At 37.0% G+C, this 72,089-nt stretch overlaps 1 protein-coding gene, 1 long non-coding RNA gene and 1 other non-coding gene across 3 annotated transcripts; 1 reads left to right on the forward strand and 2 right to left on the reverse strand.

Annotated features, from left to right (window-relative positions):
* Positions 1 to 23,015: 23,015 nt before the first annotated feature.
* LOC141641170 (protein FAR1-RELATED SEQUENCE 5-like) lies at positions 23,016 to 26,965 on the reverse strand. The gene is made up of 6 exons (XM_074449843.1): positions 26,932 to 26,965; positions 26,332 to 26,418; positions 25,950 to 26,245; positions 24,495 to 25,641; positions 23,855 to 24,340; positions 23,016 to 23,092 (listed from the first exon to the last, which is right to left on the reverse strand). Exons 1-6 carry the CDS (start codon positions 26,963 to 26,965, stop codon positions 23,016 to 23,018), a joined length of 2,127 nt encoding a protein of 708 aa, XP_074305944.1.
* A 1,909-nt stretch (positions 26,966 to 28,874) lies between these two features.
* On the reverse strand, positions 28,875 to 30,089 carry LOC141630045 (uncharacterized). Its single transcript, XR_012537415.1, has 2 exons — positions 29,506 to 30,089; positions 28,875 to 29,369 (listed from the first exon to the last, which is right to left on the reverse strand). It is a non-coding gene; the product is annotated as an uncharacterized LOC141630045 (long non-coding RNA).
* Positions 30,090 to 41,153: 11,064 nt separating this feature from the next.
* LOC141644710 (small nucleolar RNA R71) lies at positions 41,154 to 41,260 on the forward strand. Its single transcript, XR_012544320.1, has one exon. It is a non-coding gene; the product is annotated as a small nucleolar RNA R71 (small nucleolar RNA).
* Positions 41,261 to 72,089: the final 30,829 nt, after the last annotated feature.

A 72,089-nucleotide genomic window follows, 5' to 3' on the forward strand; every position in this document is an offset into this window, starting at 1 on the left:
CGGCTCTAACTAATGCAGCAGAGGTAAGTCGGGTATCCACAGGAAGATGGGAATTTTATAAGCTAAACTAAGTCCGTCTAAGTAACCGTTTCTTGGGGGGTTTTGAGTTGTTTTAACTGAATTAAAGAGCAGTAAAAGAGGAAATATTAAAAAGGCAAGGATTGAAATAGATGTGAGCAAATAGAGAGAAATGCTAGGATGTCGGTTCACCATGATATCATACAATTCTGCTAAAGGTAAGGTCAGTCGGTCTGATGTGAGAAAGGTAAAGGAAAGGTCCTTTCGGTCCGCTATCCGCCCTAAAATACTACTAACTTAGCTTTCACCCTCATTAGTGTAGTCTATTGTTTATAACAGGTCTATTCATTCCAATCTCTCGATTTAGGTCTGAATTTAACAGGATTAACTAGTTTAGAAGCGTGCACTCAACTAAACAATTACAATTAAATTGCTATAAATCAATTCTCACAACAAAACCTCCTAAACTAATTATCGCATCATCGTTTTACATCATGGTTCCCCTAATCCTAGCAATAGAAAAATTAGCTACGCATGACAATAAATTGAACAACAACGATGGGTAAAACAATAGAAAACATGGTAAAAAGATGTGAAATAATAATTAGCATAAACTAAATAACAATAAAAGAGAGTAGAGAATTACAAAAGTTAAGATCCGGGAAAGTAGCGTTGAAATGCAAATTCGTAGACTTACTGATCGTAGAAGTGGACAAACTGATTTGGAGATAAGGACTTGTGTGGGATTCTGTTGATGGGGACGATGGCTTCTTTTTTTGTTTCTAATTTTTTGGAATTCCTTTGATCCTTATGTAATTGGATAAGTTTTGAAATATATATATATATATATACTCACATTTCACCAAAAAAAAAAAAAGTAGCGTCGAAACAGATTGGAAAAGGGAAGAAGGAAGAGATCCCCTAAACGACCTAATAATCTCTTATTTATAAGAGATAATTATTATAAGATAAACTAAGATATAATAAAAAGGTCTCGACTTGAAATATGTTGCGTCAGACTTGATTTGCTCGATCGACCAACTATAAGTTAGTCGATCGAGAGGTATCTTCCCAAAAAGCTTTCGAACGAACAGTAAAGTGCTCAAAAGCGGTCGATCGAATACTTAAGTGCTCAATCGAGTAGATTAGGTGGTCGATCGATTGGTTAAAGTGGTCGATCGAGTGGTTAAAGTCCTCGATCTAGCAATGTTCAGCGCGTAATTCCTGCTTTGCACACTGAACTTCAAACGGCCGCCATTTCTTCGTTAATTGTCGGACACAAGCGATTTTCATGGCGTTGGGAGGCTAAGAGGATAAGATTTCACCTCCAATTAGAATCAATTGAATATCATTTGTAAAACTCGAGATATGACTCTTCAAACTAGGCACTAGTAATTTGAAGCTCTTCCTTTTCTCGCCTAGCTACCTTGCTTTTACGTGCATCACAATTAGTAGTTTCCAAGCTCCGACTCAACTCATCTCCTAAATGCATGCATAGGGACATGTTCTAAGCTTGATTTCGCTTCTCTTTGTTTCATTCCTGCAAATAGGGCAAGAGAAACCAAAGTAGACAATTCGGGGGACATTTGTAACTAAATATTACGTAAAATGCATAGAGATGCGTGTAAATACGGTACAAAAAGTCTATATAAAATGCACGCATCAGACCACAAAACTAGTTTATTTTATTAAAGTGTTATGTTAAAATGATGTAGTGTAATCTTACGTAGTTACACGAAGTATAAATTACGATTTCATCAAAATGTAATCACTAAATAATCATTGGAGCGTGTGTATAGAAATCATAAACATAAATGCCTCCATATACATCAAGTTATCAATACATACACTACGCCAATTAACTGGAATAACAAGGGTTAAATACGGTCCAATACCATTGTAAAACAAAAATACGGAACCGTTATAGAACCTACCGTTGTTAATTAGTTGACAACGGTTTTGAAAGACAACGGTTATGCAAGAACCGTTGTAAAAACTGTGACAAAAGACAACGGTTCTTTAAAAGTGTGAAAAAAGACAACGGTTATGCAAGAACCGTTGTAAAAATTGTGACAAAAGACGACGGTTAAGCAAGAACCGTTGTAAAAAGTGTGACAAAAGACAATGGTTATGCAAGAACCGTTGTCTTTTGTCACACTTTTAACAACGGTTTTTTCCATAACCGTTGTCAAGTTTTTTTATATTTTTTTTTTATATTTTGATCATCGCGTTCGATCTACTAAAATGCCATTTTTTTCGTTCAGTAGCATTTCAGCATCTGTATATACACAGAATGCTTTCACAAAGAGAAAATTCTATACAAAAGGTATAAAAACTTTCATTCCTGCATCAAAAATTACTCTAATTTTTACATAAATATCAATTCTCCATACACACGTCTCTATACACATGTTTTCACATAGCATCTTAAAGATTAAAATGGTACATTATTACATACCTATCTAGTTTTGTATTACATTATCATATAAATACTTACTCCCTCACATTATTAAAAGTCTCTCACCTTGTCGAGCTCTGCGCCGAACATCAGCCCATTTGTGTATTTGTTCACCCGAATAGGTATTGGCAGTTAGTTCCCTTGTACTATAGAAATAACAATAGAAATAATAGAGTATTAATAACATATATAAACACTTACTCAAATGCAGTATACTTAAGACACGCAAATGCACTATACTTAAGATTATACAACTCAAAACTCTATCTTAAGAAGTGCAATACTTAAGATGATTAAAAGATAACAAATTAACAATAATTGTTGCATCTTTAGTACTTAGTGCAAAATATATACATTATACGACAGATCACATATTTACGAAAAAGCGATAACTAAATAGTAAATAAAATATATGTAATTAATACCTCAAGTAGATTCTTGGGTGAATTTGTAGAAGTTCTACTCTCTTTCAATCCTTTAGCTACATTAATCTCCTACAAATTAAAGGTAATATTATGATGCGACTAAGAAGAATATAAATCAATAAGCAATCAACAATAATTCAACTCAATATCACCAAAATTCACAACATTTCCACTAAAGATACTAATTAGCATGATAACACATACATTCGGATACCACACCACTATAACTTAACCTTACACTTACTAGTAGTAGAAACCAACATGATAACACATTCCTTCAGAAATCAAATAAATAAAACTTGTAATCTAACATATGGATAATAAACATATTGTCACGAAAGGAGTGACAACAATAACAAACATCCGTTTCAAAAATTCCACATTTGCATATATATATATATATATATATATATATATATATATATATATATATATATATATATATATATATATATATATATATATATATATAGATAGATAGATAGATTTGGGATCCGGTGAGAACCACCTACATAATGAGAACTTTGAGAACTTCACCTTATGGATATTTTTTCTAAAAAATAACAACATATTTGGATTCGGCATAGAATTTTATGTCTAGATTACATATTTCTTGGTCCAAAAATTATAAATTATTGACGAAAAATTGAGACGAGAAACATTTAATGAATTTTCATGCACCCACTACTCATTTTTATGTATCTAACAATTTTCATGCACCTAGAACTCATTTTCGTGCACCTAGAGCCTCATATTTTCATGCACCTAGTAATCATTTTCATGCACGTAACAATTTTCATGCACCTAGTAGTCGTTTTCGTGCATATAGCCATTTTAGTATACCTAATTGTATTTTTGTACATTAAGTTTATATTTTGTTAATAAAATCAATAAATTTTGTTTGACTATACTAAAAATGTGTTTGAATAAACTAAACTAAGAGTAAATGATCCATCAAAACTTTCGGAACAAGATTTGATGATGATTTCGTAAGGGTTCTCACGGTTCTCATTATGTTAGTGGTTCTCACCGGATCCCGACCCTATATATATATATATATATATATATATATATATATATATATATATATATATATATATATATATATATATATATATATATATATATATATATATATAGAGAGAGAGAGAGAGAGAGAGAGAGAGAGAGAGAGAGAGAGAGAGAGAGAGAGAGAGAGAGAGAGAGAGAGAGAGAGAGAGAGAGAAATTCAAATGAGTCTACCTAAAATGGTGAGTCCCTAAGTCCAATTCTCAGACATTAGATCTTCTAAGATTGATGGTTGAGATTTGGAACTTGTAATCAATTTTTGAAATGAAACTTTAATATTTTATAGATGAAACTTTAATTTATGATTGTAACTTTAATTACTTGCGATTGTAACTTTAATCCTTAAAGATAATTTTGTAATTAAAAAATTAATTTTATGTATTTTTGATTGTAACTTTAATGCTTAAAAGTGAAACTTTAATTTTTTTAGGCCATTTTTAATATAAAAATTTTATTTAATGAAATAATTTTCAACTTAACTGATTTTGAAGTATAACTCTAATGTTTTACGAGTATAACTTTAATGCCTAAAAGTGTAACTTTAATTTTTCTTAGGTCATTTCTAATATAAAAATTTAAATTAAAGTAAAAATGTAACTTGGCTAAAGTTTATTTAATTTCACTAATTTATGAATAAAACTCTAATATTTTACGAGTTAAACTTTAATATATAAAAGTATAACTTTTGTTTTTTTAGGTTATTTCTAATATAAAAATTTGCATTATATAATAATGTAATTGTGACTATTTTTTTAAATTTCACTAATTTATAAATGGAACTTTAATGTTAAGCGAGGAAACTTTATTAGTAACGAGGGAAACTTTAGTTTTTTTAGACCATGTTCAATATAAAAATTTTGAATTTTCTCTAATTTACGACTATAACTGAGTGAAAATCACGGGATCGTTAATAATTTATTATTTTAACCAGCTTAAAGATTTTGGACTATGAATGTTTATTTTCCAACAAATATTTAGGCGTTATTTGAAGTTCTCTTTATTGATTGAATGAATTAGAGTGTTTAGACCGACAATATAAAATCTCAAAGGTGTTTAAGGTAGACAAGTAGAGATATTTTGATAACACAAGAGATGATACTCGTAGACAAAAATATGGCAATGTGTATAGGTAGTATAAATGAGGAGGGAAGCCAAAAATTCATCATTTAAGAAAAAAAGTTAGATGTTAAATTAGTAGAATGTATTAATTATTAATAGGTATAAATATGAGAGGAAACTAAAAAGTTTATTACATTTACATTCTTTTGTCACATTTAAATTTGTCATTTCAGGTACCATTTAATTAAATTGTATAGATTTATTTATAGATGAGTGAATGAAATCAATGCCATGTAACTATAAATTGATAATCCACGTCACATTAAGATTTCCATGTTACATTTAATTAAATTTGTCATTTTAAGTACCCCTTTAATTAGATTGTATAGATTATAGATGGGGTTTTAGAGTCGCCGCATGAAACTTCATATTGAAAAGAGTTGGATATTCAACTAATAAAAAGTTGCTTAAGGTAACAGTTGTTTTGATATGTGAGTATGTATCATCCTCCTGCAATTTGAAAACGCAAAATAATAAAAAAATAAGATTCTAATTAATTTAATATACAATAAAGAAAAAAAGAAAAAAATATTCTAGTTATCTATGTAAACTTTACATACCAATTTTTGGAATAAAATGGAAATTTTAATTGTTATATAATGGTGAGGGGAAAGTAAAAAGATCATCATTAAATAAAAGTAATAAAGTTAAATAAATAGGGTAAATTGATTACTAAAGTTATGAGAGGGAGATAAAAAGTTTTCGTGATATTGTTTTGTAATACAATATCACACGTTATACTAAACAATATCACAGCTTACACAAAAAAAAAATTTGAAAAAAAAATTTCGAAAAAAAAAATCGTGAAATTGTTTTGTATAGTGCGTAATATTGTTTTATGGACTCATGGACTCAAATATATAGGTGGACTCACCGGATCTCGTAAGTTTGGTTCTTACGGTGAGTTGTGAGTTTGAAAAATCTCAGCCATTGATTTAAGGGAAACCAACGGATTGAGATTGAATAAAAAAATAAAATAAAGCCTGACATAAGTAGGCTGGCATCAATACATCGTCTTCTTCCCAAAATATTATCTTCATCTTTTTTTTTGTGTTAATCAACCAACGTGTCTCTAAACCAAAAAATACCCCCAAAAATCTCTTCAACTTCTCCAACCTCCGACATCTACGCGCCCACCATCACCTCACCTTTCTATTGGACGACGTCGTCCCGATTCTTCTCCTGTAACTCGCCTGACTCGGTGTTTAATCACGAGTTGAACTCGGTAACGGAATCGGAGCTGGTTACTATTATGGACTTCTATTCCGCCATCATCGTCGACGAAGCTTGCGGAATGACTAACCAAGAATAACGCGATGAATGTAATGGTGATTGCGAAGAGTTTCGCCATTGTTGTTTTTTGATTGTTTGATAAATTATGAGATTTTGTAAGTCAATTGAATTGTGTTATCGATCTGCAGAGTCGATGCAGCGAAGGTTTACTCGAAGTCATGCTCTTGTACGAAGGTTTTTTCTTCGTTGTTTTGCTAATTGCGTCTGTATTTGTTAACTATTATTGTATCATTAAGTATGAATAACAAAGATAATGTTTTTATGTTTCATAGAACCATGGCTTTCTCCTTTCGAAATTGATATCTTCTATTGGCTGAATTAGGTATTATAGATGCCATCCGTCTGTATATCTATGTTTCTGTTGTCTTACGTTTACAGAAATTGGATCTGTTTGGAATTTCAGATAATTTTATTTGTCCTTTGCTTATGTATCTTTTTATAAACAGTGGACTTAATCATTGCATACTTGATTTCTTAAGTTTCTCTTCTGATTACTATTATGTTCATAGAAACATTTCAAGCTTTTGCCGAAAGATTGTGTTTTAAAGCATCATAAATTTTATTTAATTCGATTTATATTTGTTTAAGTTTAAGATGGGTCGAGTAGTATAAATATGAATAAAAGCAAAATGCATAGAGAAAAGAAACCGAACTATCTTAGGTACACAAGTTGGATGATAATATTTGACTCGTTTTAATGTTAAGACAAATACAGACAAATACATTTATGATCCTAACTACAAACCAAATTAGCCTGATTGAACTATCGATAATTAACACTTCCACGCGAACCACCAAACAAAAATTGTCAATCGCAAATGATAAACCACCAAACACTTCCACCAACCATTAACTAATAACTACAATAATGTATTTTTGGAGAATCATTCTTAAAATTAACGGGGTGGAATGATTTTTCAAGGGGAAGAATCGATAAGGAGCTGCTGCCCGCATAAAATTGGTGTCTTTTGTCATTTATTTGGCAGGAATAACATCACAAAAACACCAGAATAACAACACAATAGTAGGTGGTAAAAAAAGAGTAAAATTGGTGTCATTTATTTGGCAGGAATAACATCATAATAACACCAGAATAACAGCACAATAACAGGCGGTAAAAAAAGAGTAAAATTGGTGTCTTTTGTCATTTATTTGGCAGGAATAACATCACAATAACACCGAATAACGATCTGATAACATGCGGTAAAAAAGAGTAAAAAAATCAAAGTAGTAAAAAAATCAAAGTGACACCTAATAACATCACAATAACAACGAATAACAAAGAGAATAACAAAGACAATAACACGTGATAAAAAAAAGGAAAAAAAATCAAAGTCGTAAAAAAAATCAAAGTGGCACCGGAATAACATCACAATAACACCAGAATAACAACACAATAACATGCAGTAAAAAAAAGAGTAAAAAAATCAAAGTAGTAAAAAAATCAAAGTGACACCGGAATAACATCACAATAACAGTAGAATAACAGCGCAATAACACGTGGTAAAAAAAAGAAAAAAAAATCAAAGTCGTAAAAAAAATCAAAGTGGCACCGGAATAACATCACACTAACACCAGAATAACAGCACAATAACATGCGGTAAAAAAAAGAGTAAAAAAATCAAAGTAGTAAAAAAATTCAAAGTGACACTTAACATAACAATAACATCGAAATAACAGAAGAATAACATCACAATAACATGTGGATAAAAAAAAATCAACGTCGTAAAAAAAATCAAAGTGGCACCGGAATAACATCACAATAACACCAGAATAACATCACAATAACACGAGGTAAAAAAAAAGAGTAAAAAAATCAAAGTAGTAAAAAAATATCAAAGTAGTAAAAAAATCAAGACACGGGAATAACATCACAATAACAGCAGAATAACAGTAGAATAACAGCACAATAACACGTGGTAAAAAAGTAAAAAAAATCAAAGTCGTAAAAAAAATCAAAATAACAGCAGAATAACATCACAATAACAGCGGAATAACAATAACAGCACAATAAAATGTGGTAAAAAAAAAAAGAGAAAAAAAATAAGTCAAAGTCGTTAAAAAATCAAGTTAAAAAAAAGCACAATAACAACATAATAACACGAGGTAAAAAAAAAATAAGAGTGAAAAAAAATTCAAGCAAAAAAAAATTTGGTACAAAAAGAAAAAGAAAAAAGGTAACATAATGAGAAAATTAGAGAAAAACATAAGAGAAAAAAAAATCAAAGTTGTAAAAAAAAGCATAATAACACGACGTAAAAAAAAGAGAAAAAAAAAATTAAAGTAAAAAAAAAGAGTAGCACTAGAAAAAAGAGAAAATAAACTAAATAACAATGCTTTTATATGACAACTAAGATTAATCTTGGCCACTCATCTCTAATTTAATCTAATGGCTGAGATTCCCCCAACCTCACAACTCACCATAAGAACCAAAATCACCAAATCCAATCTCTCTCTCTCTCTCTCTCTCTCTCTCTCTCTCTCTCTCTATATATATATATATATATATATATATATATATATATATATATATATATATATATATATATATATATATATATATATATATATATATATATATATATATATATATATATATATATATATATATATATATATATATATATATATATAGTATAAGGATCACTAGAGTCCTCTTAGATAGTTTGAGTCTTTAAGTCCTAATATGCACCGTTGGATATGCTTGATGAATGGCTGAGATATCATCCAAAAAGTAGAAAATAGTACACTAGTAATAAATCTTAGTAATTACCTCTCTCCTAAAACCCACTCTCCCACGCCACTTTCACTGCAACACCGCCAACATGCAATCAAACATCAGTTATCAAACAGTAAACAGCTGAAACTCCTCTTTTCCCACAATAATTCAAAATCCATCTTCTCTCTAAAACCTCCCTATTTCCTCTCTATTTTATTTTCATCTCATTAATCTTCATCTCGCCATAATCCAAAATCTTCATCTTCTTATTCATCTCGCCATCCGTGCTTTGATTTGTTTTCGTGCAACATCCACGTTTATAAGGTATTTTTTAGTCAGTTACTCTTTAATCTTCATTGATTTCTGCAATTTTTTATTCAGCTTTACTCGATTTATTAGCTAATTTGTTGCTTTTATTTTATGTAAATTCATGTTTATTTATGCTTAAAATTTGATTTCAACTTTTCAACATGCAATATCTTATTGCTTGATTTACCCACATTATCAAGATTAATGTTTAATGATTGATATTTGTTTTTTGCAATTTAATAATTTTGTTTTATATTTTGTTTATACGATATTTTTGAATAGTGTAATTTACAAGATCATTGTTTTATGATTGATACTTTTTTTTTTTGCTATTTATTAATTTTGTTTTATATTTGGTTTATTGATATTTTGGAATAGTTTGATTTTATCTTTTTGTTTGTCTAATTACAAGGGGAAATTGTCATTCAGTCTCACTTTTCATTGTTTTATTCAGTACGAATATGTGATTTTATTCATTTATAATTTGTAACTCTGCTTCTTTGTTACTGTAACTTCAGCTGCTATTTGTGTAACTTCAAATGTTCATTCACAATTGTAACTTTCCTGCTTAGTTTCTGTAACTCTAGCTGTATTACGTGCAACCTTGATTAATGTTTTATGATTGATCCTTTTTTTTTGGGACTATTCATTAATTTTGTTTTATATTTGATTTATTGATATTTTGGTATAGTTTGATTTTAACTCTTTGTTTGTCCAAGTACAAGGGGAATTTGTCATTCAGTCTCACTTTCATTGTTTTATTCAGTACTAATATGTGATTTTATTCATTTGTAATTTGTAACTCTGCTACTTTTTTACTGTAACTTCAGCTGGTATTTGTGTAACTTCAATTAGAACATCCTCTATTTACTATCTGTAACTCTACTGCTTGTTTGATGTAACTTCAAATGTTAATTACACTGATTATTAACTTCAAATGTTCATTTACAATTGTAACTCTCCTGCTTAGTATCTGTAACTCCAGCTGTATTTAGTGCAACTTTGAACTCCCCATTGTTTCATTTTAAATAAACGATCTGTGTAACTTCACTGATATTGCCCATAATTTCAATTCATTATAGTAATGAACAATTTTTGTAATTGTAACTGTAATGTGTAACTGCACCAGTTAATTGACAATCTGTAACTTCAATGCTTTGTGACTGTAACTTCAGCAGGATTTTGTGCAACTCCTATATTCACATGCTCTATTTTTTAATTGGCAATCACACAGTGTAACTTTACTGAACAATATTTGTAATTTCAACTGTGTAATGTGTAACTGCACAACTTAAGTGACAATCTCTAACTTCATTGCTTTGTGACTGTAACTTCAGAAGGATTTTGTGCAACTTCTTCATTCACATGCTTTATATATTAACAAATGCTTTGTTTTGCAATTTAAGGACACAATTTCGCTGATTTTAGTCACTCTTTTCTGCAGATGTCTAGTGATGAGGAAGAACACGATGGTGAAAGTGAGGACGAGGAAGAACAAATCATCACGGTCGCCTGCCGCCCGTCGAGGCTTGCAAAAATAATTGGGAAGCTGAATGCAGCTCAGATAGGTGCGGTGAAGAGAATTGGATTTGGTGGTTTGCTCGAGCTTAAGTTCAAGAATTTCCCACTAGCAGGAGTTCTGGAATTTATCGATGCCTTCAACGATGGCTCATATGTGTTTAGGGCCTCCGAAACCAAAGAGTTTATGTTGTCGAAGCATGATGTTCATGATTGTTTTTTGCTGCCGGCCGGACCCAATCCTCTGCCCTTAGTGCCTACTGGTTCACAGAAGGGGTCAAAGTCCCCTGAGAATAAGGCGTTGAAAGCTCGTTGGCGAGAAGCTTACAATGTCAAGAAAGCTTCGAGTTCAATTCCTTTAGGCAAGGTATTCGCTCAGCTTATGGCTATGACAGACGCTGACGACAATTTCTGTAGACTATTTGTTCTGTTCAGTATGTCCTCATTCCTTGCCCCGACCTCAAACAATGGTATTGATCTAAAGCTTCTGAGGGCCACTGAAGACGTTAGCGCTGTCCAGCAGTATGATTGGTGTTCGTACGTGTTACAGAACATGGTGAAAGCCGGTGAAGATTCTAAAAAGGAGCGTACCAAATTGATTGGGTGTATCCCATTCCTGATGATCACATACTTCCAGCGTTTTGATTTCCGGGGCGAAATTTGCAAGCATGATCTCCCACTCATCAAGCACTGGGATGAGAAAAGGATTCTGGATAGGTTAAGTGGTGAATTGGCTAATGGTGGTTTGGGGCGTCAGACCTTATCTAAGGTGAAGTATCCGCGGTGTCTGAACGTGTCCATTGTTGCACCCCAACTTCAGTTGGGTTCGACATCCTACTCATCACTTGAAAAGAACTTTATTCAGATACAAGTCCCCCCAGGAGTTGAGGATGATCAACAATTGAAAGTTCGGGCTGTGGACGTAAGTTTTTTTTTTATGCTATTTGTAACTTTAGTTCACATATTGTGTAACTTTAATCAGTGACAGTATAACTTCACTTCTGCCCCCTACTATTACCATTTCTTACTGCCTTGAAAGAATCATTATATTAGCATCTAACACATGCAAGCTTGTCAAATGTAGGATATACACGAGGTTTATTTAAAGTTGCAAAGGAACTCTATGGTGTTCTATTCATGGTTCGCAGATGCAATCTCAACGATCAAAAGCGCAACAACCGAACCCATTGGCCCAGTCCCATCAAATTCAACTCAAGAATTCTTTTGCGGTGAAAATATTCACTTGTACATCGATGAAGTACAAGAAATTGCTCAACGACTGAAAAAAAGTGTTGCTAATGCACCTGTATTTCATGAGCATCGGTCAGAAACCCAAAAGAAGCCTGTCGAATTTGATGTTTCTACGAGGCAAGTAAGTGAAGTACTTCGTGATCTCGCTAATGAAGGAGGTTCGGGAGATGTAGTTGTATCTGCTGATAAGGATAGTGCCATTGAAAATAATGAAACTGATGTTAATGTTGCTGGAGAGTTGATGGTGGGAGTGGTACGTGATAACACTGCTGATGAGGTTGAAGATTCTGCTGGTTTAGATCAATCCAAACCGCGTAGCATAGATTTGGAGCAATCAGGAACTGAGTTTATGGCCTGGACTGATCGCCAGCTGTTGGAGGAGACGCAGTTCACTGCGGCGGAATTGGACGAGGCTTTCCGTATAGCTGATGGAGCTGCAAGTAGACATGCGCAAGACGATCAACCTCCTAATCTTGGCCCTACCCCTGATGATGTCTTGGCAACGGTGTAACACTACGGATTTCCTTTGGAGCCTACTCGACCGAGTAGAGCCTACTCGGCCGAGTAGTGCTCTTTGTGTGAGTTATTTCGGTTCTGCCGAGGAACACTCGGCCGAGTATAGTGAATACTCGACCGAGTGTAGGCCACTCGGCCGAGTGTCGTCACACTCGACCGAGTGTCCGGTTTGGCGAAGTTATATTTCGACGGTTTGATTAGGGTATTTTATATTCTCCGCGTCAGTTTCTAATATCACTTTACACACATTATCATTTCTACGTTACCCTAATCCTACCCAAATCATTCCCTAATTCCTTCCTTGAGCATCTCGTAGCATAGTTGTGTGGATATTTGCGGTGATTATTCCGTATAAACCCTTGTTGCACTGATTGGTAAGTTCTATCTTTGTATTATTGTATCTTTTGGGTTACTGTACTTTTATATGGGAAGGGAATGTTGGGAATTGTTCAAAGTGTAATTGTGTTGTACGATCTTTGTATAGGAGAAGACTTCGTAGAGGAGCCTTTTTGATTGTCCGTGTTGCTTACTCACAGGATTGCTAAGGTAGGGTTTCCCTACTCTCATTCTTTGTGCTTTACATGACATATTATTGTATTTATCGTTGTCTATTGATCATCGTAATATGGAGATTGTTGTGACAATGTTGGTGTGAGAGGGATTGAGATGACAGTAGTGTCATGTGATTGTGATTGTGGTGGAGTCACTTGCGGGAGTGGCTTCACACCCTAGTTCGCCCTCCGTGGAACCCGCCACGGGAGGGGATGTGCACATTAAGGGACAGGGATTATTGTCGCTCGTTGAGGAGCTGGACTAGGTGGGATCGGCTGCGGTCACCCACTGGCGGCGAGGATTACCTGTTGCGATGGGTAATCTGGCAGGGCTACACACTTTAGTGTGTAGTCGGTTACTATGTGAGATAGGGTGATTGGGAGATGACGATGATCGGACGAGTATTGCATTTGTTTGTCTTGTTGTTGCATAAAACTGACCCCGTTGTTGTTTGTGTAATCTGCGGTGATCCATTCGGGGATGGTGAGCAGGCTTGACAGGTTTTGCTAGTGAGAGCTTGGGGATTTCATTGGGAGAATTGCCACCACGAGTCATAGCATCACTGTCTGAGTCTTAGCAAGTTTCCTTTTTATTTTTAAGACTTTGAAGTTGTATTTCTTTAGACAATATTTGGGTTTGGATATTGTAAACTTTGTATTTTTCATTACTTTAATAAATGTGCTCAGTTCAGACGCTTTTGATATGTACTAACCTCGGGCAACCGAGATGGTAACAGTCTTTCATACTTGGGTAGTCCTGGTAAGGAACCTTGGTATGAGGGGGTGTTACAAAGTGGTATCAGAGCCGAAGATTCCGGCACCTAAACAAATGAATTTAATGAATCTAGGGAGTCTAACTAAAATGAACCCGGGGAGAGTAGTTTGGAGCTACCGCAAAGACTCGGGAGACGTCCCGGAGTCGCATAATGGCCCTTACTAACTCGAGCCGGTAACTTGGGGAGAGTGTGATGAGGACTAGGCCTTGTATGTGTCCGTATGTGAAGATGCATGTTAGTAAAAGTCGATAATTGTATATATGTGTGATGAGATTCTTAACTGTTGTGATGGGAGAAGTAATTGATGAGACGGTTGTGATTTCAACGTTGGATTTAGCGTATGTGCAAATTGGATGATGATATGTTTACAATATGGCGTTAAAGTTTTAATATATGTATCGCATGCTGAGGTGTTATAACATGGCTTTTGAGTTCTTACGTAATTGCTATGAGAATGTTGAGTATGATAGAGGGATCGTAAAGTGTTAACCTGTAAATAGTGTTACTCGGCCGAGCATGTTAGGCACTCGACCGAGTATTGAGTACTCGGCCGAGCATAAGGGAACTCGACCGAGTGTTGTTTTGAAGGAAAGTAGCAATCGCTACTGTTTATGGTAACTCGACCGAGCATGGGGGTACACTCGACCGAGTATGGTCCACTCGGCCGAGTGTTGCTATACTCGACCGAGTGTTCTTTACTCGACCGAGTGTTATTCATACTCGGCCGAGTGTTCTTATGGCGGAGGGGTGTTAAATTTTGAGCATGCGTTTACGTTTCTTTCTTTCTTATCAGCTCAAAATGCCGCCCAAAAGAACTCCTGCGCAGATCCAAGCTTCGGAGATGACTCTTGATGAGATTGCTCGCATGATTGAGCAACAAGAGGCTCTCCTTGAAGCTCTCAAAAATGTGGGAAAAGGGAACGAGAAGCCGATTGATGCAACTCAGCTTAGCATCAACATTGCTCGTTTCCACCCTCCCACATATGACGGGGTAGGTGAACCAAAGCTGCTCGAGAAGTGGCACCGTGAGATTGAGGCCCTCATGGAAATGGTTAAGTTCCCCGAGGACATGATTGTTGAGCAGGTAGTGTACTACCTACGAGGAGAAGCTGCAGTTTGGTGGCAGAATGTCAAGGAAGATGCTAGAGCTTATTACCGGGAGGAAGGGGCTATTCCGTGTGCCGGTTGAAGAGCGCTATGAGAGAGCAATTTGTGCCGGAGCATATCCGACACAAGATGAGATCCGACTTTGAATCTTTCACTATGTCTGAGGAGATGACAGTCACTGATTACTATCATCGATTTGTGGAGCTATCTCGTTATGTGGAAGATTTGCAGCTCGGACAGAAAGGTTTGGCTCTCCGATTTGAGAGGGGCTTGTCTGCTAAGATCGTGAGTCGTATGCAGGGGGGGTTGCTCTGACCTCAAAGAGGTGTATCGAGAGCGGGTCAAGCCGAGAGAATGGTGGATCTCTCAAGGAGATTGAGGAGAGGATCTGCTACTCAAAAGAGGAAGGGTGATAGTGGGAACAACAATCAACCAACCAACAAGAAAGGGAATTTCAACCATGCTAAAGCTTTCTCTAGTGGAGTTGGTTTCTCTGGAGGTTCTCGTGGCTGGGGAAAGAATGGAGGTCGGGCTGTAAGTGACAACACCAACCTTACGTGTTTCAACTGTGGTGGTGTGGGCCACAAAAGGCGGGAATGCACGAGCTATAAGCCCGCAATGTTTCAGAGCTCGATCGGAAATTTCTCTCGGGGGCCGACTCGGAGTTTTGCTAGTAACCGACCGGGAGGTTCATGGGGCAACAGAGGTGGACGGGGTAGCCGGGCGGTTACAACCGCGGTGGTGGTGGATCTTATCGGCGTCGAATAACGGTGTCACCCAGGACTCGGCGGCTAAGCCTAGTACCTCCAATGCTTGATTCGGGGTGGAGGACGGAAGAATAGTGGAAAGCTCTTCATGATGGATAAGCAGGAAGCACGGGATGATGCTCATGTAGTTACCGGTACCTTTCTTGTTAATAATGTACCGTCTTTTGTTTTGTTTGATTCCTGGGGCTACACATTCGTTTGTGTCTAAGAGTCATGCAGTGTCTATGGGTTTGGGCCAGTTTGAGGTTGTAAAAGATGATGTGTTCATACCTTCAGGGGAGTCTGTGTAGTGTCTCAAGTTATATAAGGGTATACCTATGGTGATTGGAGGGTGGATTTACCGATAAACCCGTTAGAGTTTCCTAAGGATGGGTTTGAGGTAATTGTCGGGATGGACCGGCTGGGTAGGTATGATGCCGGGATAGATTGTAGACGAGAGAGAGTGTCTTTAAAGAGTCCCAAGGGTGTTAAAGTGTCCTATAGAGGGTTTGTGGTAAAGCCTAAGTGTAGGTTTATAGCAGTTATGACTTTAAAGTCATGTTTAAGGAAGAAGTGTCCCTTAATCCTTTGTCATGTGAGAGATCATCGAGTAGAGCCGCCGACATCTTCTGAGATTTCCGTGGTGAAGGAATTTGAAGATGTATTTCCTGAGGAGATACCGAGTTTGCCTCCCAAGAGGGATGTTGATTTCAGCGTGGAGCTTAAGCCGGGAACGGGACCTATATCTAAAGCACCTTATCGTATGGCACCTAAAGAGTTGGCTGAGTTGAAGAAGCAGTTACATGAGTTGTTAGACAAGGGCTATATCAGGCCTAGTGTGTCACCGTGGGGAGCTCCAGTTCTTTTTGTAAAGAAGAAAGATGGGAGTATGAGATTGTGCATTGACTACGAGAGCTCAATCGGGTTCTGATGAAGAACAAGTATCCGTTGCCGAGGATTGATGATTTGTTCGATCAGCTAAGTGGAGCTGGTGTATTCTCTAAGATTGATCTGAGGTCGGGGTATCATCAGCTGAGGATAGCAGACGAGGATATTCCTAAAACAGCATTCCGATCTCGCTATGGTCACTACGAGTATGTAGTGATGCCTTTTGGGTTGACCAATGCGCCAGCAGCTTTTATGGATTTGATGAACATGATCTTCACACCGTTTTTGGATAAGTTTGTGGTCGTTTTCATCGACGATATCCTAGTATATTCCAAGTCTAAAGAAGAGCACGAAGAGCACTTGAGGATAGTTTTGCAGACTTTGAGGGAAAATCAGCTCTATGCCAAGTTATCCAAGTGCGAGTTCTGGTTAGAGGAAGTGGCTTTTCTAGGCCATGTAATATCCAAGAAGGGGGTATCTGTGGATCCTAGTAAGATTGAGGCCGTTACCAAGTGGGAATCGCCGAAGAATGTGGCGGAGATTCGGAGTTTCTTAGGTCTTGCTTGCTACTACGGAGATTTGTGAAGGATTTCTCTACCATAGCACGGCCTATGACATCCTTGATGAGGAAAGAAGTCGATTTGTTTGGGATGAGAGTTGTGAAACGGCGTTTGGACCTTAAAAGAACGCTTGACCACAGCTCCTATCCTAGCCTTGCCTGAGGGTTGTGAGAACTTTGAGGTCTATACCGACGCTTCGAAGAACGGTTTGGGTTGTGTCTTGATGCAGGGAGGGAGAGTGATAGCTTATGCTTCGAGGCAGCTGAAGCAATATGAGGAGAACTACCCTACTCATGATTTGAAGCTGGGTGCAGTTGTGTTCGCTCTTAAGATTTGGAGGCACTACCTTTACGGCGCAACTTTTAAGGTGTTCTCTGATCATAAGAGTCTAAAGTATATATACACTCAGAAGGAGCTTAACATGCGACAGAGACGGTGGATGGAGCTGATTGGAGATTATGATATGGAGATCATCTATCACGAGGGTAAAGCTAATGTTGTCGCGGATGCTTTGAGTAGGAAGAGCGTTCATTCGCTATGCACTATGTCCTTCTTGAAGTTGAGAGATGAGATGTCTAGTCCGGGATCTTTATGATTCGAGAGGGGAATACCATCGGAGATTTGACGATCGAGCCAGAGTTGTATGAAAACATCAAAGGTAAGCAAGAGCTTGATCCTAAAATCCGGAGTGGAAGTCAACGGTAGAGAGCGGAGCAAAGATCTAGGTTCTTTATACATCCGGATGGGAGTGTTCGTTTTGATGGGAGATGGTGTGTTCTGACGATGCGAGTTAAGGAGAATGATCTTGTCCGAGGCTCATTGCACTCCTTATTCGGTTCACCCGGGTGGTGACAAGCTTTACAGAGACCTTAAGAAGACTTTTTGGTGGCCGAACATGAAGAGGGAGGTAGCTGAGTTTGTGGCTAGATGTTTGACTTGCCAGAGGGTCAAAGGTGAGCAAAGGAGACCTCAAGGTAAGATTCAGGTCCCTGACAAAGTGCCCGAGTGGAAATGGGAGTCGATCTCTATGGACTTTATTGTGGGGTTACCTAGGTCACAACAAGGTAACAACATGATTTGGGTGATTGTTGATCGGCTAACCAAGTCAGCCCATTTTGTTCCAATGAAAGATACTTGGTCTAAGATGCAAATTGGCTTTGGGTTCTGAAAAGCATGTGGTTCGGTTACATGGTATTCCGAAAGATATTGTTTCCGATCGGGATGCGAGGTTCATATCAAAGTTTTGGCAAGAACTGCAAGAGTTGATGGGCACAACGCTGAAGATGAGTACGACTTTTCATCCGAACCGATGGTCGAATGAACGGACCATCAAGACCTTGGAAGACATGCTAAGGGCATGTGTTATGGACTTTGGAGGCAGTTGGGAAGACAGACTTGATTTGATCGAGTTTTCATACAATAATAGTTATCATACAAGTATTGGGATGGCACCATTTGAAGCTTTGTATGGTCGGAAATGCCGAAGTCCAGTTTGTTGGGATGATAGTTCCGAGACAAAGGTGGTTCTAGGACCACGGTTGGTTCAGATATGGTTGAGCAAATCCAGTTGATTCGCCAAAAGATGAGAGCGACTCAAGATCGTCAAAAGAGCTACGCCGACTTACACCGCAGGGACATTGAGTTCGCGGTAGGTGACAAGGTGCTTTTGAAAGTGTCACCTATGCGAGGTGTTATGAGGTTTGGGAAAAAGGGGAAGCTAAGCCAAAAGTTTATAGGTCCTTATGAAATTCTGGACCGTGTTGGCGAGGTAGCCTACAGGTTAGCTTTACCACCAGCTTTGGATAGAGTTCACAATGTTTTTCATGTGTCTCAACTCCGGAAATATGTGAGTGATCCGTCGCACATCCTCGAGATGGAGAACATCGAACTTGATGAATCCTTGTCTTATGCCGAGATTCCTAAGGAGATTCTTGATCGCAAGGTTCGTAAGACCCGGAATGGCGAGACGGTCTTACTCAAGGTCCTTTGGTCTAATCATAATGTGGAGGAAGCAACATGGGAATCCGAGGAAGCTATGCGAGACCGCTTTCCTAACCTTTTTGATCAGGTATGTCTGGTTACGGGGACGTAACCGTTGTCTTTTTAGGGGGGTAGGAGATGGTCGCGATAGTGTTTTGTGTTCTCTTTACTTTGTTTGATTCGTGTCGGGAGATGTGTTTGGGGTAACTTGTTGTGATGCTTGCGTAGTTCCTTGGAGTTGTTTCATGTGTTTGTTAGAGTCTTGTGTCGTGGTGTTGTGTTTGTGTGTAGTTGAGTGTGAACTTCGGGACGAAGTTCTTTTTAGGGGGAAAGATTGTAACACTACGGATTTCCTTTGGAGCCTACTCGACCGAGTAGAGCCTACTCGGCCGAGTAGTGCTCTTTGTGTGAGTTATTTCGGTTCTGCCGAGGAACACTCGGCCGAGTATAGTGAATACTCGACCGAGTGTAGGCCACTCGGCCGAGTGTCGTCACACTCGACCGAGTGTCCGGTTTGGCGAAGTTATATTTCGACGGTTTGATTAGGGTATTTTATATTCTCCGCGTCAGTTTCTAATATCACTTTACACACATTATCATTTCTACGTTACCCTAATCCTACCCAAATCATTCCCTAATTCCTTCCTTGAGCATCTCGTAGCATAGTTGTGTGGATATTTGCGGTGATTATTCCGTATAAACCCTTGTTGCACCGATTGATTGTAAGTTCTATCTTTGTATTATTGTATCTTTTGGGTTACTGTACTTTTATATGGGAAGGGAATGTTGGGAATTGTTCAAAGTGTAATTGTGTTGTACGATCTTTGTATAGGAGAAGACTTCGTAGAGGAGCCTTTTTGATTGTCCGTGTTGCTTATCTTCTTTGTGATTGCTAAGGTAGGGTTTCCCTACTCGATTCTTTGTGCTTTACATGACATATTATTGTATTTATCGTTGTCTATTGATCATCGTAATATGGAGATTGTTGTGACAATGTTGGTGTGAGAGGGATTGAGATGACAGTAGTGTCATGTGATTGTGATTGTGGTGGAGTCACTTGCGGGAGTGGCTTCACACCCTAGTTCGCCCTCCGTGGAACCCGCCACGGGAGGGGATGTGCACATTAAGGGACGGGGATTATTGTCGCTCGTTGAGGAGCTGGACTAGGTGGGATCGGCTGCGGTCACCCATTGGCGGCGAGGATTACCTGTTGCGATGGGTAATCTGCAGGGCTACACACTTTAGTGTGTAGTCGGTTACTATGTGAGATAGGGTGATTGGGAGATGACGATGATCGGACGAGTATTGCATTTGTTTGTCTTGTTGTTGCATAAAACTGACCCCGTTGTTGTTTGTGTAATCTGCGGTGATCCATTCGGGGATGGTGAGCAGGCTTGACAGGTTTTGCTAGTGAGAGCTTGGGGATTTCATTGGGAGAATTGCCACCACGAGTCATAGCATCACTGTCTGAGTCTTAGCAAGTTTCCTTTTTATTTTTAAGACTTTGAAGTTGTATTTCTTTAGACAATATTTGGGTTTGGATATTGTAAACTTTGTATTTTTCATTACTTTAATAAATGTGCTCAGTTCAGACGCTTTTGATATGTACTAACCTCGGGCAACCGAGATGGTAACAGTCTTTCATACTTGGGTAGTCCTGGTAAGGAACCTTGGTATGAGGGGGTGTTACAAACGGAGTCTGAAGTTCCTGGAGAGGCTGAAGATGCGGCTGTGAAATCGTCGCAATTTTCTTTAGAAGAAATGGAGGATGCCTTATACTCCACAGCAGAAATTGGACATGTTTTAAATGGTGCGAGGGCGGCAGAACTGCACGAAGAACCAATTCCATCTGATGTACACTCTGGCACGGCTACTCCTCATGTAGTTACAGATAAGGAACTTTATGGCGTGACTGCTGAAAATGTCGATGCGACTGTCACCGTCCCAGAATGGTCTGTATCTCAAATCCCAATGACTTTTATGAGTGAATCTCAACTGAATGAGGCGCTTTGTGGAGTAAACGAGACTGGAACTGTTGTGGTGAAAAAGGGAGTCGTAGTGGATAATAATGATGGAATTAGAGGGGAGCATGGTGATACGTCTGCCAGCAAGAGAATAGTTGATTCCGACATTTCGACTAGGACTGCTAAACGACACTGTACAGGACAGAACTCTGTGAATACCCCTGAAATCATGGTCTCTGTAAGCCAATCCCCTGTCATAGCGGGGGCGTCATCTGTTGTTAGGAGTCGGTCTCGTGGTAAGGGTGATGGGCTCGGCTGCTCCATGTGGTGTGGGGAGTCTGAACTTACAGTCGTGGTTGTCTCCAAGTTTCTATGCGCTAACCAGGCATTAATCAAGGATCTGACAGAGTTGCGTAAGCATGTCGCAGACTACTGCTTCTTAGACGACTACAAACTGGAACATAAGTAAGTTCTCTTAACTATGTTTAAATTATTAAAAAAAGGCAAAGTACACTAATGGTTTGCTATATCTGATATATAATAATGGGTGTTAATTGATTATATTATGTGTTACACACAGTGAACCACTAGTGTGCTATACGGATCTTACTCAGCTTAACCGGGCCGATATCTTGTCTATGCTATCTGAGACACCAATGTCAGATGCGGTGATCGAGTGCTGGGCCATGTTGCTGAACCGGTTGGAGGCACAGGACAATGAGTTCCAAAGGATGTCTTTCTTCGGCCTACGTCATATGGTACGACATTAGTTTTCAATTTTCATATACATGAGTTGTTATGATCGCATTTATCAATTGTCCGTGTAACTTGATAAATAACCAGCTCTAATTCGATTTGAAATACATCTACAGGGCATTATCAACGAACAGTTGGAAGCATGTGATTCTGACACACAGATCAATACAGTGGCTGATAGGCTGTATGAGGTGTGGGACGTTTTCATTCAAGATTGTGGAAACGTATTCAGTTTCAACGCGAATTTACTGTTCCTACCTCTAAAGGTTCAAGGTCATTTCGCCTGTGTATGCATCAACTACAAATCAGAAACAGTTGATTTGCTTGACCATAAATTTTACCCTGATTGGACGAAGTCTGACGTCTGCAAAGCTTGTAAACTAATTGTAAGTTGACTTTGAGTTTACGACTTTTTAATATTTAAGTCTATTTTGATAAAATAATTTGCTTATATCAAGGTTCTTTGTGGCAGGCTGCCCACATCAGTGACTATAGGGATTCTAGAGGTGTTGCTCGAGGAATTGATATTGCTAATTTTGAATACCGCCAGATCAAATTTGCTTGGCAGGAGAAGCCGATAAACACGACTGAGTCCGGGATATTCGCAATGACGTATATGCTAATGTATGAGGGTGAGACTTTTGATCATGCTGACCTTGAGAAGAAAATCAACCGTCGCTACTTGGTAATCCAGTTCGCTGCATCCCTCATACTAGCGGATATCAACGACCTCAGAGAGGGAATCATTACGAAGGTGAATGCTTTTATTAGAGACAAGGAAGATATATGGAATGATTTGCACCTCTCCCGTCGTATTCAGAAGTGTTTGACCAGGAAATAGAACTACCTGAATATGGGGTTATTGTGAATAACTGAATAAATCAAGCTTTGATGAGGTTCAAGAATATTTAGCCTGTGTTTGTATTTTGTTCATTTTGTGTGACTTTGATTCACAGGCTGTGTAACTTTTTGTCAGGAAGTTTTAGTGAACAATTATGTAACTTCAACTCTTAACCTCTGTAACTCCAAGCTGATCCAGTGTAACTCCCAACTGAAGTTGTAGTTTGAACCTTCAAAAGTTTTAACTGAAATACGTTTATCTTTACTTTGTGTTTTTTTGGTATAACTTCAAGTATAAAATGGCTTACTTTGGTCTGTAACTTGTAACAAAATTTTGAATCAAAACCTCGTCATATGTGACCTAAAAATTACTAACTTTCATTCGGGGCTTTTGGTGTAACTTTACCTCACAAATGTATAACTTTTGTCGCATTTTATGTAACTTCACCTCACAGTTTGTATAAAATTAGTGAAATATGGTAGTCCAGTGTACATGATAAAATAGTACAAAAATCAAGCGTGTCAAATATAACACCAACACGTTCAATGTAACTCCAACTAATTGTTTTAGCATTTAGCCACTGAATGTTGATTAAAGTTCAATACTGCTATAGCTGGATTACAAACAAAATGTCTTTCCCCATTGTTCATTCTCCTTCCGTCTCACCATATTGTTTACCTTTTATCAAAATACTCCTCAACAATAAGGCTAAAAAGTGCAAAAAATTTGTTGAGACGGAGGTATTACTTCATTCACTACACTACGGACTGCCCATCTTCTTCTTCTTCCTCTTCTTCTTCTTCTTCTTCTTCTTCTTCTTCTTCTTCTTCTTCTTCTTCTTCTTCTTCTTCTTCTTCTTCTTCTTCTTCTTCTTCATTAGATGTATCCTCAGATGGTGATGATGGGGGATGCTCTGCGAACGGGTTTGGGCAGTTTCTTTTGTCGTGGTGAGCCATTAACTTGCAGTTATTACACATTCGTTTCGGCTTACTTGCTTTTGCAATTGCTTTCGTCTTACTTGACAACATCCTTCTGCCGCTCCCCTTGTTTTTGGATTTTTTAGGTGGAAATATTGTTATCTCGTCACTGGCCGGACAACCAAGTAATTTTACCATTTCCTGTTGCTTATTCAATGTCTCCTTGCATGGTAATAACTTCTCCCTAAATTCCCGAATTAAGCTGCACATACTCTCAACTTCAGCTTTGCCCAGCCCACGAAGTAATCCAACTGTGTCGTGTATTTCTGACCACAACTTCGTCATCTCAATCTGCTTTGCATCAATGATATCAATATCATCGTTGAGTTTACCACCATAGTCTAACATGTTGAAGCGAAGTGCATCACTCGTCCATCTTCGAGCAACATAATCCTGTGGTATTGTTTGCAACCCGTTGGACGAATAAATCCATATTATATGTCGACATAATATTCCTTTTCTTTCAAAGTTTCTGCAGGTGCAGCATGCTACGAAATTTTCTGTCGAGTTCAAACAATTGTCACATAAATATTAATATGTGTAACTTCTAAGGCAATATGTGTAATTTCATAGTCTATAGTGTGTAACTTCATTACTGAAGATCCTCTGAAACTTATCTTTTCTATTAAACGATTACTGCAACTATATTAATACCTGGGTTGTACTGAACCTGATAGCTCCTTCTCTTGCACGCATCTTTAACGATGGTCACCTCTAGCCCATCCTTCTCGGTGTAACCCCCGGTCTTACATGTGTCGATAGAGTACTTCACCTCTTCTTGAAATTCTTTGAAAGTCGCATGTGTGTACACTTCTGCCCCGTGACGCTCTAAAGGCACATGGGTAGCAATTTTTGGAGACGAGTGTCGGTTATCATTGTCAAGTTTCTTTTGTGTATGTCGTTGTTGGTCCATAGCGCTCTCAAAACGCATCCAGAACTCAACGATCGTGCTGACTGACTCAAACCTCTTAAAATAACTATTTGTGCTCTCTGATCGTTGTGTCGTTCTCATGACAGCCCCCATGTTCAAGTCCCTGCAATGCGCCATTACCCACTGGCTCCTTTTACTAAACGTTTCCGTAAACCAATCATCGTTGACAAGCCCATGTGTTTCCATTAATGCTGACCAACCAATGTCAAACTCTGTGGCTTCTAAATCGTCGTCCCATATGATGTCATTCAATTTCTTTAGAAAATCCTTATAATCTTCCCTGGTTACCCCGAACTTTGACGGCACCTTGTTCATGATATGCCACATACAAAACCGATGGCGCGCTCTCTTGAAAACAATGGGGACAGCCTTAATAATGCCCGCATCTTGATCGGTTATAATGTACTCGGGTTCCTTCCCTGCCATAGCAACTAGGAAACGCTTGAAAACCCACTCAAATGATTCATGGTCTTCATGCGCAATAAGCGCCCCACAAAATGTGACCGACCGTTTATGGTGATCTACACCCGTGAAAGGTGTGAAAATCATATCATACTTGTTCGTGGAGTAAGTGGGGTCGTACGATACTGCATCACCAAACATGGCATAGTTCCTTCTAGCTTCTCCGTCAGCCCAAATAACTCTGCTAAGGCTACCATCAACATCAAGATCATAATCAAAGTAGAAACCCGCCCTAGTTTCTGCCATCTCTTTGAATCGGTCTATGAACAATTGTCCGTCCCTTTCATGTATGAAGCATTTAATATCTCGGTGAAAGTTCTTGAAATCAGTTAGAGTTGCACCAATATTCTCGAAACCATTTAAGTGTTCCTTACACATATTGTACGTCCTAGTTGCTCCCAGCTTCAACTGTAAAAAAACAATACTATTACTTAATATTGTAATCAGTCGCATATCTGTCGGTTAAGCTATCTCCATATATGTAAACTATGCACAAAAAATTGAGTACTAACCCTTGAGTTATATAGGATCAGGTGCTTGTGGTAATCTGATATGTTTCGCGACAACTTCTGAAACTCTCTATCATTAACCGAGATTAGCTCGTGATTGTGCCCCTCGTGAAATCGGTCTATTAATAATATACCATTCTTCATAAATAGTCTAATTCGCGCCTTGCACCCGACCCTCCTAATTTTGTTATTCCTGTTTGTTGTAACCGTAACACACTCGCTGCTTTTCCCCTTCCTATGTTTCTCAGTACACTCCTTCAGTCCATGTGTGAATCCCTCTCGGTTACAAACTACTAGCTTAGACTTTATTGCACCATCGCGCCACCTCTTTGTTGTGTACCTCCTCACATCAAACCCACAAGCAAGTGCGTATATTTTATAAAAGGTCACGGCCTCCTCGATCTCAATAAACTCTTGACCGACGTATGGTGTGAATTTGTTTTCCACTTGCCTACAGAATTCATTCTCCTTGTCATATTGTGTTCTTTCACCAGTAGAGGAATCTGTGAAAAAACAAGAATAAGCTAAAAGTTGTACAATAATGTCAGCTAAAAGTTGTACAATAATGTAAGGTGAACATTAATGTAACTTCTGTTTACAGAGTCTGTAACTTCATTTACTGTACATTCAGTTCTACGACATTTTCTGAAACTCTGATTTGACGTACTTATAATTTCTATAAAGTTACAGTAACTGTGAATCGAAGTTACAGTTAAATTTCTTTATTTGTGTAACTTCAATTACAGAGGTCTGTAACTCTAACACTATATTCACCAAATTCAGTGAAATCTTGCCTGGTGTTGCACTAAGTTATGCGAAACCTGTTACTGCAACTATGTTTTTCAATGCCTATCACAGACTTTTAATAAAACTGTGTAACTTCATTACACTTTCTGGGTAACTTCAATTATCTTATGTGTAACTTCAACCATGACAATGTACATCATTAGATTAGCACAACATTCATCTAATAATAACGCCTACCTTTATTCAAAAACCACAAACATAACTCAATTTTAAGCAACGTCGTCTTCAAATCCATAGTCAAAACTCAATATCAAAATAAATAAAAATATTGATTAATTTGCAAAACAACTCAATAAATACAAAAAATAACATGTTGATGAAACAAATAATCTGATTTTATTAAACACAATTCAGTTACATAAAAAACCTACGAAAAACATACCATTGACGACTTCAACTATCTGCATATCCGTCATTCTTTTCGACTTGAGGAAATTAAAGATTAAATTGGGTCGTCATGTGTAATGAAATACGACTTCTCTGATTTTTAAGAAGTTTTCTTGGTTTTTCATGATGAATTTGATGTGATTTTCTAATGCTTTGAAATGAGAGAGAATGAGGGAGCCATGCAGAAGAAAAGAAAGTTTGGAATGAACACAAAAGCCAGTACAACACCGTTGTCTAACAAAAAATAATACCCTGGACATTTCTTTTATCCATCGACAATAGAACGTAGGTGTACCAGGTTTTCTATTTGGGGAAGAGTAATATACAAGTTGCTTGCTTCTCTCCTACAATCACACTTTTCCTTTTTTTTTTCCAATAAAACTCCACTTTTTCCCCTTCATCTCAACCATTGATTCTCCTAATCCAATGGCATATAGAAGGACTTAGGGCCTCAATATATATGAGGGACTCATTTGAACCTTGCTCTATATATATATATATATATATATATATATATATATATATATATATATATATAGGATCTTGCGAGTTTGATTTCTTACGGTGAGTTGTGAGTTTGTGCTTTGAAATCTCAACCACTAGATTATATTAGAGATGAATGGTCAAGATCTAATCTTACATGTCATATAAAACCACTGTCATTTACTTATTTTCTCTTTTTTCTAATGTTACTTTTTTTTTACTTTAATTTTTTTTATCTCTTTTTTTTTTATCTCGTGTTATTATGTTTTTTTTACAACTTTAATTTTTTTTTCTCTTATGTTTTTCTCTAATTTTCTCATTATGTTACTTTTTTTTTTCTTTTTGTACCAATTTTTTTTACTTGAATTATTTTTTGCTCTTATTTTTTTTACCCCGTGTTATTGTGCTTTTTTTACTTTGATTTTTTTTACGACTTTGATTTTTTTACTCTTTTTTTTTTACGACATGTTATTGTTATTCCGCTGTTAATGTGATGTTATTCTGCTGTTACTTTGATTTTTTTTTTTACGACTTTGATTTTTGTTTCTTTTTTTTTTTACAACCTGTTATTGTGCTGTTATTCTACTGTTATTCTGCTGTTATTGTGATGTTATTCCGGTGTCACTTTGATTTTTTACTACTTTGATTTTTTTTCGACTTTGATTTTTTTACTCTTTTTTTTACCGCATGTTATTGTGCTGTTATTCTGGTGTTATTCCGGTGCCACTTTGATTTTTTTACGACTTTGATTTTTTTTACCCCGTGTTATTGTGCTATTATTGTGATGTTATTCCGGTGTCACTTTGATTTTTTCTACTACTTTGATTTTTTTACTTGTTTTTTACCACGTGTTATTGTGCTGTTATTCTGGTGGTATTGTTATTCTGGTGTTATTGTGATGTTATTCCGGTGTCAGTTTGATTTTTTTTACTACTTTTTTTTTATCACTTGTTATTTCATTGTTATTCTGTTGCTATTGTGTTATTACTTTGCACAAATTCTTGTTTCAGACCGACACTTTTGGTCTTATTTGTCAGACGGTTAAAATGTTGCCATTTTTTAAGAAAATGTAACCAATTAATTCACAAAATGTTATGACAAGAGGTGTCATTTTTACCATGAAAATGATGTGAACAATAATGGTAACATGTTATCAAAAAATAACAACATTTTATTGTAAAATGATGACATGTTACCCGTCTTATTTCAGACCAAAAGCAATAGTCTTAAGAAAAACAGACTGATTACTTTGGTGTTATTCTGATCCACTGTAAAGTAAACGTAATTTACTGACTAAGACGGGGGAGTATTATGTTAGTGATCAGCCATCATGCGGCTGAGCTTAAGTATCCTAATGAAGCGTGAGTTTTGTCGGATTAAATGTACCCAACAGAAGCGGCAACAAAACATTCAAGTGCATTCATGTGGTTTTAAACAATTTTAAAGTCACAGCCGTTTGAATATAAAAAATTAAAACATTTTAAATAACTTTGGTCCACCAAGCATTGTTGAATGTTGATGTGTCATGCTAAAGAGAGTAGTCAAGATACAAGACTAGGAATAGGACAAAGTCATTAACTTCAACTACTCCTCCCTCATTTAGTTTCATGTAAAGGATATAGCTGAGTGGTTGACTTAACATGGCCACAATGGCATTAACACTATCGGCTATCCCTCCATATGCAATTTTCAACGTAAATTATGACCTGCTTTTTCCAACCTGGCTCACTTATCAACCTGAACCCAATTCGAGTCTCCATTATTTGATTGCGGCACCGAAACCTGATATCAATGGTCACCAAAATCACCATATCAGGCCACCAATCTACACAACCGCATCAACAATTTCAGACCCACAATCGAGCTCGGCACTATTGAAATCAGCCGTCCAGTGCATCAGGAGCAGGCACGATGTAAATGGACTTCAACCGGTGGAAATGCTCTACGCCTCTGTTGAATTCAATTAAGTAATTAGTTTGAGAAATTAAGAAAATAAATGAGAATTGTAAAAACAAATTGTGGATTTGAGGGGTGAAATTTGGGGGAATTTGAGAGATAAAGAAAAGTAGCCAGTGGAAACTCTTGCTTTAGTATGTTTGGAAAACAGATGGCTGATTTCGCACTCGGTTTCGATTCCGAGTTAAGTGCTGATGCAGGGCCACGGTGTTTTGAGTGAAGTGGGGTCGACGGTGATTGAACGGCGATGGTGGCTGCTCGTGAAGGATGTAGATTGAAGAGATCGAGGAGCGGCTGCTGCTAGTGTGTCGATTGAGATGCAGGGAATGAATTATGGTGGCGTGGGAGTATGGAGCACGGAGGTCTCGAATTGGCAGGGGAATTATTAGATTTTAATCTGTTTTCCTTTCATCCAAGGCTGAGATTTGTGAGCATACAAACTCACAACTCACCATAAGAACCAAACTCACGAGATCCCGCCTCTCTCTCCCTATCTCTGTATATATATATTGAGAGAGAGAGAATTAAGATCACATGAGTCCACCCTATCTTTTTGAGTCCGTGAGTCCATGATACAATATCACACGTTATATTAAACAATATCACAACTTACAATACAAAAAAAAAAAAAAAAATTCATGATATTGTTTTGTAATACAATATCACTCGTTATGTTAAACAATATCACGGCTTACAATATCACACATTATACTAAACAATATCACAACTTACACTAAAAAAAATTCCAAAAAAAAAAAATTTGTGATACTGTTTTGTAATACAATATTTTTTTTTTTGCAAGAAATTTATAGCCCTCTTATTCATCCATGACGGGAAAAGAAAGGCCGACTCTTACAAAATGGAATCTAAAAACATCCAAAATCCCTAAGTCATCCCATAAAGAACATGGTGATCTTTATGCAACAAGTTCATACTAACAGGCCATTTAATTCTATTTGCTACATTACAAGCCGCACTAACAACATCTCGAAAAATTCTATGATTTCTCTCTTCCCATATATGATAAATACTAGCATTCAAGCTACTAATGAACCACTGGGCTTTCCAGTGTCTTCGGGAGGCTTTCCTCGAGATCCAAGCAATCTCTTGCCAAAGTTTCATGGATCGTCCTGTAACCATTAGCCAGATTTTGTAATACAATATCACACGTTATGCTAAACAATATCACACGTTATACTAAACAATATCACAGCTTACACTAAAAAAAAAAAAAAAAAACTTTTCGAAAAAAAATTTCAAAAAAAAAATCGTGATATTGTTTTGTAATACAATATCAGACGTTATGCTAAACAATATCACACGTTATACTAAACAATATCACAGCTTACACGAAAAAAAATAATATTTCAAAAATTTTTTTTTGGAAAAATAAAAAGTTGAAAAACAAATTTCCGAAAAAAAAAAATCGTGATATTATTTTGTATAGTGCATGATATTGTTTTATGGACTCATGGACTCAAATATTTAGGTGGACTCACCAGATCCCACTCTCTCTCTCTCTCTCTCTCTCTCTCTCTCTCTCTATATATATATATATATATATATATATATATATATATATATATATATATATATATATATATATATATAATATAATATAAATAATGCTATAACATTCATTAAGATTAAGAATTCAAGAGTAAGATGAAAAGTTGAAATTAGGTTACGAACTTGTTATGAATGGGAGAAGAGGAAAAATAAAAGTGGAGTAAATGCATAATAAAACATCTTGAATGTGTTATTATTATTATTATTATTATTATTATTATTATTATTATTATTATTATTATTATTATTATTATTATTATTAGAACTTAATTAGACATGAAATATTATAGCATATTAGGAGGTTTTTTGAGAGTTGTCACATGGCAATTAAATACTACTCAAGTTAGTCTTTTAATGGTATTTTATAGATGATTTAGCTAGTCATTTAACTATATTGTATAGATAGAAATATATTTCAACGCGAACATCGGCAATCCAAAGGCATTTTGGCAAAAAAAAAATGGGGAAGATGATATTTTGAAAATTGTATATGTAGTTGATTCATATGTGGGTGGAGTAAAAGAACAGGGATTACTAATCCGATTTTGGTTTTTTTTAAAGAAGAAAAAAAAAGTGGATTAAAAAAAAATTTATTGCTAGGTGGCTTTTAGTCGATGTCTACGTGACATTTATAATCCTAAGTGGCTTTTAGTCGATGTTTACATGACATTTAATAGGTGTTTCAAGTAGACTTTTAATAAAATTTTATAGATTGGAGTAACACGCGGATTAAGATGTGGCATTGCAAATGCATACGTGGCTTTTCCTTATCCTACGTGACATTGTCTGCGTGGCCTTTTGAGGCTAGCCTTTTAATAAGATTTTATAGAAGTTGAAACCATCCGTATAAAATAAATTCCGTATGGAAAAATTTTCAATGACGCCTTATAAGGTTGTAAACTCAATATCTCAGTATAGTCATCTCCAAATTATTTACAGACCTCTCCATCAACCCTCCCATAGAAATATATTTGAAGTGTTATCACCACGTGCATGCTTCAAATATTATTTACATCCGAAAAATATTTATTATATCGATAGAAAAATATTAGATACGATTCAACGGTATGGTCGGTATCTACTCCATGTATTACGAATTAAATTTTCATTTCAATAGCTCAATAATCTAAAAAACTATATACCCTAGATCCGAATTCCAAAAGATTCATAAAATTTTTTAAGTTCCTTATTACTATTTTAAGAAGATCATCCATCTCTTGTTATACTTATGTCCACGATCCTATATAAAAATAAAAATAGTATTAAAGACTATAAAATAATCTATTCCGATTTTGAAAAAAAAACACATAAACTTAAAAATATACAGAGTAGAATTTAGAAACCATACTATTTAATATTTATCTAAAGGTTCACTTTCGCTTCCTTTTAGTACATGCCTTGATAATTGTTCATATGAAATGAAAAAGAAAAAAATATGTTAGAGATGATTATACTCATGAATACAAAAATACAAATTCAATTAGGTTGATCGGGAAAGCATAATAGTAAAATTACACAACAATATACGCTTAATAACAAATTTAAAGAAATATTATAAGATCTCCATTTTGAGATCAACGATCATCTTATAATGGTTAAAAAAGCATAAACCACTTAAAAAAGTAAAGTAAAGTTTATAGAAAAACAATCAAAAGGCGTTGGAGAAAACTTAATTTGGAAGACGTGGTCGGACCTACTAAAATCTTTTCGGTAACTTGTCGCTAGGAGCACCTAGACCAAAACACAATTTATAGCTTCACAAACAACTCTACAATTAGTAAATAGGCAAGTAAAGGTCGGATCCCAAGGGACGGGAATTGAAATGAGATTTCTATTGAGACTAGTGGTGTCTTAGGGGTGTCACAATTTGGGTTGATGTAGAAGGTCACTAAACTAAATAGCAATGAAAGTAAATAAGCAAGATGAATTGAAAGAGTTGTAAACAATTAATAAAAAGCACTAGGGTGTCATGGGGTCATAGGGGATTCATGGGAATTGATCATACAAACATGTTCTCAAATTATAAGCAAGCAATTATTGTTGTGATGGATTGAGTAGGGTTATATCTTACAATCCTAGGAAAGTTTGGGTCCCGGAACCGAATCGATTAGATTGTACAACACCTACAAGTCGACTTAGTCTTCCTTACTCAACAACATGCATGGTCTAATGAGACTCGAGTTGGTTTATGTCTTTACAAGTCTCATTGAAAAGGTAGGTGATGGGTAAAAAGTGCAAGGATTCATAGGCTCGCATTTCATCAAACATAACATGTGCATGAGTTGAGATCAAAACAAGCAAGCAAATAAACCATGAAAGCATATTAATTTAAGCATGAATCATTCCCCATGTTGGTTTCCCCTAATTACCCATTAACCCTAGCTATGGAACTACTCACTCATTATCATGTTGAACATGCTAGCAAGGTTGTCAATCATACCAACAAAGTGAAACATGATGAATAAATGAAAGTAATTAGCAATAATTAAAGAGGGATTAAGAGAATTATACCTACTAATGATTCCAATAATAAAACAAAGAATAATAGAAGTACTTGATGCTTGATTGAGAGGTTGTCAATCTCCCAATAATAACCCAAATAATCTTCAATTACCCAAAATAAAGGATGAACAAAACAGAGATTAAGGAAATAGAACTAGTATCTAAGGAGATATTTGATTGATATTAACTGCTCTAAGAATTGATAAGAAGAACATGCTCTTCTAATTAGACTAATGAGGTATTTATAGTGGAAAATTAGGTGGATGCATTAGGGTTAACTAAGGGCTTAAATGACGATTAAGTCCCTACTTAGGGAAACGCCGGTATTTTCTGAAAGAAGGGCATCTTTCTTGAAGCTTGAAGAAACGAATTTGCACTGTCTTGGAATCCGTGCGTCTTAGGCTCGGGACGGCCGGATTCCTGTGTCTCTGCCCGGGCGTCTTTGGGAGAAGACGGGCGTCTTCTGGATGCTGCTGCCCGGGCGTCTTTGATGGAAGACGCACGGATTGTGGTCCTGGGGAGGGGCGTCTTTAGGGGAAGACGGGCGGATTGTCATACAGCGTACTTTCTTCTTCTTTTCTTCCCTTTTCTTCATAAAATCCTTGGGGATTTCCTTGGGGATGCAAGGATCTTTCCTCATCATTGCCCAACTACTATAATATGTACAAAGGTCTTCTAATCTTGTCTCTCCTTGATGCTTGGTCATTGGATTCAATCAATTTAGTCTCATTTTGCCATGAAAATGCAAGGTTTGCACTCCTTTCTTACCAAGGACACAAAACCTCAAAGAATATGCAAAACAAAGAACTAAAGACAATAAATGACCCAAATATGCACTAAAAGCATGGGAACAAGGCTAATTCGGGGACTAAATATGCGCTAATTATGGTCACATCAAATATCCCCAAACCGAACCTTTGCTCTTCCCGAGTAAAGAGGTGACAAAGACTGGGACCATTATTTAAACTAACTTAATAACATAGCCGATATGAGACAATTAGCGGGTCTCACTCCCCCCCTTCAACTCACAACAAGACAAACATGAGGTAGGATGCCTTCTTGCAAGGCAAGGTGGGTCTTGCCAAAATGGCGACACATCCAAACATTAAGCACACAAAATCAAATAATGGATGCATCTACAAAAGGAATAGCCACTTCCTCATCAAGTGGCGGAGGCAACTAAAAGAGAACAAATTTAAGAGCATATATTCCGTCACAAATACTAGTTCAACAAATTACTAAGGCTAAGAGGATGGCACTAAATCACCTCCAAATGGTGTTAAACTAGACTACTTTCGTCCTCAATTTCCAAATACTTTCGTCAAGAGCGATCAGATGGTATGGAATGATGATCCCCATGATGCTAGTAGCATATGACATGACAAGTCTCGAGTTCTCTACAAAAGTAAAGGTCATGGATCGTCCCAAGCTCGACAAAGTGGCTTGACAAAAAGGCTTTTTGGGAATGAAATGCTCAAATCGTTATAAACAAGGGTGGATATGACTAGCATTCAAAATTTGACCTCATTCAACTTTCACATTTCAAAAATTAGAGATGGGGTTTGTCCCTTCCGTGCTAATGTCCTTTGCTTTCGCCAATCGCTTATTAGGCAACCGGTTAACCTCTAGACAATAGCTTTTCGGGGTGATAGTCACTCTGTCTCTGGGCGGTTGAATTCACAACCGTGTGGGGGCCCAATTCAATGGATCCCTCTCCAAAGCACATCGAAGTGGTACGCCTCCATCAAAGCAACTAAAATTCTCAATATTTCAACATTTCATAACATTTGAGGTTTCCTTGGCAATAAAACGTTTCCACATACAATATCTTTGAAATGAGCACTTCAAACTTATTGATAGAAAGTTTTTTTGGGTTGCCGTACCACAAGGTCAATCAAGGTCACCTATACAAGTTAACCAAGTCCACATCGCATCACGGGGTTGGATAAGTGACTCACATGCAAACCCTTGACTAGGCTTTGGGTCATGGGTCGAAAGATACTAGTATGACACAATCTAGGGTATTTTACAACCATTCTAGTAGGCGGAGTCTTAAGTTGAAAAAGTATTTGTAATGGCTTAGTTGCTCTTGTCAAAGTTCTCAATTAGGCACTTTTCAAAATATTTCATCTAAATGCAACTAAATGCCATGATGCAACTATTATATATCCTAATGCAAGTGATTCAACCAACTAATATGGCATATAAACTAAATGCAAGTCCTAAGTTCACATTGTTATACCGCATCAATCAAAATAAAGCCACATAGTCATTAACATAAAGAGGATAAAGGAGATTGGAAAGATCATACCATGCGGTCTTCAATATCCTCATGTCTCGGATGTGGCGTAGTCGATCAATGTGAACAAGGATAGAACAAACACAACATATACAATAATATATACTTGACTACACTATAAAGGAAAAAAAAACTTGTTTTTGGTTTTTCAATTTTCAAATTTTTATGGTTTTTCGAAATTTTTGGATTTTTGAATAAAAGTTAGGTTAGAATTCCCCATCCCCACACTAATATGGGCATTGTCCTCAATGGCCAAAATGATGGGAAATTATGCAAACATGATGCATGATTTCTACACTAAATGCAAGCTACACTAATCTACACTACATGATGCATGGTTTTTGTTTATGACGGAGAGGATAATTTAGATTACCTTCCGTTGTGTATGTATGTACTTCCCCAAACCGAGTTAGACATTATTGCTAATGTCCTAAGGTTGGGTGTAGTTCATGCACACACTATGCAATGCATGAAACTAAATTTGTCATTTTGGATTTTTAAAAGGTGGGAGCAATAAAATGAGAACACCTCAATGGGGCCGAGGTGTTAGTCCTTTATGGTGCTAGGACTACTCCAACAATGATCAAGATTAATAAAATACAACAAAGAGAGAAGTAGACAAACCTCAAGAGGGTAGGAGCCTCCAAAGCTTGCTAATCTTCCATCATATCATCACTATCATCATCTTCCTCACTAGAAGTGGACTTATCACCACTTCCCTCTTCACTTTGTTGTTCACCTTACTCATCATCCTCTTCTCCTTCTTCACTAGATTCTTCATCAATGTTATTATCAACCTCTTCATCACCGACAACCTCATTATCACCCGGAAACTCACCCCTAGATGCACTCGGAAAGAAGACTTCCCTATCCGCCCAACTAGGCAAAGGACATGAAGGGTCAAGTAGTCCTTGCCTAGCTAAGTGAAGGAGGGGTGGATATTGGGCTAAGTAAGCATCTTCCCGGTCCTTGAAGGGTTGCTTGTGCATCTCTTGCATAAGAAGAGTCATATAATCTTTGCTTGCTTCAAGACCTTCGGGCTTGAACTCTTGGTACTTGAAAAGATAGGGTGGTGTGACAATGGAAGAGGAGGGCATTACAATTTCACCCTTTTGTTGTCGGATAATGTATTCGGCCTCTTTTGAAAGGGGAAGGAGATAGTTGGTCCGGTGGACACTTAAACGACAAATCTTCGAAGGCAAAGTAAAAGATCTAGCCTCACTAGTGAGCCACCCATACTTGGTGTCAAGAGGGTTATGAGAGACCCACTTGTACTTGTTTATCATAGTATCAATATCAATGAGATGACCACCCTTCTTTGCCTCATACTTGCTATCCTTGTTGAAGTTAGGATCAAAGTATTTAGCCAAAAGAGTGACTAGACCTCCATTCACAATGACGGTAGTACCTTGTTTCATACAATCAACGTTTAGCCATCTATCCATCAAAAGCCTTAGAGAGTTGAAAGGCTTGGTGAATTCCCTTCCAATGTTCAAGGCCGACTCAATAAGAACAAAATCGAGTTTGGTGAAATGGTTGGTGTCTTTTCTTGCAATGATGGTGTTCCCTACAACCTTGTGCCACACTCTAATGCCCGGATGGTGGACTAATAGAGTGCGACTAGCATGGAAGTTCTCAAATTTCCTTCCGGAAATCGCCTCCCAAAGAGGGCCGGGGTCATATTTGCCAACATTCTTGAAATAACTCGGTGAATCACTAAAACCCAAAGCTTTACCCATTTCCTCAAAGGAGATGCGCCTACTAACATTAGCTAGGCGAAACTCGATGGTTTTCATAGTCTCAACCTTGTTAACTTTCAAAGAACTCAAAAATTCTAAGGTAAGTGAGGGGTATGTCAATTCTTTTGTTGTAAACAATTTCTCCAACCCCATGGCTTTAAAGAAGGCTCTAGTTTGCTCAAGGACACCCAAATTATCTAAGGCATCTTCACAAATAAACTTGGTGGATAGAAATGATTTACTAGCAAACTTGGCAAAAGTGTCCCTATGGGATTTGGAAATGAAAATTACCTCCGGATAATTCAAAAGTTGAGCAATTTACGGAGTGGTAGATGTTGTTGCTTACATGGGAGGTTGTTGTTGTTGCACCTCCAAGTTTGGGCTAGCTACCACCATAGCCAATGCTTTCTTTGCTTGAAGACTCTTTTGTCTTGATGAGAGTGCCTTTGCCTTTGGTGCCTTTGCCTTTGTTGCTTTTGTTGCTCCCTTTGTCTTTGCCATTGATGAATAAACCAAGAAAAGAGTGAAAAATCTTCAATTTCTAGTGCACCCAAATTGATTTAAAGATGAAAGGCTTTGACTTTATGAATTCAAAAATCGACTCAAAGGTTGAAGATTTTGTGCTTGGTTTTGATTGTTGTTGAAAGAGGAGTAATTAATTTGTTGTTAAAAGGATGTTTTGATTTGATTTTGGTGAATGTTGTTGAGGAATCTTGTTTTTGTAATGGAGAGGATGAGGGTTTTGGAGTTATGGGGTTTATGGGTAGTGTTTTGAATGAAGGAATGAGGAAATGAATGTGGGATGGGATTTATAATAAACCTGAAAAATTTGAAATGCAGGGGGAAGACGGGCGGCTTTCCTTCGGGACGCCCGGATTCTGCCTGTTCTGGGTTGGGAAATTCTCGCCTAAAGACGGGCGGATTCTAGCAAAGACGGGCGGATATGAAAATGCGGGACGGGCGTCTTTGAGAGAAGACGGACGGATTCCTTTCCAAGGATTTTTCTTGTTTTTTCTCAGCCAAAAGACGGGCGTCTTCTCTTTCAGGACGGGCGTCTTTATGAAGACGGGCGGATTCTACTGCAGGACGCCCGGATTCGTTAACAGTAAAAAAATTTCAAAAATTCAGCTCAGAAGGACGGGCGTCTTCTGCCCAATATGCCCGGATTGTCTGAAGACGGGCGGATTCTCTTGAAACCGCTCGGGTTCTACCCCTTTTACCCGGATTCAGTTCCATCCGTGTACCTTGCATATCCCTTGTCATTTTTCATTCTTCAAAATCTCGTGTTCTTCATTGTGGGGGCACTACTAAGGCATGAATAGCCTAGGCAATTGCTATCCCCACACTAAGCTAAAGCACTACACATCAATTGAAATTATTAGTCCCTCCCTCACTTCTCTCAAACATGATAATTATCTTGATCAAAGTATAAAAAAAAAATCCAAAAATGACAAAAATGCAAATTAAGAATTAAAATGCGAGTTAGGGAGTTAGAAATATTTACAAATGGTGGTTTAGGGAGGACTCCACCAAACTCTCATTCTTGATGAGATGTCAAGGGGGCATGTCCAATGTGTTGTTGATGTTGCTCAACACCTTGAAAAAGTAATCAAAAGCTTGTTCATTATCGTGATAGAGTTCTTCAATAGATCTTTGCCCTTGTTGTCGGTCTTGATCGATAACATTATCAATGTAGGGATTGAAAATCCCTTCAAACTCATCGTCCCAAAGACCACAAACTTCATCTACTTGATCACTAAAGATCTCTTGAGTTGATAGAGATAACTCTCCCATTATCTTGTTTTGGCCAATGAGGCCATCTTCTTCATTGCTTGACTTTGGTGAGCTTTGCAAGCTCTCTTTGTTACAATTCACTTGCTCTTTGAATGGAGCATCTTCAATTTTCTTCTTCCATTGGAGTTCCGACTTCTTCCTATCATCCTTCCGGCTATAATGATCGATCATAAAACATGGTTCATGTAAACGGGGAGCTCTCATAGTCTTGTCAAGATTGAAAGTTATACTCTCATCTCCCACTTCTAGAGTGAGCCCTCCATGTTTCACATCAATCACCGCACCCGCGGTGTGTACGAAAGGTCTTCCTAGAATGATTGGAATGTTGTAATCTTCTTCCATATCAACAATGACAAAGTCCACCGGGATGAAAAATTTCCCAATTCGTACGGGAACATCTTCCCATATCCCTAATGGTGTTTTCGTCGATCTATCGGCCATTTGGAGTGTGATATTGGTGCATTTAAGCTCTCCCATCCCCAACCTTTTACTCACCGAGTACGGCATAACACTCACACTAGTCCCTAGATCACATAAGGCTTTGTTGATCGTGGTGTCGCCAATGGTACACGGTATTGAGAAGCTTCCCGGATCCTTGAGTTTTGGAGGTGAACTCCCTTGAAGTATTGCACTACTCACCTTAGTGAAGGCGATAGTCTCAAGCTTCCGGATCGATTTCTTCTTTGTGAGGATGTCTTTCATGTATTTCGCATAGGCCGGCACATGATTGATTAATTCCGTGAAAGGAATTGAGACTTCTAAATTCTTCACAATTTCCATAAACTTTCCAAGTTGGTCATCAAATTTGGGCTTGGCTTGACGACTTGGAAAAGGAAGTCTAATCACAATGGGCTCCTTCTCCTTGACCTTGTCTTCATTTTTCTTTGAAATTTCTTCTTTTGATGATTCTCCATCTTTGGAGTTTTGCACAATTTCTTCCTTATCACTAGCTTCCACAACTTCATCCACAACTTGCTTCTTCGGTGCTTCATACCTTGTACCACTTCTCAAGTGAATGGCACTAACCGTTTCATGTCTTGGGGGATTACTTTGAGGTGGTAATTGCCCCTTTTGTCTTTGTGAGCTTGAAAATGCTAGTTGAGTTAATTGGGTTTCCAACATTTTGGTGTGAGCTAGGATGTTGTTGATGGTGGTTTCCTTTGCTTGACTATCTTTTTGCATTTGAGTGAAAAATTCTTGTTGATTCTTTTGCATTTGAAGGACCGCTTTTTGAACATCAAAACCTTGGCCATTTTGTTGATTGTATGGATTTTGATTTTGGTAACCTTGGTTTTGGTTGTAAAAGGGTCTTTGATTTTGGTTTCTCATGGGAGGTGGGGTGTATGTTGTTTGAGGGTTTTGAACATTTTGGCTTTTGTATGAGAGATTTGGATGGAATTTGGTGTTTTCATTGTAATAGTTAGAATAAGGGGTACCACTCTTGTATGCTTGGAAAGCATTCACTTGTTCATTTGTTCCCCTACATTCACTTGAGTCATGTCCCAAAGTTCCACAATTCTCACAATCCCACTTGGGATTGATGAGAATGCCGTCATGGCATTAACCTGATGCTTTGGTGATTTCGAGGCTTCTTCAAGTCTAGCCATAACTTTTTCAAACTTCAAGTTGATTGTATCAATGTGAGCACTAAGTTGAGCACCCAATTGAGTAACGGAGTCCACTTCATGCTTTCCTCCTCTAGTAGCCTTGCGAGGTCTACTATATTGTGAGTTATGGATCGCCATTTCCTCAATTTTATTCCAAGTTTGATTGTCATCAACTTCGGTGAACATTCCATTTGATCCCATGTTGAGAATGTTCCTTGAATCTTCATATAGACCGTTCCAAAATTGTTGTACCAAGAACCACTCGCTAAGTCCATGGTGAGGACATGAGCGACAAATTCCTTTGAACCGATCCCAAGCTTCATACAATGATTCTTCATCCCTTTGCTTAAAACCCGTAATTTGAGCTCTTAGCATGTTAGTCTTTTCCGGTGGGTAGAATTTTTTGTAGAAAGCTAGAGCCAACTTTTTCCAAGAATCAATTCCGAGAGTGGCCTTATTAAGGCCCTTCAACCATTGTTTCGCGGTGCCAATTAGAGAAAAAGGAAATAAGACCCATCAAATTTGGTCTTGAGTTACACCGGTTTGAGAAATTGCATCACAATAGTCACAAAAGGTCTCCATATGAGAGTGAGGGTCTTCACTAGGCATCCCCCCAAATTGGCTCCTTTCGACTAATTGGATAAATGCGGATTTAGCAATGAAATTTCCGGTCAAATGTTGTGGTGTGGGAGTACCATTGGGTAGGTTCTCCTCGGTGGGTACGGAATGTGATGAAAACTTAGGCATTGTGGGTTGATTTTGTGTTGTATTTTGTGTTGGGTTCTCCTCACCTTCTCTTGCAAAAGGGTTGATGAACTCAATAGTTGGTTGAATATCTACAACCTCACTAATACCTCTCAAATTTCTCCTAGCAAGTCTTCTATTGGTTGTCAAAGTTCTTTCAATTTCACGATCAAAAGGTAACAAATTACCTTGTGACCTTCTAGACATGCAAAATATCAAACAACTCGAAAATAGTTAGAACAAACCTTGAGGAGTTTTATTTCCTCAAGGCAAAGAAAGACACAACTAATAACAATATAAGAAAATCTAAATCAAGATAACACCGTCCCCGGCAACGGATCTTTCCTCATCAATCATTGCCGGATTCCTGTGTCTCTGCCCGGGCGTCTTTGGGAGAAGACGGGCGTCTTCTGGATGCTGCTGCCCGGGCGTCTTTGATGGAAGACGCACGGATTGTGGTCCTGGGGAGGGGCGTCTTTAGGGGAAGACGGGCGGATTGTCATACAGCGTACTTTCTTCTTCTTTTCTTCCCTTTTCTTCATAAAATCCTTGGGGATTTCCTTGGGGATGCAAGGATCTTTCCTCATCATTGCCCAACTACTATAATATGTACAAAGGTCTTCTAATCTTGTCTCTCCTTGATGCTTGGTCATTGGATTCAATCAATTTAGTCTCATTTTGCCATGAAAATGCAAGGTTTGCACTCCTTTCCTACCAAGGACACAAAACCTCAAAGAATATGCAAAACAAAGAACTAAAGACAATAAATGACCCAAATATGCACTAAAAGCATGGGAACAAGGCTAATTCGGGGACTAAATATGCGCTAATTATGGTCACATCAAGAGGAAATGACATAAGTAAAATGAATAATTATTGTCATGATGGTTCAAAAAGTAAATTGTGAAATTTTAAAGATTCTTCATTCAACTGTTTTTACTTATTTATTTACCATTAATTATGAGAGTAGATTTTTTTTTTTTAGGAAATTATGAGAGTAAGTTTTATGAATTATTCCTCTTTTGACAAAAAAAACACAAACTTAAAAACGTACGAAGTAGAATTTAGAAATCATACTATTTAATATTTACCCGAAGGTTCACTTTCGCTTCCTTTTATTACATGGCTTGATAATAGTTCATATAAAATGAAAAAGAAAAATATATGTTAGCGATGATTATACTCGTGAATACAAAAATACAAATTCAAATAGGTTGATCGGGAAAGTATAATAGTAAAATTACACCACAATATACGTTTAATAACAAATTAAAAGAAATATTATAAGACTTCTATTTTGAGATCAACAATCATCCATTACTTATCAGTTTCCACGTTACGTTTTTTTACCTTTAATTTTATCCCAGTTTCGTACCTTTTGTATTTCTTCCCTCTTCAGATTACCCACGTGATGGTTTGCCTTATCTGCATTCACATACGTTTCATGGTGCTTTAAAGTTATATAAAAAATACATTGACCAAAAAATAAAACATCAACCTGGCAAAAACTTGACAAACGAATCAAAACATTGTCACATGTAAGTCACTTAAATTAAACCAACTGGAAACATGAATTCAAATATAAAGCAAACGATTCATAAAACCAACAACATAACAAATTAAAATATACTTTATTGGACACAACAACAACAACAACAACAACAACAACAACAACAACAACAACAACAACAACAACAACAACAACAACAACAACAACAACAACAATAACAATACTCAATATACTCAATATACTCAATATAATCAAATAAATAAATTAAACCATAAAATACAATCCATAACTTAGAAACTCATGACAAATGGGCATATTTTAAATAAATAAAGTGAATAGAAACTATGAAAGGTATTGTAGGTTTTATAGTCATTACACAACCATAAATTCCCATATTTTTGTTTAATTTTTAATTTATTTTGTGGTATTATTAAATTAGATAATTGATTGCCGAGGACCTCAAGAGATGAATTAAATTAACAAAATATTAATGAAAATTATGGGTGTTGAGTAATATAAGCAGTTTTAATAAAATTATTAACATATTATATTACAAAAATTAATTAAATAGGAAAACTTTTAATCAATTGTGTGTGTTAAGTATTATAAAGAATTTTAATCAATTTATTACCATTTTTAATTAAAAAAAATAAATTAAATAGGAAAATCTTAATAATGGTGGGTGTTCAGTAATATGAAGAGAACTAATTAATTTATTAACAGGTTTTATTACAAAATATTTAAAAACAATGAATTAAATAGGAAAATGTTAATAATGGTGTGTGTTTAGTAATATGAAGAGGTTTAATTAATTTCTTAATATATTTTATTATAAAATTTTTAATTTTAATTATAAATTATAAAATTTATTAACATGTTTTATTACAAAAATTTCAATTAAAATGTCAATATTAATTATAAATTATGAAATTTGATGTAAATTTGTAAGGGTTATATAAATTTTGGAAGATAATATATTTAATATACAAAATTAATTTAAGAATAATGATAATATGCTTTAATATTATAGATATAAGTGAATTAAATTAATTTATAGATAAATAATTTAAATTAATCTCATGTAATAATAAATTGATAATCATGTGACAATAATTCGTCATGTCACATTAAAAATATGCAACATCACATTTAAATATGCCACGTCACATTAAATTTTAATCTAGGTGGCTTTTTGGATCCTACGTGGCTTTGTCTATGTGGCATTTGTTTGTCATTTTAGGGTAGCCTTTTAATTATATTTTATAAATTTGTATTTTCTCTAATTTACGATTATAACTTTAATGATACACGAGTGAAACTTTAATGGAATACGAGTGTTCATATATATATATATATATATATATATATATATATATATATATATATATATATATATATTATATTATATTATATAATTTTAATAAAAACAATTTGTTTGACTTTAATCCATCCACCGTTATAGACACCGCAAACCACAACCACCAACACGAGCACCACCACCCCACACGCCTTCAACGTCTGCACGACACCACCCCAGATCCGCCACCACCACAAATAAAGGAAAAATCAAAGGAAAAAAAAGTAAACCAAATCTGAAAAAAAATTAAAACAACCACCACCTAACTCACACCCACACCCACATCCACGGCCACCACCATTAACCACCGCCCACTACGACACCATTAAACCACAACCACCAAATCTGAAAAAAAAAAGAGACTACAAGGCGGCGGCCTGACCCACCACCCCCACGACATAACCACCAATAACAGCAGTGGAAAAAAGAAAGAAAACAAGAGGCTGCGCGACGCGGCTGAGGTGGACAGGAGGGAGGCGGCAAAGGGAGACCATGGCGGCGGTAGATCTGAGGGGAAAAAAGGACGAGATAGTTAAAGTGGCCGGTTCTTTTGTTGGTGGTTGTGGGTGACGGCTTTAGTAGATCAGGGGTGTGAGGGGAAGGGGCGACGTCGGCGTGGTATTGGCAGTGGAGGCAGCAGCTCAGATGAGGAGAGGGGGTGGCTCATGGGTCGGTGTCTGGCTGTTGTTGTCGGCGGAAATGGAGAACGGAGGTGTTATGGTGGTGGTAGGGTGGTTGGGTAGTGTTTAGGGTTGGTTGGTGAGTGAGGGATGAGAGAGGAGGAGAGAGAAAAAGGGAGGAAGGGAGAGAAGTGGGAGGCAGTGAAATGAATAGAAATTAGGTTTTGGTGTGTTTTATATAGCCTCTTTATTTTTATATTTAATCTTAGTCCTTGATCTTGTTACAATCTAAGGGATAAGAATAGGACTTATGGACTCATGTAAGGTAGGTGGACTCTCTTGATCCTAATATATATATATATATATATATATATATATATATATATATATATATATATATATATATATATATATATATATATATATATATATATACGAGTTGCGCTTACTTATAAAATAAATATACCTTGTAGTGGTTGCTACCTTTTCCTAAACAAATTTATACTTGATTCACCCAATTAAATCTTCAAGAACAAGATTTATTGAAAATAAATGGAAAAATAGTTTATAAAAGGGCGAGATTGCGGGAAAAGAGGCGATGGTTTATGATGTAAAATTTAAGTAAAATTTACCCGACAATGGCGGCGAGAGGGAGGGGTTGCGAGAAAGAGGGTTTGTGTTCAAGGGTTATTAGGAATAGTTGAGTTGAAAGGGTTTTAATAAGTATATATATATATATATATATATATATATATATTTATATATATATATATATATATATATATATATATATATATATATATATATATATATATATATATATATATATATATGAGGGTGAAATATTACAACGGTTCTTCTAATAACCGTTGTCGTTTGTCACACTTTTTACAAGGGTTCTTAAATAACCGTTGTCTTTTATCATTTACAAGAGTTTTTTTAATAATCGTTATCTTTTCTCACATGTTTTACAACGGTTCTTGCATAACCATTGTCTTATATCACACTTTTGACAACGGTTCATACATAATCGTTGTCTTTTGTTACACTTTTACAACGGTTCTTGCATAACCGTGGTCTTTTGTCACACTTTTAAAACCGGTTCTTGCATAACCGTTGGTTTTTGTCACACTTTTAACAACGGTTATGCCAACAACCTTTGTCTTTTGTCATTTACAACGGTTCTTTTAATAACCGTTGTCGTTTATCACACTTTTTACAACGGTTATTCTAACAACCGTTGTAAAAACGATGAATAAGTTTCGCGCCTAGGTTTCCGCCAAAGTTTGACAATAGTAGTCTTAATGTCGTTATTATATGCAATAAACCGTTGTGTTTTGTATGTTGTTAATGCTCATATTTGGCGTAGCGATAAAACATTTCACTAATCTATATATGTTACTATTTTTGTTTAACCAACTCAAAACTTTTGTGTAACAATGGAACCACTCATAGTGTTATTCATATGATGAATTGATCGATTCTAGACTCACGCATTAGTAGTATCACCTAATTTCATCTACTACAAAATTTCATATATACCGCCAGCATATATCCAAGTAATCTAACCATTACGAAATAGTAGATGCTACATACTCAAAATACAATATGTAACTAGTTATGTGGTATATTAATGTCATACACATTATTCATATAGTATATCTCAGATTTCATTATAAAAATTAACTGAAACCTAAAAAACGAGCTTAAAAGATAACTGAAAATTCGAAACCCATCAGTTAACCGATTAAATAAAAAGTGCTTTTTAAAATAACCGAAAGATAGTTTTTTTTGATAATATGGCATAAAAGGACATAGTAAGTACTTGTAATACTACGAATGTTTTGAGTTACTGTTGAGACATCTTGTGATGAGATTGGCGTGATTGTTAATCGTAAATGGATAATTGTGTAATCATAAGTTGGATGGCTCTTAGTTATGTGAATGTTTATAAGTATTGTGGTAGTAGTTATGGGCGAACTTCGGGACGAAGTTCATTTTAAGGGGGTAATACTGTAATACCCCATAGTTTAGTGAAGTTTATATAACTAATTTACGTAATTCGAATAATTGATTATGACGGTTATAATTAATAATTGTGAATAAGACGGAATGGTATAATAAAATAATAGAATAATAGAGTAATGAGTCGGAATGGTAATTGGGTAATAATAATACACGATAATTTATATGGTAATAGTGAATGATTATTATGTTATAATAATAATAGTAATACGATAATAATAATAACAATAGTAATAATAATGATAATAATAGTAATTGTATTTATAATAATAATATTTGTTATGAGACGGTAATTAAATAAATAAAATAATAAAAAAAGACGGGATTGGTGTTGGGTCATATGCTATAGGGCTTGGGTCGACTATATATGTTGCGTAAATTGGTTGATTAAATGTCGGGATCGGATAATTACTAATAATAATAATAAATAAATATATTTTATATTTCCTAATTGGTTCCTTATAACCTTAGCCTACCAATATAAATAGATGAAACCTTAAACAATGGTCCTTATTATTCATCAAATCTGAAAAATAATTTATAAAGAGAGAGGGAGAATAAGAAAGGGGATAGCAAGGAATTTATCGTCTTATATCGTCTCAAGGTAATATTCTCAGACCGTCTTATGTATATACTTTGCGATATTATAACTTGTAATCTAGACCACCTTAGATCAGGCCGTAAGTACCGTTGTGACCGTGGATGACTAAGGATCACCGTTGACTTGATTTGACCTCTGTTCACCGACGGGAATCAGATGTTTGAAGGGTATTTTCGAGGGTGGTTTAAAGGGGGTTGTAGTATGGGTTTACTCGGGTATAAATCCTTGTTTGTGACTGGTATTGAGTCAGACCTGGGTTGGTTGATCATGAGGGGAGGAGTCGACCACCGTGGTAGTGTCGTGGTGGTCTGATATGGTGGTTTACGTAGGTGGTGGCTGGTTTACCGTGAAACAGGGGAAAACCGGGGACGGGTTGCTACTATGGTTGTCGGGTGAGTATGGGTAAGCCTGACCATGACCATGGGGATGGTGTGACTAATGGGTCCACCGTGAGTCAGAGGAGGACCACGGTGGTGGCCACTGGTGGCGTGTGGAGTTGGGTATGTCATGTGTTTTTATTGTTGTTTGTTGTAGCGGGTTGAGGGGTTTGACGAGTCTGTCCGTACATGGCGGTTGCTAGAGCGAGGTCTGGTGGCTATGAGGTGGTGTTATGGTGGGTTGTGAGGAGTGATAGGTGGTGGTCGTGCGTGGTGGCTGAAACCGTGAGTTGTATAAGGTTGCGTGGGTTTCGAATGTTTTGTTTCCCGTGGAAGTAGCAGCTAGGGCATGAGATTGGAGCTGCGTATGGAGGTGTCGGTAGTGGTGGTTAGGGCAGGCTGGACCGTGGTTGTGGGTTGTTAATAAGTAGGTGTTGAGGAAGGGAGGTAATGGTGGCTGTGTGGCCATGGGATGGGGGATATTCGGGGGTTGAGTGAGCATGGGTAAACGGGGTGTGGGAGGAAGTGTTATCACAAAAATTATGTGGGAAATTATTTTGTTCCGGGATTTGTTAGTTGGGTCGAGTCGGGTTCTTATAAGACGGGTTTGCATATTAATTTATAACGGAAAATAATTAATGAAAATAAATTATAATTGAGTAAATTAATATAAGTAATTGGATAATTAATAATTTAAGTAATATAATTAAAGATGATTAAATCAATTATATTGGTTGTGAATAATTAGTAATTGTAAATAATTCTTTATGATTAGGTGACGGTATTGTTGAGAAGCTTATATTGGATTTCTACTAATTGGATTGCGTAATTGGAGTGCTTGCTTTCGAGGTAGGATAACTACTCAATTGAATGCTTTATTGAATATCGGTTAATTGTATGACATTTTGTGCTGGAGTATATGTTTGATGGATTTAAGCCTTAGGCTGGTTGGATTAGTTATGATGGAGAGTTACTGTTATTGAATTGGTAATTCAGTTTAATACTGGCAGACATCCCTTCGTGGTGATGTAGATTATTATTAAGGTTATATTGGTAGACGTCATGGCAAGAGCCTTCGGGTGACGTATTTCAGATTTATTCTGGCAGACGATTTTTAAATCGTGTTTACTCGAGGCAGGCCTCAGATTGGTCTGCAGGCCATCTGGTGGATATTAATCAACTATATGTTGAGGCAGACATTACCTTATGGTAATATAGTGTGTGGTTACTCACCTTCGGGTTGAGGCTGCCCCGGCCAGGGATTGGCGGGATGAATAGTGTTGCGAGTGGTGGACTCGGCTGAATGATTCTATTAAGTCATATCATACATATTCATATTGTTATCTTCTGTTGTTAGTTATTCCTACTCAACCTCGTGGTTGACAGTGTAGTCGTGAACACCTGTGGTGAACCGTTTTATGGGGAGCAGATTTGACAGGTACTATAGATTAGCTGACTCGGGAGCATTGGGATGAGAGCTCGACTTGGACCATAGTTGAAGTCTAGATCACATAGAACAATTATATCACTTTATTTATTTCTGCTGCGAGTTGTAATTATTTTATGTTAAGATTTAGTTGGTTACATTGTAATAAACATGTATTCACTAAAGTTTTAATTTAAAGTACTTTGGTTTGTTGTACTTTGTTATTTACTACCTCGGGGAACCGAGATGGTAACAGTCCTATTTATTTGGGAATGTCTAGCTAAAGGCTCCTAAATAAATGGAGGTGTTAGAAAGTGGTATTAGAGCAAAACGATCCCCAGGCTTAAACAAATGAAGCTAATGAACTTAAGATGTGTCTAATTAAAATGAACCCCGGGTAGAAACTGTGAGGTGCCCCTCTTAGTGCGATTAAGAAGGCACCCTTAATTCGTACCATGGCCCTCTCAGTTTTGAACTGGGAAACCTGAGAGAATACTTGAGAGTGTAGGGTAATTTAAAATGAATATTGTTTATTTTTCCTTGGAAGTTTTGTTGCCTTGTTTGGATGTTGTTTTGTTTATGACTACGATTACGGGGACGTAACTTTGCTTTTACAAGAGAAGGGATGTGATATGATTTCTCTTAAGTATTGTTATAGGCATGTTGATATGGAGAAAATATGTTGGCATGTATGTGGTAGGTGTATTTATGATTAATATGGGAAGTGTTACGAAAAATGCGTAGAATTGTGAAAAATGCGATTTTGGTTGATTTCTCGAAACCTTACTCTTGATTGTTTTGGCTGCCATTTACTGCCTGTTTATAATCCTTATCCGAAACTTTTATGTGTAATAGACTTGTGAGTTACCTTTCATATTCGACTGGTCTCATGTTCAAATAATATACGGTTTAGGAGGAATAAATATTTTAGTGCACAGTGGTCAGAATATTCCTGCACAGTTGTGTTTTCGTTCACTGTTTTTGTAAAATTTGCCATTTAAAAACCGCTTAATTATTTATTATAATTCCAACTCTACTGTTTAATAGACTCATGTAAGTTTTCAAATTGATAAGCCACGTCACAATTTAAATTTTTGACAATTAATAGTGATATTTCCAAATTGACCTAAGTTTCTGACAAGTTGCTGTAAAATTTCTGTTTCGACCAAACAATTTGTAAAATGCATTATAAATTGACCTTATGAGTTTTTGACTTGATTCCCTTTCTCATAGTTGCTAACTCTTTGTATTTTCTAAAAAGTATAAGCTCTCGAGGAATAATTAAGTTATTATTTATTTATGATTTTTAGAAGTTATAACATGTTTTCCTAGCCTTGAAAAGTATAAGTTTTTGTTTCTTATCTTTTGAACATTGATATTTTGATGTTGTGAATTTTGTGATGTAGAATAACATGTCTAGTGATATGCGGAATGTGTTGCCCTAAGCCTATATGTATAATTACATTAATTGCATCCATGTTTTAGTTATAATTCGTTAGTAAAAAATAAACGCGCAAGTAATAAAAAAAGGATTTATTAATTTGAAGATTGTTGTTATTTATTTATTCATTAATTGGTGTTGTGTTGGAAATAATAGTTGTTTTATGTTACGTTTCATGTTTTGCGACGTTACAACAATAATTTAGTTGTTCCTATTGTTTGTTATTCGAACTTCGAGGACGAAGTTTATTTTTAGGGGGAAGGAATGTAATACTACGAATGTTTTAAGTTACTGTTGAGACGTCTTGTGATGAGATTGGCGTGATTGTTAATCTTAAATGGATAATTGTGTAATCATAAGTTGGATGGTGCTTAGTTATGTGAATGTTTATAAGTATTGTGGTAGTAGTTATGGGCGAATTTCGGGACGAAGTTCATTTTAAGGGGGTAATACTGTAATACCCCATAGTTTAGTGAAGTTTATATAACTAATTTACGTAATTCGAATAATTGATTATGACGGTTATAATTAATAATTGTGAATAAGACATAATGATATAATAAAATAATAGAATAATAGAGTAATGGGTCGGAATGGTAATTGAGTAATAATAATACACGATAATTTATATGGTAATAGTGAATGATTATTATGTTATAATAATAATAATAGTAATACGATAATAATAATAACAATAGTAATAATAATGATAATAATAGTAATTGTATTTATAATAATAATATTTGTTATGAGACGGTAATTAAATAAATAAAATAATAAAAAAAGACGGGATTGGAGTTGGGTCATGTGCTATTGGGCTTGGGTCGACTATATATGTTGCGTAAATTGGTTGATTAAATGTCGCGATCGGATAATTACTAATAATAATAATACATAAATATATTTTATATTTCCTAATTGGTTCCTTATAACCTTAACCTACCAATATAAATAGATGAAACCTTAAACAATGGTCCTTATTATTCATCAAATCTGATAAATAATTTATAAAGAGAGAGGGAGAATAAGAAATGGGATAGCAAGGAATTTATCGTCTTTTATCGTCTCAAGGTAATATTCTCAGACCGTCTTATGTATATACTTTGCGATATTATAACTTGTAATCTAGACCACCTTAGATCAGGCCGTAAGTACCGTTGTGACCGTGGATGACCAAGGATCACCGTTGACTTGATTTGACCTCTGTTAACCGACGGGAATGGGGTGTTTGAAGGGTGTTTTCAAGGGTGGTTTAAAGGGGGTTGTAGTATGGGTTTACTCGGGTTTAAATCCTTGTTTGTGACTGGTATTGAGTCAGACCTGGTTTGGTTGGTCATGGGGGGAGGAGTCGACCACCGTGGTGGTGTCGTGGTGGTCCGATATGGTGGTTTACGTAGGTGGTGGCTGGTTTACCGTGAAACAGGGGAAAACCGGGGACAGGTTGCTACTATGGTTGTCGGGTGAGTATGGGTAAGCCTGACCATGGCCATGGGATGGTGTGACTAATGGGTCCACCGTGAGTCAGAGGAGGACCACGGTGGTGGCCACTGGTGGCGTGTAGAGTTGGGTATGTCATGTGTTTTTATTGTTGTTTGTTGTAGCGGGTTGAGGGGTTTGACGAGTCTGTCCGTACATGGCGGTTGCTAGAGCGAGGTCTGGTGGCTATGAGGTGGTGTTATGGTGGGTTGTGAGGAGTGATAGGTGGTGGTGGTCGTGCGTGGTGGCTGAAATCGTGAGTTGTATAAGGTTGCGTCGGTTTCGAATGTTTTGTTTGCCGTGGAAGTAGCAGCTAGGGCATGAGATTGGAGCTGCGTATGGAGGTGTCGGTAGTGGTGGTTAGGGCAGGCTGGACCATGGTTGTGGGTTGTTAAGTAGGTGGTGAGGAAGGGAGGTAATGGTGGTTGTGTGGCCGTGGGATGGGGGATATTCGGAGGTTGAGTGAGCATGGGTAAACGGGTTGTGGGAGCAAGTGTTATCACAAAAATTACGTGGGAAATTATTTTGTTGCGGGATTTGTTAGTTGGGTCGAGTCGGGTTCTTATAAGACGGGTTTTGCATATTAGTTTATAACGGAAAATAATTAATGAAAATAAATTATAATTGAGTAAATTAATATAAGTAATTGGATAATTAATAATTTAAGTAATATAATTAAAGATGATTAAATCAATTATATTGGTTGTGAATAATTAGTAATTGTAAATAATTCTTTATGATTAGGTGACGGTATTGTTGAGAAGCTTATATTGGATTTCTACTAATTGGATTGCGTAATTGGAGTGCTTGCTTTCGAGGTAGGATAACTACTCAGTTGAATGCTTTATTGAATATCGGTTAATTGTATGACATTTTGTGCTGGAGTATATGTTGGATGGATTTAAGCCTTTGGCTGGTTGGATTAGTTATGATGGACAGTTACTGTTATTGAATTGGTAATTCAGTTTAATACTGGCAGGCATCCCTTCGTGGTAATGTAGATTATTATTAAGGTTATATTGGCAGACGTCATGGTAAGAGCCTTCGGGTGACGTAATTCAGATTTATTCTAGCAGACGATTTTTAAATCGTGTTTACTCGAGGCAGGCCCCAGATTGGTCTGCAGACCATCTGGTGGATATTAATCAACTATATGTTGAGGCAGACATTACCTTATGGTAATGTAGTGTGTGGTTACTCACCTTCGGGTTGAGCCTGCCCCAGCCAGGGATTGGCGGGATGAATAGTGTTGCTTGTGGTGGACTCGGCTGAATGATTCTATTAAGTCATATCATACATATTCATATTGTTATCTTCTGTTGTTAGTTATTCCTACTCAACCTCGTGGTTGACAGTGTATTCGTGAATACCTGCGGTGAACCGTTTGTTGGGGAGCAGATTTGACAGGTACTAAAGATTAGCTGTCTCGGGAGCATTGGGATGAGAGCTCGACTTGGACCATAGTTGAAGTCTAGATCACATAGAACAATTATATCACTTTATTTATTTCCGCTGCGAGTTGTAATTATTTTATGTTAAGATTTAGTTGGTTAAATTGTAATATACATGTATTCACTAAAGTTTTAATTTAAAGTACTTTGGTTTGTTGTACTTTGTTATCTACTACCTCGGGGAACCGAGATAGTAACAATCATATTTATTTGGGAATGTCTAGCTAAAGGTTCCTAAATAAATGGGGGTGTTACAGTACTCCATATTTAATATTATAAATTGAAGAATTAAAAAAAAAACGGGTAGCTTATTTCTCACATGCTTCGCTTATTTTGGTAAATAATTTATCCACCAAATACTTACAACAAAAAAGATAAATGAAATTTTGGTTAGATAAATTTAAGCTTATTTTTCTTTCGAAACAGAGCATAAATATGCAAATTTTTAATTTCATGATCTCTTGACCTTCATAATATCAAATTAATTTCTTCTTGATATTCTTTTTTGGCCCATGTTCGCTTACTTTTGAACCTATTGTTAGGATTTAATCTCATGTTCTATTTTTAGTTTTATAAACTTGATTAATAAAATAAATTGCTATTGGTTTAGAATAAATATTAGCAATGAGACATTGTAACAAAAAGTACGTATATATCATAATCATGAGAAATAGAATAAATAAGCAATTGGTTCAAAATAAATAGCGTTCCATATAAAAAATTGTTAACTCTACAATAAGAAAAAATAAATTTGATCAAAAGGAAAATTTATCACAATTGTCCAATTATATCTCTTTTGTCTTTGATGCAGCGAATATAAATAAAGTTTTAGACTCAAACTGAATTTTAAATCATGTCAACCATGGGTGTTAACTAGACATGGGTAAATAAAATATTAGAAATATTTGAAAACTATAGAATAAGCGAGAATATAACAATTATATGGAACGAACTATTTAAGATCTACACAAGTTGATCTATGGTTTTGAAATTTTTTGCTTGTAACAACTAAGGGCATGTAATTTTTCTAATTAATATCGGTATGAGAAAGCCTACAATCATCATGTCCTCTCGCCCATATGACATCCTTGCTTTTAGAAGTCGTTTTTTTTTTTCCTATTATTCGAGACTTGGTAGAGTATTTTTTCCTGTTAGACTTTGGGAGCAAAATTTATTATCCTTTAGGAATTTCACAGTAAATGTACGTCATCCTCTTCGTAATGATCCTATGTATTGCTTTTACAGAGTTGTCAATACATTAGTTTGACCATGATCTTTGACATATTAATGGTCAAAGTTATAAATGACGTTTGACCCTTGAGAAGCAATGGTAAAGATGTTTATTAAGAAGGGGAGCTAGGGAGTATACATGATGATTTTTTTAACATAGCTCATAATGGTATGTTCTACCAAGTGTGGTATGTCGATTATGTTGTTGAGGAACATCAACTCCGTAAGAGGACTATCTAAAGAGACATTGTCTTATTATTAATCGCCTTGGGAAATTCGAAATAGAAAGGAAGATAATTACGGGTTCCAAAGTTGGCAAATGGTACTGAACCGAGCATAGGAATGACTTCCCCGGATACAAAGATTCCTTTCGTTCTTAAGCGAAGACAATATACATTAAGGCTATGCTACGCTAGACAATAAACAAGAGCCATGGACAATCACTTAATCATGTCGGGATTGATGTGCTGAAACCAGTTTTTAGTAATGACCACCTTTACGTAGAAGCGTCAAGAACAACGTCATCCAAGGGATTAACACTACTACAGAAATCATGAAGGACATCGGACTTCTAGACACATGGACATCGGATTATAGGCCGATGTAGAGTTCAGTCCCGTTCATATGGGGTGTAATGGACATGGGACTTTAAACCGATGTCCATTAATATATGCACATCGGATTTTTAAATATATCCGATGTCCATATGAGTAATGAACATCAGATTTTAACATTAATCCGATGTCCATATGTGTAATGTACATCAGATTTTTATAGAAAGCCCATGTCCTTTGAAGCTAGAATTACATCGAACTTTTACAAATCCGCTGTCCTTTATATTGTTTTTTTTTTTAAAAATTTTTTGAAAAGAGCAGGCCAATTCATATTGCATTACACCAATTTGAATGCCAAAACATTAATACAAAACATGCCAACTGCCATTCAACCAAAATGATCGATTTCAATTAATAAAAACCGATCCCAATCAACATACAACGCAACCGTCTCCGTCATCCGAATTCAACAATTAACGAACAACAACAAAGGGCATAACAAATCCCAACCAACATAACATGGTCTTGCAGATCATGTAATCAGTTTTTCAAAATGTAACTACCTAATACATTACTACGCTAGCTAGCTATCTACGGCTAGATATTGAGAAAATAGTTCGCCCACAAGTCCCGAACCTCATCTAATTCTTCTTGTGAATATGGCGTGGGTGTCTTGAAAAACCCGTAATGCATATTAATGACAATGGGGCAGATCGGACATGGCCTCACAAGGGCAGCTTCATATAAGCTAATAATTAAGGGAAGAGGGTGCGGCGGCTAGCTCATTGAATTGGCGTGAGTTCGCCCACAATGCGTATAGGCAGCAGGTCAAAGTAGGATAATTACTTGAAAAAATACCGAGTTTTGCTATAATGTCGAAACTGACCTCATTGATAGCTTTTGTTGGATTAGAACGCGTGACGATTTCCAGCATGTACCTCATGACGTAGTACCCGCATTCTACAACACCTTGTTGACGAGCACACTAAAACAACAACTCGACAAGAATTAAACCAATAACATGACTTTGTCAATTAAAAGTGATTGATGATCAGACATTGAATTTGTCGTCATAATAAGCAACAACTTACATTATGTTGCAGCCATTGCGGTGCTTGAGAACGCATTCTTTCCCCACCATTGTACCCGTACATTTGCTGGTCACAGATGCTATCCAAGTACCTATAACAATATACGTATAAGTATAAGGTTCTCATCATGATAGAGACCAAATGTATCAATGCCAAACGAAGGACATTTTTTACAAAGAAATTTTCACAAATTATGTGTCGTATTATATATTTTGCATGAAGCTAATAAGGACAAGTAGTCTTAATTGTAAATAGTCTAAGACTATTTCTGTCTCACCCCCATAAGTCGGGATCTTTCCTCAAGGCAACCCCAACGCATGGTAGCGTCACAAGACTTGGTTTCCCAAGTTTGTAATGCGAACAAACGAAGTAGGGTACTTTAAAGCAATAATACTTATTTAAAGAATCATGATATAGATAAGTGGCTAAATCAAAAGATACAATACTACAAATTCAAAGGAGGCACCAAACACTCCTAATTAATACAATCATAAGAATAAAAGGAGTCATAAAGTCAAAAACAAGATAAGCTAATATGTCGACAATCTAAAGTGAGACCACTCCCCAAAAGCCTTCAACCACGTATATGCATGTTACCTGTCAGACACTGCTCCCCATATGGGCGGAAATCACCATATGGTTCACCACATATATTTGAAAACCCAAGTGTTAGCTTAATAATGCAAATGCTCAATGAATGCTACTAAGAAAGACTAAATGATCATATGATGAATGCTAGGATAACCAACCATGATTCCAACATACATATGAAGTGCATAGGGACGAAGCTAGGATAGAATTGTAACCGGGGCCGATTTTCATTTTCATATAAATAGATGTTTTATTTCAAGTAACCTCATGAAGAATATTTTTGGACTACTATTTAAATATTTAAATTTTTATATAAATAACATAATCAGACTATGGGAGAATATTTAAGTATAACATAATCAGATAAAACTAAAGTATAACATAATCAGATAAAACTATGAGAGAATATTTAAGAAAATGAAATTATAATCTAAAAATAGAGGAACCATAAGGATCGAACTAGCGACCTCTTGCTCAAATCTTTCTACAATGCAAACTTTACCAACTCCACTACATTCAACTTATGCTATGTAATACTGAAAGTTTTATATATTTATGCCCGGGCCATGGCCCATTGGGCCAAACTTAGCTTCGTCATTGGAAGTGCATAAGATCATCCTCCAAGTTCTCATCTCCACATCACCGGTGCCAGGGACACGCCCACGACACCACATACCAACACTAGGTACTCGGAACACGTCCGCGGTACCGGGCCGGAGAGCGACTCGAGTCCCCAGCTTGACATTGTGTCTCAACCACACGAGTCCCTCCAAAACTCAAGTACTAAATGTGCACATCCCCCTTGGAGTGGGAAGCTCCAAGAGGTGACTCAAGCGGAAGACGGTTTCCCCACCGCCTTCCATCTCCATAACCACAACCAAGTATACTCCACAATCCTCCAACACCAATCAATCCAACAATCAATACAATTAATTCACAACAAGAATAATCATTTAATCACACCAAGCATAATATGTCACAATGCTCAATCCTTAATTAATTCACCACTTTTCATGTAATTGCTTCCTAACATGTTATAATGCATTCTAACCATTTATATGACAATTAACCATGCTTACTCCCTTCACCATATGCATAATTAACACAAGACCATATCATGCCACGAATCTTAGTTACCAATAAACATGTTATAATGTAACTACCATGAAATAAGTGTAATTAATGACAATAAATGCATAATTAAACATCCATATTATTAGAGCTAAGTAGGGAAAACCCTACCTCAAGCTTATCTTCACAAAGCCTCAAGCTAAGGCCTAGAAATGCTCATCAATGAAGCTTCTTACACAAATTAATTACTACATTCATTACCATAATCCACTATAATAAATATACTAATTAATCCCCTTAATTATCCATCTTAATTACCCATAGCCCTAATTAATTACGGGATAATCTACTAGGAAAATTAAGATTCACTAAGATAAGATTAAGGAAATAAAAGTGAGAATCGACTTACAAATTGTTGTGGATGAATTAGAGAGGAAGGATGGGAAGAACTCTTCAAATAGGCTAGATTTTTAGAGGATAAGTTTATGTGGTTGTTTGTGAGTTTTTAAAGAGTGGTAGGATTAGGTTGGGAGTGATTTTAGGTGGGGGAAATCTAAAAAGGATAAGGCTCGAAACCGACACGCCACCAACCAAATCTCGCGTAAAAAGTGGACACGATCGGGCACTCGGTCGAGTGTCCGTTCCACTTGATCGAGTGGGGCTCCACTCGGTCGAGTGACCAGGTTTCAACAATTTCCTGCCATTTCCCAAGTTCCACTCGGTTGAGTAGACTATCTACTCGGTCGAGTACGGTCTTATAAAACGCGAGGTATTACATTTTCTATTAAAAATCGATGACGCGGGAGATTATAAGAATAATAACTCTACAATCCAATTATATCTGTGAATGTTATACAACTTATATAGTCAATATCAAATGCCAACATTTTTGTTGCGTTTTTGTGAGGGGAACTGATGATTAATCACTCCTCATCTAAATCAACTCCCGAAATTTTGTTTGCTCTCATTTTCAGCATGGTTTGACTTTTTGTTAAATTTAATAGTTTTCTATTACCAGACCATGGTAAGGTAAACCAACATTTCAGCGTTGCCATAAAATACTAACATGGTAACTCAACGATTTTAAATAATGTCATAAAACTAATAAATGATGTTGTCGCGTGCATTCTATGCAATAGAATCACAAATATTTTTTATTGTTGTTTAGAGACTAATAATTCTATTGGAATTCACTTTGGATTTGATGTTGCGAGAAGTTTATAAGGAGCAAGTACTCTTAATTGTAGATATATAATCAAGGTAAAATTATGTTTAAGAGATCCAACATTTTCTTTGAACACACTATATATAATTATGATGATTGTTGTTTTACGTAACATCATTCTGTTTTACGTAGTTGTGGTATGTTAAAATAATTTACATGACTCATAAAGGTCTGTCTCCTTTATTAAGGATTCATTTTGGTGAGCTGCACCATGTTTACAGAGAGAGCGTTTTTTATTGAATTAAAACCAGTTGTGCCTACGACAATGAAAAAGCAAAGTACATATTATAACTAAATCACTTGATGTTATAAGTACTATTAAATGTCAAATTTTTACGGTAAAGCACTAATAATTCATCAATCAACTATACCAACCATGATTTTTTTTTCATCAATGATTCAACATAGTTGGACTTTTTCGTTAACTTAAGAATATATTTTTACAGATAAAAATCCTAATAGAAGTTCCGTGCATCGCACGGGCTTTCCAACTAGTTATAATATTAATTTTCAGAATATATTGAATCAATTAGAGTTCACTCTAAACTTGGAACAAGACCATGCCACTTGAACGGGTCATCTTGACTTGGATGCCTATTGGGGGCCGCCATGTCAGGCTCGAGATGGACCCGCTAAGACCTGGCCATTTTAGAGTCTTATACTCTAGGCTACGACCCGCCTCAAGTTCAGCGAAAATATTATTCCAGCACGTGACCTATGTGTCAGGGCCCAAAAGAGTCATTGCCCCCAATGGGAAGTTCGGTTTTTTTGGTAAACCTTTTTTTAAGCTAAATATACCCACATCATTTACCCTTAATTGTCACATTAGTTTCTTACTTTTCAACTACCTTTTCTACCCGTGAAAATCACGGGAGCGTTTGAAATCAATTGTTTAAGTTTATGCATGACTGTAATCTCATTAGTATGAAACATGTTGACATTTTTGTTGCTAACACAAATTCAAAAAAAATATTTCACACCTGAATTATAATTCATGTAGTTTGGTGAGAACCATAACATTTTAATATCTATTTTTATATAAATTAACATATTATATGGGTAAGTAGGCGTAATACCGGATGAAAGTAATACGAAACTACTTAATTGCACATTGTGAATTGTGATATGAAATTAACCGTGTTAATTGAATAAGCGATAGGTCCTTTGCTCATTTTCATCATTCGCCCATATTCTTTACTTTTAATATGTTTGTCATATATTTTCATTATTTTCATCATTAACCGTGTCAATTTCACACGAGCACCACTTGTCGCAGGCCTGTTTTTTTTTTTTTTTTTTGCACTACTTTGTTATTTTCATTACAATATATTTTTTTGTTATATCATAGGATAACACGACTTTAGAAGAGTATACATACTGCTTTCTATGTTATCTTTGTACTATGATATTTTAATTTATTACCCTATATATTATTTGAAGTACGTTATATGAAAAAATATGTTATTTTATTTTTTAAGCTCTTTTTATATGTAATCAATTCATTGAAATTAATGGGTACAATTATACAATATAACATTGCGCATTAAATTAATATGATATTGTAAAAGTAAAATAATAAAAGCTTATTTATGTGTTCGATTTATATGGCCGTGCAATTTTACATGGGTCCAAAAAGCTAATAGGTCGTTTAAGTGCCAACTGAGGACAATCCAGTCAGGTAACAAATATCAGCCATGGTGATGGTCATGGCACCATGAAGCATGAAAAAACAATTTAGTGTTGGATTCCATAACGACACAAGTACCGAAGAGATGGTGTTGTCAAAAGTAGTAATACTGTAATGGACTAACTGGATGAAAGAATCTATTCGATTAGCCTCCCACTTTAAATGAAATACTTCTATGCGCCAATACCCATGATCTTGTCCTCATAACCATTAATCCATCCTTTGCTTGGATTGGAAACTACAACCCAATTCATATAAAATGGGCAGTTAAAAAAAGCCAGGGGACAGATGTCATAAGTATCAGGGTAGTGACCAGATAAAAGGTCCATGATTCTTGGCATGACAATTTCCCCTTTTGCGTATCTAAGGGGTTGCAACAATGTACTCAACGTTCATCTTTTTCAAGTCTTTTGTAAAGGGCAAACTCTGGGGGTGGTAAACTAATGTGTGATTATTTAAAGAATTACCGATGAATCTTTACCATGTAATTCAGGACAACAGATCTGGGGTCAGTGGCGGAGCTAGGATTTGAACTTAGGGGGGCGAAAAATTTTAGGGGGGGCGAACGACTAATTTCATAAGGCACCCCGAAAAAATTTCAAAAAATTTAATTAAAAACCTCGAAAATTTCATCCGCCAGGGGGGGGCGACCGCCCCTGCTAGCCCCCCCGAAGAAGATGCCATTTTTGGATGGTTTTTCGCTTTTTCTATTTTTCTGGAATAAAGAAATTATGGAATAGTAGACTTTTTTGAAAGATTTTCTTGAGAGAAAAGAAACACCAAAATATTGCGTTGTTTTTTTTGGATGGTTGACTTTCCTGACGGATTTTCCGTCAGGAAAGTCAATGTTCTGTTGACTTTTCGGACATTCTTGACGGATTTTCTGTCAGAAAAGTCAATATTGCGTTGACTTTCAGCCCAATCCCTGGGAAGTTTTGTGACGGATTAGCCGTTAGTAGCCCATCAGAAATGCAAATTACTGACGGAAAATCCGTCAGGATTGCGTTTTTCTTGACGAATAGAAGTGACGCGCATTCCGGACGGAAAATCCGTTAGGAATCCGTATTTTTGACGGATAAGGGCTGTTATTGACCGATTTTGTTCATCAGTTTCCCTTGTTTTCTTTGTAGTGTCTTAGTCTTAGATTAGATTAGCATTAACATTATATTTAGCATGGCGAGCCCAACCGATCATAGAGGTAACTATCCCTTAGTTTATAATTTAGCATCGACAAGTGCTCTTGTGAAAACTCTAATTGATGTTGTGTTATCAGTTTTTTCTTGATATATAAGTATCTTTGAAGATTCTTGTGCTTAAGTTTGAGAATTATATCATTTATCTTTGAGCACTAAATTATATAAGTAATTTAGCGCTTATTATTAGATTACGTATCTAGAAACGTGACTCAAACCCTTACAATTAAGGTTAGATCACAAAGTGTAGGATGGTAGTTGTGACCTCTAAGGTACCTTAAGGTAATGTCCTTGTTTCCACACAAACAATCACAAATTCTTGTTCCACTCAACAATATTCGTCTTAAACTTAAAAATGGTCAAGTATGGTAGATGAGACAAAAAATAGATGTATGAATTGGAGACTAACAAAATATTTGTTCTTTATAAGAAACTATGCAAGTGAGAGCATAGTAAACCCGTTTTCATCTTTAAATGGGTATTGTTTGGCCCCCTCTTAATTCATGGGAAGTAGAGTTTCCCATAAATTGACTAAATAGGATGTTGTTTGATTGCCCATTTATGGGAAATAAAACATCTCAAGGAAATCTAATTTCTACATTAGCCTGTCTCATTGAAGACGGGCACTATCCGTCAGCTGAAGACGGATAGTACCCCTCTCACAATATCTCAAGTGGGAGGGCAAGTGGAGTGCTCCATTTAATTCCCACCTGATTTGCCACTTGCATATTGTGAGAGGAGCATTATCCGTCTTTAGCTTGTGACGGATAGTGTTCGTCTTCAATGAGAGTGTGTGTTTCTACATAATGTAGGAAGTTCTTACCTAACCCCCATACATAAGTGAAAGTTTCAACATGAATTAATTTCTCTCATAACAAACAAACAAGTTTTTTACAATTCACATGAACTTTCATGAGAAATTTGTTTTCCATGTTAAACCAAACAATCCCAGGAATTAGGATCTCTCCATTTCCTAAAAAAAATGGAGGGTCCACTTTCTCTTAACGATGTAGATTCCATTTCGCAACAATCTAACGATTTAACTTTCATCATAAAAAATAAAGGAAAATGAACATAGAATGAGAAAAATACAATTTAAAATTATTTTGTGAGAAGAAAAAGAACCCTCTATTTTATAGAAACATAAATTCTCATTTAACACGGGTATTGATACGATTTGGGATAGCACCAACGAGCTAATTGTCAACACAACTAAAGATGGTCCGAAGGATAGTTCGAATATTATTTCTCGAGCTCAGTTAGTGAATCAACATGGTTGGATTGGTGAGTCCATGGCCCGATGCTTGTGCGTGATCAATGGAGCCGTTGAACAAGCCATATTAAACGGTCATTATGACTGTTCATTGCTCCATTTAAGCCTTATTTTATTATCATTAAGTCTTGTTTTTATTGCATTTTATGTCTAATAATATGGCTGTTAGGGAGTCATCATTAGGAGTTAATTGTGGTCATAAAACTAGTGTTTATTGCTGCATTGTATTCGGTTTTTATAGCTGTTATATGGTGTTTTATTTGGTAAGTTTTAGCCTAGTCAAAGTCTAATTAATGGACTTAATTAGGTAGTTTATTACCACATTAAAACAGACGTTTTAGGCGTGTAATCTGGGCTATTTATAGCCTTGTTTTCCTTTGCATTTTTATCCATGAAATAATATACAAACGCTTGTTTCGGTTGAAAATTATTGCGGTAAATCCTTTGTTTTTATTCAACGCGTTTTGAGTAAATTCACAATCATTCTCAATAGGTCTTGAGCTTGATAACCATTATCGAGTTATAGGTCTAACTTGCCAAATATCCCTCCTTTGTTTGATCATTTGGTTGCTTCAAATATCACGGTTCAGATTGGGTTTCACCTAGTGCATTCAGATCTCATCGTGTGTTTGTTGTTCTAAGTTTAACGCTAAATCTCTTCCAGACAGCCCATTATACCGTTAAAAACTATATATTTTGACAATCAGACAGTTTCAACAACTGTCAAGTCCGTTGGTTTCCGCTGCACCCATACGAGTTCCATTCTTTGAATCCAACTCGTATCATTTGTGGTATCAGAGCTTCGGCGCTTGATCCTATTTGTTTGAAGATGAATTTTGACGACCTAAATTTCTTGGAGAGTATGCGTGAAGCCCTACGCAATATCCTTGAAGGAGAGCCACGATGGTAACTTAGGCGTGATTTAGTACGTCCTAGTGATGAATTCAAGATTAACGAACTACCTGAGTTCATTGGAGGGACAGATCCTGAGTCGTATCTAGAATGGGATCACAAGATCGAAAGAGTGTTAAATTTCAAAGATATTGAAGATGAGAAGCGATGTAAGTACGCTATACTCAAATTGAGTAAGGGTGCTTCTCTTTGGTTTGAAAGTGTGAAGGCTCAACGTGCGCGGGCAGGCAAGGCGAAGATCTCATCTTGGGACACTTTGAAACGAAAATTACGAAAAAGGTATGTATCACCCACGCATAAGCTAACTAGTTACCGTAGGATTACTGAGTTAACCCAAGGGAAACAGAGTGTTAGTGATTATATTGATGAATTTGAGAATTTGGCATTAATGGGGGAATTAGAGGAAAACGAGGAACAAAAAATGTCTCGTTTCTTATTTGGGTTGAACAAATCCGTAGCTAATGTCATAGAGATGTTTCCCTATGCTGATTTTGACACCCTATGTGATTTATGTTTGAAAGTCGAGGCCCAAGGAAAACCGAAACATACTTCGACATATGGGGAGGGTAGTTGGTCTGAATCGTGGAAGAACGACGGGGGATCAAAGGGTAGTGCTAGTAGCAACACCACTGAGTCGGTTCCTAAAAATGTAGTTGCCCCTAATCCTAGTGATAAGACTACAACCATTAAGGAAATGAGTCTCTCCAAAGTCTGTTGTTTTAAGTGTCAATGATTTAGACATTATAAAAGTGCTAGTCCAAATAAACGAGTCGTAACCTTAAGTGAGGCTATTGATGTGCGTGAGGAGTTGTTGGTTGGGGATGAACAGTCAGGGGGGGAGTGTTTAATCTGGAGGGTTACGAGGAAGAGGAGGATGATGGTAATGTTGAAACCTATGCAGCCCCTACCTATGATTGTGCCCTAGTTCTTCAGACATTATAGGTTCAATCGTCACCAATTGATTTGGAGCAACGTGGCCAACTATTCCACACTAAGTGTCAAGTGCAAGATAAATGGTGTAGTGTGATAATTGACGGTGGGAGTTGTACAAATGTAGCTTCAAGTGAGATGGTTTCAAAGTTAGCATTACCAACCATTGCTCACCCAAGTCCGTATGCCTTACATTGGTTAGGTGATGATAAGAAGGTTCAAGTTTCCAAGCAGGTTCGAGTTTGTTTTGCTATGGGTTCTTATGAAGACCAGGTTGTGTGTGACGTGGTTCCTATGGATGCTTTTCACATTCTTTTGGGGCTTCCATGGCAATATTATAGGGACGTGATGAATAGAGGGTGAAGCAACGAGTATGAAATGGTTTCTAAAGGTAAGAAGGTCGTTCTTAAGGCCATGTCTTCCAAAGCGGTCCAAGCTGGCTTTAAGAAAAGATCAAGTCTAATAATGCTAGCCAAGGATGACGAGTTCGAATTCGAGGAAAGTGAGTCGGCATTGGAGTGCAAGGACATTGGTACTTCGATTGATTTTAATCGACCTCCCGTTTTTGATAATTATAGCGATGAGGAAACGGTACTTGCTTTTGCTAAGACACTGTGTTATCCATCTAATTATGATATTGGGTCTGGTTTACCCGATGATGTCAATGGGTTCGGTTTGATTTGCGAGCTAAGGAAGGTTGATCCAATGGAGGAGCAAGTGCAAGCACATTGTCCTTTGATGACATTCAAAACAAAGATTTGCGCTGCAACTAAGGAAACCCCAATGAGTTCAATTTGTTTGTTCGATGAGGGGGTATGTGATGTCTTGTCTAAGCTTGTTCACGGAGGGTGGAAGGGTGGAAAGCACAGGTTGAAATGGCACAAGTGGGTTTGGCGAACAAACAATCAAAGGTCGTGTGAAGCCAACAAAGTATAACCAAGTGTCAAAATTGGTTTGTGCTCGTTGTTTGGGTTCGTCATTTTATTCGCTCTCTTGTTTGCGTTGTTCGTTTTTGATTCAGGTGGAGTAATGTGATGTGACTCGTATTTGCACACTTTTAGTCCCCGAACTAGCCTCGTTCCTATGCTTTCTTGCATGTATTAGGGTCGTTTTTTATCTTTAGATTCCCAGTTTGCATATTCTTTGAGGTTTTGTGTCCTTGGTAGGAGAGGAATGCTAACCTTGCATTTATGGAGCAATTTGGAGATAAATGGAACGCATTTAACGACCAAGCAACAAGGAGGAGACCGATACTAAAGGCCTAAGTAGATAGAACAATTAGAATGGGCAATGATGAAGACCCCCACGACCCCGCAATGATCCTCACGGATGTTGAGGCAGTCATGAGAAGAGGAAGCCAAGCTGACTCACGATCCGGGCGTCCCAAGAACAACACGGGCGTCTCGAGCTCAGACCGAGCGTCTCATACTCAGGCCGGGCGGTTCCATATTCAGTATGAGCGTCTAATGTAGGGAGGTCGTTAGGCTCCATAAGAACTTTCAAGGCGTTAATCTTCTTCTTAGGGACTTAATCGTCATTTATGCCCTTAGTTACCCTAATACTTGTACTTAGTATAAATACCTCATTGTGTTAGGGGATTAATCACCAATTCCTAATCTAGTTTTAGTAGAGCTTATTAGTATTAATTAAGTTATAATTAAACAATTCAATATTAATCAAATCTTAATCTCTCTTTAATCATTCAAGTGTTCTTAGATTTAGTTGGGTAATTTGAAGACTATTTGAGGTTTATTGAAGAATTGACAACTCTTCATCATTCATCAAGTTTTCTTCTATTATTCTTTGCTTATTAATTGGATCATCCTTAAGTTGGTATAATCTCTTTTATCCTTTGCTTAATTATTGTTTATTGCTTTACTCATTCACCATGTTTAACCTTGTTAGTATTGATGCGTGTCATTTATATGATGTTTTACACCTCATTTTACACGCATTTCAGAGCTCATTTATGTAGTTTATGCTACTATTCTCCCTATTTCCGTCTACTTTCGTGTTTTTGTACATTATTGCAGGAATGTGAAGAATCCAGCGGAAATTGAGCTAAATCCGTCCCCGAGTACCTTGCATTGCATTTGACATGGAGTAAAGACTCGGGAAGCGAACTTGGTGCGCAATCCAAGGCCCAAAAGACAAGTCCACGTATTTTAAGAAGTCAAGTAGCAGCTCAGCCGGTCGATCGACTACCACCTTCAGTCGATCGACCAATGCTCGGGTTCCAGAAGCCACTGTTTGCTGAGGAGCAGTCGATCGACCAGCATTATCAGTCGATCGACCAGATTTCTATTCCAGACGTGAATTGAAAGACCGTGAATCTTGAAGCCCGTGAAGTTTAGGTTTAGGAAATAAGATGTTGCGTTGATTGCTATATAACGTAAGATAAAACCATCAGTTGAGATATCAAGTTTTTATCCAAGTTTTATCACAATACAGTACTTTCAGTTTCAGTTTATTTCGAGCAACTAGGGTTTGGGATATCGATTTTAGCATTGGAATTCTGCTCTTGTTCCTAATCTTTTCTCTTAAATCTCGGTATTCATTCTGCTTTTAGTTTATTGTTTTACTTTCATTATTAGTATAGAATTGATAGCTAGTGTCCCGAAAGCCAATTATCGTATTGTCATTGTTGTTATTTACCTTAAGCATGAATTCAGTAATCGATATGAGTTTTACTGTTGTTTTCATCTTTAGCATGAGTAGCTAATTCTTTAGTGCTAGGATGTAGGCGATTTACGGCATAGGCGGCATTAGATTAGAGAGGACTGTCTCGCGTGTTGGTCGATCGACTGACATTGCCAGTCGATCGACTGACCTCGTAGGGTTTTATATTCGTTTTAATTGTTTTAATCTTGTATTTAACGAATCGAATGCATGCGACCAGTTAGATACCTATTTCGTGACTGACCCATTAGATCGAAAGGTAGGGGAGGTTATTAGACCATCAATTAAATCGACTAAACTGTGCTAAGATCGAAAGATAGGTATAGTTTGGACCATTAGTCACTTTTCAGGACGAAAGTTAGTATTAGTGACATTAGGGACCTATAGCGAGATCGAGAGATGCTATTTGTTAAGAGTGGACCGAGAGGACCTCTTTATTTCCCGCCTTACCTGTGTTTGATTCAGACCAACTTAGTTTGCTGCCGCCGAAGCTATAATGACCCGACCATCCTAGTACCCTTCTTTTATCTGTTTAATTCGTTTATTTAGTTTATTATCTTTGTTCACTTTAGTCATCGACCAATTCAATTCAACCCCCACAATAGTTACCTCGGATCAAACATAAATCAACTAAAGTTTACAACTGCCTCCTTGTGGTTCGACACTGTTACCACTAGCCTAGGTTAGTCTTAATAGGAGATTATAAATTTTATCTTTGGTACTCACAACGACGGGTATCAAATTTTGGCGCCGTTGTTAGGGAGGCAATAGTCCTAATTTTAGTTGTTTTTATTTTTAGTTTTTCTTAGTTTAAGGGACTTCTGTTCCTTAAACTCTTCTTATATTCTTTTTGTAGTTTCTTCTTATGCGCAGGTCACAGGGTGGAGAATTAGTACCGTTGAACCCTGAGCTTGAAAGATCCTTGCGCGAGTTGAGACGAACACAAAGAGTATTACCGACAGAGGAAGAGCCGAGTACTCTGTCAAGCTACCACGAAACGAATCGTTCAAGGTAATCCACCATCTTCGCTGTTTCCACTTCTTCACCGAGACAGTTTACCTCTCCGAGATTCCAGTCATGGGCGAGGAAGCAAGTATAGCTAGTTATTCCGAGCCGACAGTGACAATTTATACAAGGGGTTCGAGTTACGGAGATGCCGGAAATTCGAACCCAAGCCTGCTTACATTACTATGGTCGAGAGAAATCGGTTTGGGGGAGCTGCAAATGAAGATGCAAAGCAAGGCATATGGAGACCTTTATTGACTATCGCTGCTCCATTCCCCTACCCAATGGCGTGACCCAGGATCAAATCAAGGAGACCATGTTCATCTTCTCCCTTCGTGATGTTGCAAGGGAGTGGTATAGAGATTTGGACCGGACCGCTCGGAGATCACGATTGGAATACATTGGCATTGGCGTTCTACAAGAAGTACTTTTCTGCTTCAAGGACGATCGCTATTAGAGCTCAAATCACGGGCTTTAAACAAGGGCCAGATGAGAATTTCCACGAGGCATGGGTCCGATTCAAGAAGTTAGTGTGAACCATACCGCACCATGGGTTTGAAAAGTGGAGTTTGTGCAATCATTTCTACAATGGGTTGTACGACGATCGAGGGCCATTTTGGATCTTTGCACCAATGGAAGATTCGCTGAAAATTTGGGAGCAACCAAGGGGTGGAAGATCATTGACGATCTAGCTACCCACAAGGCCGAGTATGGGAATTCGAGAGGGAACCAGAGGAGAGCTGCTGAATCCTCCTCTGTTGCTGCACTTGAGGCTCTTACTGCGAGATTTGACAAGTATGAGTTAGGAGGAGCCTCTAAAGGTGGGATGTACCAAGTCAATGCTGTATCGGACGGTCCCTTCGTCTATGAAAGGTGTGGAATTGAAGGCCATGTCTCGAAAAACTGCCCTAGTCCCTTCGAATCTTGTGCTGCCTTTCAACACTATAGGCAGACAAACACCTACTACGAGCCAAGCCACCCAAACTTGAGTTGGAGGAGCCAGAATGTCAAAAACCCAACCCAACATCCGCCGCAGCAGCAACCCTATGTGCCTCCTCATCAAAAGCAACAAGCAGCACCGAAAACCTCCTTATGTGCCGCAAGAAACAATCAATCAGACTTCTGAATTCTCCGAGCTCAAGAATCTGTTGCTAAAGGAGTCCCAAGCAAGAGAGGCCGGGATGAAGCTACTAGAGAGCCAAATTGCTCAATTGGCTAGTAAAAATAACACTCGAGCTCCCGGACACTTACCCACTCAACCCGAACAAAAGGAGACCCTAAATGCCATCACTTTAAGGAGAGGGTCCACCCTTGATGGTCCTGCCATGGTTGAGGATGCTGTTGAGAAAGATGAGCCGGAAACGAGTCAAGAGAAAGCTTCAACGAACAAATCAAAGAAAAAGACGTCTGCCAGGTATTTCAGTCGATCGACTGAAGTACCTAGTCGATCGACTGACTCACGGGTTACAGGAGCTTCTGGAACTGTACATCTCAGTCGATCGACTGAGGACAATGGTCGATCGACTGAGATCGCTGCTGATGCTGAAGAATTTCGCCCTTTGATGCCAACTAATCTGCGAGACCACTTGTTTCGGGGCACCACGGTCCCGAAGATTTTAGGGGCAGACCCGAGTGCTGATGGGTCAGCCCCGGCTCCGAAGTTCGATCCGATGACGGTCAATGGTTCTCATTTGAGACGGTCTAAGGAAGGGTCAAGCTTCAACAAGGAAAAGGTTGTGGACTTTCAGCCTAAGTCCAAGGATGCCGGTGCGCGTGAATTGGAGGAGAGGGCTAAGGTACTCCTTACAGCCCCATATCCGGAGAGACTCGTGCCGACCAAGGAACAGGTATCTTTCAGTAAGTTTGAGAAAGTTATCCGTAGTCTGAATGTTCAGGTACCCTTCCTTGAGTTAGTTAACCAAGTGCCCGCTTATACTAAATTTATGAAACAACTGTTGTCCAAAAAGCGGTCACTTGAAACAGTGCACACTGTTGCGTTAACTAAAGAGTCTTTCTCTTACTTGTCTCACACTGCGCCCCATAAGTTAGAGGACCCAGGTAGCTTTTCTGTTCCTTGCAAAATAGGTACCTTCTCAATTGAGAAGGCATTATGTGACCTAGGAGCTAGCATAAGTGTCATGCCCTTGAGTCTAGCTAGGAAGCTTAAGTTGACCAGGTTTGCAATAACTGAGATGATAGTTCAGATGGCTGACCGATCTGCGGTCGAGCCTATAGGAGTCCTAGAGGACATACCCGTCCAGATAGGGAAGTTTTTCTTCCCTGTTGACTTTGTTGTCCTTGACATGCCTGAGGATGACCATATTCCCATTATTTTGGGTAGGCCGTTTACGCACACTTCTTTTTGTGCGATTATTGACGTAGGCTCTGGAACTTTGACTTTCAAAGTTGGGAAACATTCTATCATTTTTGCCCAACCTGCTAAAAAGAAGGACGCCATGTGGCCTGTTACTTGTAATACGGTTTCTGAAAAGAGATCGTACTTTGTGCTTCCTGAATTGTCTGTCCCTATTACTACTGCTGCGTTAACCCCTCCGCCCCAGATTGGGAGCAAGAAGGAGGAAGAATTTGTTGTCTTAGATAATGCAGGAGCTGGTTTGGGGAAGGAAGTGCTACAAGTTGTGCCAGCTGTAAAGAAGCCAATCATTCAAAGAGGAGGCCTTGGATGCCTAAGCTATGGGATTGATGAGGAAGTGGAAGATGAGCCAGCCAAGGTG

This window comes from Silene latifolia, chromosome 2, assembly GCF_048544455.1.
Source record: "Silene latifolia isolate original U9 population chromosome 2, ASM4854445v1, whole genome shotgun sequence".
Lineage (NCBI taxonomy): Eukaryota > Viridiplantae > Streptophyta > Magnoliopsida > Caryophyllales > Caryophyllaceae > Silene > Silene latifolia.

Excerpts from the sequence above, each read along its gene's own strand:
- LOC141641170 (XM_074449843.1), bottom strand. The coding sequence starts at position 26,965 with ATGACGGATATGCAGATAGTTGAAGTCGTCAATG. Across the intron at positions 25,642-25,949 it reads AAAGCAGCGAGTGTGTTACG|TTGAAGCTGGGAGCAACTAG; the intron begins GTTACAACAAAC and ends GTTTTTTTACAG. Across the intron at positions 24,341-24,494 it reads TCAGGTTCAGTACAACCCAG|AAAATTTCGTAGCATGCTGC; the intron begins GTATTAATATAG and ends TGAACTCGACAG.